We start from the raw sequence: 72,089 nt of genomic DNA, 5'->3' as shown, positions 1-72,089 counted from the left end.
ATTCATAAAAATACTTTTCCACAATCCAAACAACCTTGAATTTTTTCAGATTTTTTGAGTGCTTCAGGCCTTCAGATAAAATCATTGAAAATTTCAAAAATCGAGATACGGCGGTATGAGCCGATGTAGTACTCGGAAATTTTTTCAGTTATTTTTCGCATTAAAAAACATAACCTCAATTTTTTTCAGATTTTTTCAGATTACCTAACGCACCTTTTGAAGCCAAAAACCGATTTTTTTGACGAAAATAATTTTTTTAGGACAGTACGGAGCCTCGAAAAATCTGAAAAAAATTTTTTCTTGTTTTTTTCATCAAAATACGTAATCTCAAATTTTTTCAGATTTTTTAATTGAAGGCGATAGCTTCTAGGGCCGAAAAATGCTATTTTTAACAAAAAATGGTTCCTAGAACCCGATGGTTCCGGTGAAAAAATTTGAAAATATTTTTTTTGAATTCCTTGTCAAATTTTAATAAATTTTGACCGTTTCAAAAGTTCGATTGAAGCTTCCTAGCTCATTTTAGAGCAGGACAAAGATTAGTGCAAAATATCTGAAGACGTTTCTGAAGACATTAAGGAATGATAAAACTCGTTTGATGCTCTAAAATGAGCTAGGAAGCTTCAATCGAACTTTTGAAACGGTCAAAATTTATTAAAATTTGACAAGGAATTCAAAAAAAATATTTTCAAATTTTTTCACCGGAACCATCGGGTTCTAGGAACCATTTTTTGTTAAAAATAGCATTTTTCGGCCCTAGAAGCTATCGCCTTCAATTAAAAAATCTGAAAAAATTTGAGATTACGTATTTTGATGAAAAAAACAAGAAAAAATTTTTTTCAGATTTTTCGAGGCTCCGTACTGTCCTAAAAAAATTATTTTCGTCAAAAAAATCGGTTTTTGGCTTCAAAAGGTGCGTTAGGTAATCTGAAAAAATCTGAAAAAAATTGAGGTTATGTTTTTTAATGCGAAAAATAACTGAAAAAATTTCCGAGTACTACATCGGCTCATACCGCCGTATCTCGATTTTTGAAATTTTCAATGATTTTATCTGAAGGCCTGAAGCACTCAAAAAATCTGAAAAAATTCAAGGTTGTTTGGATTGTGGAAAAGTATTTTTATGAATTTTTTCAGATTTTTTACTTGCTTCATGTCCTCAGAAAAAATATAGATCGAAAATGGACGTTTATACCGGAAGTGGGGGGTAGGAGGGGGGAGGGGGTCTAAAAATTTTTTTTTGGGACCTTTTTACCATGTACTATAACATACCAAAAGCGCGTCAAGATCGGTGACATACGTGCGCACGGTTTTGTAAAAAAGTATTATTTTGACCCATATATAATTTTTAAATCCTGAAATCTAAAATTGATGTTTAATTGTTACGACTCTAAATGGTTTGGAGAGTACACAATCAACACAACTGATATGTAACTTCTTCTGCGACAAACTATATTGTACCCATGACTGTATTCAGTTCGTAAAATTATAACTATGAATTGAATCCCTCAATGTTATTACTACGCTCTTAGTTGCGTTTTCAATTTTTATTTTATTTAAAAAAAAAATCTTTAAATCTAATCGTCGCTACTTCGAATGGATAGCGAAATTTACTTTTTAAAATCGACTGTGATCAATTAATATAAATAAAATATTTATATACGTCAAATTCTTCGAAGTTTGAAGTAAAATAACACTTAAAATTTATTAGTTTATTCATATAGTTCATTTTTCATTTTTCTTATCCATCACGCACCATGTCCCATTAGGTATTGAAAATCGCTGTCTATAAATTTAGCTAACAAGACTGAATGTGTATACGTAAAAGTAATGAAAAAACAAAAATTAACCATCTTTGTAAAACAGTTTTTGTGCTCCTAATTAATGTAAAATTTACCATGTATCAAGGAATGTTAATCATTGTTACAAGAATGGTTTTGATGGTATTAGACGTCAAAAATTTACCAAACTACCTCAAAAGTATGCCCACAGTAAAAACCTGATTTACTCGAATGTCAATGTTTGGATAAATTAATTGTGTTCACATTACTAATGCAAAAAAGTCAAATTTTAGACGTAATCACATAATCATTCGTGATGCGTACGTTTCAACGTATGTCCTATATCTGGAGTCTGTTCGAATAATAATGGTCGTATGGAAAATAATAAAATAATAATAATTACAATAAAAAACTGTACGCTTAAAAATTTTAAATTTACAAAACATGAATGAAAAATGTACTTGAGGCTTTAATCCGTTACGCGAAACTATTAGAAATAAATAAGCAATCTGGAATGTGACAGTAAAATGTGATAGAAATATGTAATGTGAGTAAAGAGTAGCATAACGGTATCAGTGCTCCCTTAAGTAAAAAAAACAACAGAAACAAAAAAAATATATGTATAAAAATATCCATACTCCAATTGATCGGCGAGTCGATGTATGAATTGAAAATTTGCTCGTCTGTACTAATTATAAATAACTCTGGACCGAATACGTGTCGTAATACTTATCCACTTGTGTACACACAACACTTATATTATAATGAAGTGTAATTTTGACAGTGAGCTCAAGAATGACTGCTACCTAATTATGAATCTGAATAATGCAACATAACTGCAACAAATTTATGTACAATTTTTCGAATCGATACTCGGTTATCCTTTCGAATTGGTCTATGGTGTTTCTTAATTTGCTCTACAAAAAATAGCAAGTGAATGAAATTTTTATCTTTAAACGATAAAAAAAATCCTCAACCTATACCAAATATTAATTAGTGATAAAATACTTCTTTACATGTAAGTGTAAGTAGTGATTAACGACTCGATGATACAAATAATAATCGTAAATACTATCTGATTTCGAAAAATTTAATTTAGTTCTTGTAAATATTTAAAAAAACAGCAAAAAAGACGTGAACAGTATTGTGTTTATTTACGATCGACCTATCGTGAATTAATTGAAAATGTTTGATTAAAAATCAATATCTTGAAAATAAAAAAAAACGAGTACTACCACACTATCTATCATCCCAATGTGCCTATATAAACACACTATCGTCGTCAAAGTTTCTCTCATTAATAAATTGTATAAATGATGTAATCAAACAAGTATTCGATTGGTAAATCAATTGGAAGTAACTGTATTCAAATCAAAAATAGGAATTAATACTTTATGTGCTATTCATTCGGGTACCACCTATAACAGAGCAACATGTTATATTATTTGTTTTTAAATCACTTTTATTTGAAATTTTATAATGAACGTTGATTTTTTTCCTCGAATCAATAATATTTTATTAAAATAAATAATGTATCATATTAGTACAAGAATGACTATTTTTGTATCACAGAACACTGAACTTACGTTAATTAGCAACAGTAAAAAAACACTATAGTCGAAGCTCTGTACAGTACGCGTGTATTAAAAAAAATTATAATTTTCGCTTGAATAATTATCATATCAAGTACATATTGTGTGTGACAATGAATATTAACGCACATTCTGAGCTTTAACTATTAAAAATAGAATAGAATGGTAATTTTTTTAAAGAAAATTATATATTACAATAATTGATGTAACGTAAAAAATGAAAAACAAAAAATCTACAAATGAATTGTAATTATCAGATGATTATGTTGTTTCGATTTTTTAAAACTACTTTTATGTACATTGATTGCTCACGATTTATATTTTAAAGATTTCTGAGATATAAACAGAAATCAGCTGATCACTTTTAATCAATTATTTTTATCAAAAAATACAAGCACTTTTCCTTTTTTATAATTCTATTGTATATGATGAAGCAGCTGTTTTCGTATGTTGTAAATATAATTTTAGACGAGACAGTCGTCGTATTTGAGAAACTTTTCATATAAATTTGTGTAATGTACTGTGTAATATATAAAATACTGTATACTGCTATAAATGCGTAAAAAATATTATTTGAAATATTTAATAGTTGTTATGTAAATCTCACCGCATCGTTTTTATTTAGATAGATTTCAGAGAACATATTATTATTTTGTATGCAACGCATTAGTCGGTGTAAATGAATGTAAATGGATTCCCACACTCATACAATCAAACTTTACGTTACTTTGTTTTTCGTTATCAATTTATTCTCGCGACTCACTATGTATAATAAATACAAGATGTATTTGTTAATGGTACCTGTAAACAATTCCGATGAAATTTATAAAAATGTTTAGTGTATAAAAATATCAAATATGCAATCATATAATCCAAAATAAATTTCCATCGCGTCATCGACGAAGAGTCATGATAAGAAAAATGATTTTAGAAACCCTTTGGTGTTCAATTGTATTCAAAATGCGTAAATAAATGTTTATATTATCTATGGAACTTGAATATTTTTATTCCTCTCGATCCTTGATTCCTCTTTCATTATCAGTAAAAAATAAATTACCTACATCTTTGATAATATTTTGAGTTTTTTTTTGTTCGAAAACGAATCACCGCTACTACAAAGAACAAATGATTCATATCAAAATGTCCAGGTAAAACACAATGTTACTGACATTATTTTTATTTGAGTTTTAGAAAAACTTGTACTTCTAAATCTATAAATTATATAGTTTTTATACATGTTTACAATTTTTAAGAAAAAATCAACACTCTACATTATATCACTGATGAGATATAAGTGTAAGGAATTGTTTAGAGTATCTGACTACAATAAATTCAAGCTGTTAATATCATAAATGATAAATTATTTACAAAAACCTAATTTTTATCTGACGTACAATTGACAACGGACCTGCTGGCCATTATATTACTTCCAAATTAATTCCAAAGCTAACCATTATTAAAAGATATTACCATCATAAATGTGATGGTAAAACAGTTAAATCCTCTACTTAAGTAAAAAAATTAGCTCCAATGAAACTTTTTTGAACTGGATCCAAAATATCCTGAGAGTCAATTTTGGTGAACTAATTTTCGGTGTCTGATAAAACTTGATTGAAAACCAAATGTTTTCTCACACTTGTCACATGAGTAATCATTGCGACCTTCGTGTATACATTTATCGTGTACGCATTTGTCACATGCGTAATTTTTCCGACCCTCGCGTTGCGGGTAAACGGCGGGAGTAACTATGACTCTAAGGAGGGCGTAATTGCACTCAGGCTAGTTACTTATCCCGATACCTCGACACGTTTACCCTTAAAACGTCGGCCTGGTATTCGATCTCAATCTTAGGTTTGGCGGCACCCTTGGTCGCCTTGTACGGAGTGAGTAAGGTTTCGTATGGCCGTCGTAACTGCAGATCGAGGTAGGAGATTTTGATTTCCGTCCCGGAACCGAACGGGAGCTATACAGAAACGCATCTGTCAATGGCAAATTCGGTACCTCGGGATAGAGTGGTGCCCTGGCGCGGACAGCTACGCGCCACACTCTATAAATGGTGTTGGACTCGAGGGTGCAGACGGTTTCGCAGCTTAGGACAGTTTCGGTCTCGTATTCAGGGAATGCGTGCATGTCCTTGCGATCCGGTGGAAATCCGGGCCGTGGTCTGACGGTAACGCGCCCTTAGGGGAAACACGCGTTCCGGACCACGGTGGGTAGCCGGCGACCCTAAGACGCCGAAATGTCAGTCACTGGTATGGGGCGGTCGAGGTTCCGAAGCAATGAGCTGAGTTCTGTGCCTGGGGTGGCTAGGCAAGTATGGGCGGACTTGGGCACCCTAGCCCGGAGGCCCTGTGATCTCTAAGTGAGAAGGCGAGCTCAGTGATCCTTTTGGCGAGTGGCCGTCACGAAGATCGAACGTTCCGACGCCATGGATGGCCCGTGTGAGGTGAAATCCGAGCACCGAGCGCGGGTGGCACAGTGTCTATGAAGCGTCGGGCTTGGACCCTGCTGAGAGTTAACTAGGCCAAAGTTTCCGAACAACACCGGCCGAAGTGACTCGATGAAGCACGGCCTTGACTAGTAGCAGAGCTCTGGTGCAGAAAGGGGGGGGGGGCTAAACGCCCCCCTCCCTTTCAATCCCCCCCCGTTCGGTCGTACCTATGACTCTCGTAAGTGACTAAGCAAACTTGGTTTTTGTGTAAATTTCTTCTCACATTTGTCGCACGCGAAATCTTTGCGACCCCCATGGACCGTTTTTATGTGCAAAAGCAAATTTTGTTTACTTCTAAATGTCTTTCCGCAATCGGCACATAAATGATCTGTAAAAAGCTTGAAATATTTTTGACTTCCATGTTGTATCTTCTGATGGAAGAGCAAACCCGATTTTTGTCCAAATGTCTCCCCGCACTTGTCACAAGCAAAATCTTTAGGACCCTCATGGACTGTCGTGGAATATTTTGTTGTGTTTAAGTAAAGTTAATTTACTTTCAAATTTTCTCTCGCACTTATTGCATGAGTAATCTTCGCGATCTTTGTGTACCAATTTTTGGTGCGTGAACAAACTCGACTTTTTCACAAATTTCTTCTCGCACTTGTTGCATGCAAAATCTTTGCGGCTCTTGTGTTCTAATATTTGCTGTCTACTCAAATGACATTATTATTGTTCAAGTGAGATCATATATTGTTTACAATATATTCTATGATAATCTATCTATTTATTATGTTCTTACGTTGAATTAGTTTAACGACATATCAACAATCAACATCAGAGTAACATCAAGGAAATAGATCGTTATATTTCACAAAATAGTATATTTCTCAACGGGTGCACATATGGTTTTTTAGCAAAACGAGGGATTATAGCACGAGCCGAAGGCGAGTGTTGTAACGAGTTTTGTTAAAAAACCATATCTGCACCAGTTTGAGATACTATTTTTTCCTACGAGAGCCTAAAATTAGCGGCAAAGTTGCGTATTTTAGGTTAGAGTGGGGAAAAAAACATTGGCATATGCCATAACCATCCACTGATGATTACTAATGAGAAATTCGAATGAGTACTACGATATTAAAAACGATCTATCACATCGTCTAATGTCATTATTTTTAGAGTAAAATCATTTTCCTGCTACGGAAAAATGTTTTCATGTTCAGAACATTGAATTAAACTCAAATCAAATTATGATAAGTCATTGGGAGTAGTTATTATAGTCCTACATGAAATTTGGTTCAAAAATAAAATACCACCACAATAGGAAACAAAGGTATGAAAAGTTAGATCGACGTACAAGGTTCGAGTTAGAAATAATTATATTAGTGAAATCGGATTAAACTGCGCATGTTGCAATAATGCGAAGAAATCATTTTTATCACAAATGTAATCTTAATAATCTCCAAGAATCATCCGGTAGGTAGTTTCTGTGATTTTTCTCAACTGTTTATAGTAGTCAACTCGAATTGGATAGAGATAAACGAAATCGTAATGAACTTCGTGTCCTGTCTTCTAGTGCTTGATAAAATTTATTTTTACTCCAAATTCTTGCAATAGTCGCATGCGTAATTATTGCGACCTTAGTGTAATGATTTAAGGTGGGTGAGCAAATTGAATTTTCGTCCAAATTTCTTTTCACGCTTGTCGCACGTATAATCTTTGTGACCTTCATGGACTATCTTACGATGCCCAAACAAATCTGATCTTTTTCCAAATTTTCTCTCACAATTGTTGCATGAATAATCTCTGAGACCCTCGTGCACTGCATTCTGGTGTGCTCTCAAATTGCTTGAATCTCCAAATTTTTTCTCGCATTTGTCACATGAGTAATCTTTTCGACCTTCATGGACTGTCTTCTGGTATAAAAGCAAATTATATTTTTGTCCAAATTTTTTCTCGCACTTGTCACATGCAAAATCTTTGCAAAGTTCGTGTACTGTCTTTTGGTGTAAGAGCAAATGCGATTTTCGAGCGAATTTTTTATCGCACTTGTTGCATGCGAAATCTCTCCCACCTTCGTGTATTATCTTTTGGTGTCTGATCAAATGCTGTTTATGTCTGAATTTCCACTCGGAGTTGTCACATTCAAAATCATTGCGGTTTTCATGCACTATTTTTTGTGGGTAAGTAAATTCGAATTTAGTCGAAATTTCTCCTCGCACTTGTCACGTACAAAATCTTTACGATCGTCGTGTACTGTTTTTATGTGCAAGAGCAATCTCCGTTGATTTACAAATTTCCTCGCGCATTTGTCGCATGAGTAGTTTATGCGACGCTCATGCATTATTTTTTGGTACCGAGTTAGGTTCGATTTTTTACCAAATTTCTTCTCACATTTGTCACATGCTTAATCTTTTCGACCTTCATGAACTGTCTTTTGGTGAAAGAGCAAATGAGATTTTCGTCCAAATTTTTTTTTGCATTTGTCGCAAGCGAAATCTTTGATCCCTTCGTGTACTGTCTTCAAGTGCAAGAACAAATTAGATTTAAGTCCAAATTTTTTCTCGCACTTGTCGCATGCAAAATCTTTGCAAAGTTCGTGTACAGTTTTTAGGTGATCCAGCAAATGATGTTTTACTCCAAATTTTTTCTCGCATTTGTCGCACTCGTAGTCTTTGCGGCCCTCGTGTACTACCTTTTGGTGGAGAAGCAAAGTATGTTTATGTCCAAATTTCTTTTCGCAATATTCGCATGTGTAATCCTTCAGACCTTCGTGAACTACCCTATGGTGTATGCGCAGAGTCGATTGTTTTGCAAATTTTTTCTCGCAATTATCGCATGCGTAATCTTTACGACCTTCGTGGACTGTTTTTTGGTGAGAAAGCAAGTGCGATTTGAATCCAAATTTCCTCTCGCACTTTTCACATGCGAAATCTTTACGACCTTCATGGACAGTTTTTTGGTGGCAAAGTAAATGAACTTTTTGTGTAAATTTCTTCTCACACTTGCCACAAGTAAAATCTTTATGACTTTCATGTACTGTCTTTTGGTGTAAAAGCAAAATCGATTTTTGTCCAAATTTTTGCCCACATTTGTCGCACGCATAATCTTTACGACCTTCGTATACTGTTTTTTGGTGGGTGAGCAAATGTCTTTTTTGTGCAAATTTCAGCTCACATTTGTCGCCAGCGTAGTCTTTAGGGCCCTCGTGGACTGTATTTTGATGAAAAAGCAAATGCGATTGTTTTCTAAATTTCTCCTCGCACTCGTTGCTTGCGAAATCTTTGCGAATCTCCTGTACTGTCGTTTGGTGTCTGTTAAATTTCGATTTTGGTTCAAATTTTTTTAGGCGTTGGTCATGTACTGTCTTTATGTGAGCGAGCAAACTATGTTTATTTCCAAATCTCTTCGCGCACTTTTCACATAAGTAATCTTTGAAGACTTCGTGAAATATTTTTTTATGTTTGAGTAAATTTGATTTATTTTCAAATTTTCTCTCACACTTGTTACATGAAAAATCTTTGCGTTTTTTGTGTACCAATTTTTGATGCTTTAACAAACTTGATTTTGTCACAAATTTTTTTTCACACTGATCGCATGAAAAATCTTTTCGGCCTTTGTGTTCTGATACTTGGTGTCTACTTAAATGACTTCGGAACTCAAATTTCTCACCGCACTTGTTGCATGCAAAATTTTTCTGAACATTGTGAATTATGTTTCGGTGAGTTATCATGCTCGATTCCAATGTAAATGCCTCCTGACAAATATCACATACATATTGTTTGTCGTTTAAAACAACATTGTCGTATTTACTTCGATTATCTCTGGAGACAAATTCATTGGATTTTTTCTCACTTTTATCCATTTCGTCGTCTAAAATGAACGATAGATTCCCCAATTTAGTGCCACGTAAATTGATTGATTTGTCTTCTAGTATTAAGGTGTATTTCATCGGGAAAGACAACATTGAAACTAATTTGTTTTCACTATAATTATGATCAGCGTGAAGAGGTCAAAATCGTTCATGATTATATTATTTACTATGAAATTATATTTATCTGTTCATTCATTGTCCTTGCAATATTTAAAGTTTAAAATTCTAACTTGGCGACAACTTAGAAGTTATTTGGCCCTACAAAATCAAATGCTTGAAAAAGTATTCGCCGCCCCACGCCAGGTAGTGGATAGCACTCTTCGTAAGTCGCCATCGATTATACTAAGGTTTTACTTAAAATGAAGAAATAAAATGAATGCAAGTATTTTATTTATTTGAAAAACTTGAGTTTCAAAATTATTTGATACTCTGAATATATTTATTTTGCTAAAATATTAAACGATTAATACAGTGAGATCCAGGTAGAGATGTAAGAACTATTGATACCACAAGTGGATTATTCTTTTATTACATACTTTATTATTATTTACTTAATTCAAACAACAATGTTTTGCTAAGCTTAATTAACATAAATAATTTTTTATACAAAAATATTATTAGCTTTATGAGTAACAACTTGACGTTGAAAAAGACACTGTAATGGTTTTAAAGTCAAGTAGCTTACATATTTAAATACTATATGCACGATGTAAATAAGTCACGATTATTTTTTTATAAATATAAAATGCTTATAAAGTGCAGAAGGTAATGTGTACTTTTTTTATTGGTCTGTGAATTCACTTATTTTTTAAGATATTAACCTGTATTCGATCCATCCTCATTTCGTGTTCGTATTCGCTTTACAGTCATAAGCATATGAATTATATTGAAAATACTTCTGAAATACTTATTCATGTTAAGCGTGGTAAGCAACGATCTTTTTTTATTTATATTATGAATATGTTGAGTTTCACAAAACTTATTTTTGTATGGGAGTATAAAAAAGAAATATTCATCAAAAATTAACTTCTCAAAAATATAAGTAAGAAAAAATAGAAGAAAAGAATACACCTATAAAAAAAAATTGACTAATGACGTGTGTATGGCGTTAAAAAACTTTCATGAATAATTTTACATTCAAAAAGTAACTTTAATCGTTCAAGAATGCTCATGTTTTACTCATTTAAAATCACAACCGAAGCCTCTCTTGATACACTGGGACGACATACGGTGGGATAAATTCAGTGTTCAAATACTCTCGTACAAATACAATTTTTGTTTATTTTTTTTTTTTTTTTTTTAAATCAATAACTTTTTTTGGACTAATATCAATTATCAATTATTGTTTAAAATATTTATACATCAAAACGAGAGATATTTTATGTATGAAATAAATGAGCAGTTACCGCACTTGCAAGCTCACGTTTATCAGAATCACCTCCAAAGTAAATAAAATCAATATCATCTTTTAGTCAAAGAAAAAAAATTCAAATCATAAAAGTAATCAACACCATCACTTAAAATGCCCTAACTTATTCATAATTCTAATTTAAAAATTGCAATAAGACTCTATTAATACGTAAATCAATGAAGTAAACTGAGTTGAGATTAAAATTCGAACGTAACAAAAAAAAGTTAAATCATCATTTGGTATATATCAATTTTCCACTGATGATATGGCAGTATCCCGAAAGAGAACTGTAAAAAAAAACAATCGATTTTACAATGTTTATCAAATTTCTCATTTTATAATGACTCCACTTATTAAGCGTGACTTACGTATTTCTCGAATAGATGCTTATTTTCCAGCTTTGGAAGTATCTTAAAAGTTAACATAAGCGTCTTTGCGCCCACCTGCACTATATTATTCTGAAGATTCCTTAATCTGCTAAATTAAATGTTAAAGCCCTCATTCGTTAAGGATAAGCGCTTGTTTACGGTATATTCCCAGTCGTTTGAAAGGTTGATTGGCAAATTAGCGTTTTTGTTTTGTTGTCGAAAATTCTTATTGTTTTACATCACATTAAACTTTGTATGCGCCCACGGACATGGCAAATTCGTGTAGTGCTTCGTTATTGTACGCAAGGTCGTACCGGTGATCCCAAGACTACCACCAGGCGCCCATTTGACTTGGACTGTTGATAATAAACATAGCGCAAAAATTAATATTTTTTCCTTCATTTATATCGTTAATGTTTTTGTTGTTTGCTTTTTTTTTGTGTTTTGTAACTCACCACGCACACCGAGGTAATGTGAAAGTCCAGTCGGAATCGTTAACGGATCTAGCACAAAGAATTGTTTACCTTGGAATTATTATTGGAAATTTATTGTATAAACGACTACGGGTAACGGCGTCTCGATTACGCGATACAGAAAAAGTGTTGGAGTTCAATTAAAATCGCGCGCGCGGATGTCCACATATGCACACGGCACATGTCATTATGACTGGTTACATGTTTTGTAACTCGTCACGTTGCGCAGACGCGTTAAAGTATTAATGTCACGGTTTCTAAATATAACTCTCGATTATCGTACTTATATATATTTCCGAAAGGATTTTCACATGAACTCCAAGTATGATATAAAGGCACGAGGACGCAACAAATACACGGGCTTGGATCGCAAAAATCTTTTCTTTTTTTTTTTCATTATCATTACCATTGTGACAGATCGCTGCCCGTGTCCTGTGTATTATTGGTGCCGATCTCCTCGAGGATGGGCTTGGAGCCGAAACCCTCGATGTCGAGATCGAGAAACAGCTGGCCGAGCTGGTCGTTGACGAGGCTCGGCTGCTTAGTGGATTTGAGGAACTCGAGGTCGCGCTGAAGTACGCTGTCGAGGGAGCGAGAGTTGAGCTGAAATTGATAGATCAGCTCGGTGGTAAGATTCACTTCCTCGATCCAGGATGGCTCTTTGCGAGTGACGCCGAAGGACTTGTTGCTGCCCTATTGAAAAAAAACATGTGGGGACCTGCGAGGTATATCTAATAGGTTTACGTATGGGGACATGCATAAGTTCCAATCAGTGGCCTCCTACGATTACCCACACGGAGACCCACAAGGTATTTTGTCGTGGGTTCCCATATGGTAAACCATATGTTTTAATAAAAAATATTAAAAAATTTCTATTGTTCCATTAACTGTAAAGATAGTTACACCTTCTCGTGATTCAATTATAAATTATATTTGATTTTAAAATTAATGATATGAAAATATAATTTTGAAAATCTGGCGAATAAAAATAATATATATTTATACATGTGCATGAAAATGTAAATTTATTTTTTAAATATTTCAGTACTAAATCATACAAAATATAAGCTTACATATTTTTACGGAATTACATTAACATTATTTTACGTTTAAGTAAGACATACAATTTGGAATTATAGATCACGTTTTTATAATCATAAAAAAATACATTAAATTACATTAATAGTGTACTAAATTGGGCAGTTCTGATATATAATTATCATTTTCAACATTCATATGAGTACAAATTGATTCAAGTTCGCTAACATCAACTATTTTTTTTTCTACTTCAAAGTTAGATTCAAGTTTAAAAATTGATATACTCATGTTTTCATTTGTTTTTAAAAAATTACATCGTAAGAATTGTAAATTCATTTCATGGTTTACAATAAAATACAAAATATATACAAATTTACCATTCTTCAATTTTGCGTAACTATTGCAAGAACGTTTCTGTCGATCGGTTGTACTTGTGTATAAACAGCCATCTTTAATTGCGCGATAATAAATATACGTAGAATCAAAAGGTAAGTTTAATAATTTCATTATATGATCAGATGGAATAGACCCTTGCCCCAAATATGTAACACCGTTTACATTAATAGAATTTCTATGCCTGGTGATTGCAGTTTTCTCACAATAATCAATGACACTCGGTGATGAAAATGGATATATACAATTTTCTAATATTTTTGTTACTTTTTTTATGTTTAAATAGCGCAGTATTTGCAAATTTACGCCATTGGCGCAATGTATTGCTTGCAACATTTCATGGTTCGCTGCTTCAAATGAAAATGCAGAATGATCAAAAAGAGGACCCCAATCTGCAACGCTGGTAGCTAAATGAAGTAGTGAATGAATGTTGGAAGTCATAGCTGATTTAGTAAACTCTTTTTCAGTTCTTTCTACAAATAAGTGCAATTTTTGATCGGCTAGATTTAATTCATCATACGTTATTCGGTGTTTCAATAAAATAAAAAGACTCTCAACTAAAAGTTTCCAATAATTACACATTACTTCACTAAAAACTTTTTTAAACAATGGTAAGCTATAGTGTATGATAAAATTTTCCCACTCTTTGGCTTTCCATTGAGAACGCTCACTCAGTGGTCGAGTTAAACGCGATACTTGATGAGGGACTTTCAGTGCCTCCATCATAGAATCAAGCAAAATTAGTTCATCTTTTGAAAGCAATTGAAGCAATAATTCGACTACTTGTTTACCTACACCGGACAAATAGCTATGCATGTAATCTGAAGGAAAGGACTTTATAATATCTATACTACTGACGTTAATTAAAGGTGTTACAGATTTGATGCCATAGATTTTTTTCTTCGATTTTTTCACTAATTCACTCAAATGCTTTAGAGTATCATCTTTTTCTCTGAAAAGTATCGGTGTCGAAATTATCGGATACCGAACACAACGATCAAAATAATCACCAGGATGATAACATTGGTTGCACCCATAGTGGCCATTAAATTGTATGAACCCTTGCATCGGCGCTCGGGCTACTGAGTCCACGCATACAAGAATTACATACAATTTCAATTCCACTACTTCGTTATTAATTTGGCAACTTATACCTTTTTCTGATAATTTGATCAAAAAGTCTGCTATTGGATCTAAAAATGCTTGCATAGGAGGCTTATGTTTACCAAACCACATTGCGATTGGTATTACATTTTTGCCAGTTGAATCACACGGAAGCTCGTTTATTTTTAAATATACAGGCCAAATAGAATAGACCGAACTCTCAAATCGAGGAGCTCCGTCTGAATTTAAAATTGCTGTCAAGTATCGATATTTTTCGTCATCCTTCAAAGAATTTACAAATTTTCGGTAGCATTTTCCATCGAAAATGCGTTTAAGAGTGCCATCATAACTTCTTTCTTTAACAACATAATTATAGTAATCTTTATTTTCTTCGATGAGCATTGCTATTATATCCGATGGATCTATTATGATGAATAAATTTTCACATGAAGGCTGTGATAAGTCTACATCCGTACCGCAAAATTTACAATTTACATGTGAATTGGGCTGAACTTTACCTATGTAAGTAAGGCAATTTGGACATATGCCGTGAAATTCAATTATCGATTGAGACCGAAAAATTTTATCAATGTAATATTTACTTCTCGGTAAAATTGGCTGACTAAACATATGATTAATCAAATCAAATAAATTGAATAATTTGGTCAGGGGCAACTTACACGATAATGCGTGTTTTAAGGCCATCAATAATATTTCTGCTGTACTTTTGTTCACAGGGGTCGAAATTGATTGAAAAAAATTGTTATCACTTAACATATATTGAAGATCTCTTGGCTTGCTAAGGTCATTTTCCTTGGAACATTCTTCAATATTGTCCAAAAGTTCTTGCACTAAGATTGGGCTCCACGTCGTGCCTTCGTCATAATTCATTTTCACCTAGAACATATGAACAAACATTTTAATATACCTGTACTTCATAATAGTAAAACTAAATTTAAAGTAAATTAGCATAATAATAGTTTATAATAAAACATACACCACCAAGTTCAGATGAATTTTCAATTTCATCACTTCTGTGTAGTCTCTCCTCTATACGATCTACAGTTTCAGTAAAAGAACTCGTGCAATTATTTGTTTGAAGTATCGGTATTGCAGCGATGGTAGGTTCATTCAATTTATAACTTGACTCTTCATTTCTTGGTATTTCCGATTCTTCAGAGAAGCTTGCCTCATGTTTTTGAGCATTATTTGAGCACAAATCAAATGAATTATCACATAATTTTTGTTTTCTTTCGAATTGAACTTCAACAGTTCTAAGGAGATCAGCATTTGTGCGCTGAAAAAATGTTAAAACCCCGCAATAGATTTCAAAATCATATATATTTGTCGATAATGAATAAAATTGTTTATACTTACACGTGGTCTATTCCGTTTAAGTCTTTGCAAAGATCTCTTTGATAAGTGGTCTATATCTCCACTGTCTAAATAATTTTTGTAGCTAACCATCTCAATAAAAAGAAGCGAGTAACTGTAAAAACGCTACTTGCTGCACACTTGCACTCAATTCAGCAACGTATAGGGAGCTATTCACTCTTTTGCATTTACATATAAATCGTGGTTATGTAGTGATTTGCAATGATTCTTCAAAACAGAAAACTAAGATAAATGTAAAACTAACGATACGAAAAACCATTAAACGAGTTTATCGAAATCTCCGCGACAGTTATTTATAGTAGTCAGTAGCCTCGCTATGTTTTTACTACGACGAGTAAGCAGTGAGAACAAATGATTGTTGTGTTTATCGAATACACGCGTGATGCGATGCTATTCCGCGCTGCGGCCGGGGGCTTGACACTCCACAGCGTCGAGATTCAGCTAGCTCCCACTGCACGAAGTAGCATGCGAGAAAGCCACTGCTCAGCGCTCATGTCTTTATAACGTGTGTGTAGCGTCGTGTTTCTCTGTCTCTCTCGCGCTTGCTTGCCTCGCTCTCGATGTGCGTGTTCGTACGGGTTTCACAGTTGAGCGACAACATATACTGTATGGCTCGCGCATGCATGCATCATACTTCTCCCGCTCTTCGTGTCTGTTGTGTGCGATACTGTAACGAAGGAACGCTCTTTGGTCTACACTCATCGCGGGATTTTTCGTTTTTGTGAAGTACATTACGTATACAATCAGAGACTTCAAAATGAGTGAAGTTACGCATGCAAAAGTTCGGTTTACTTGTGACAAGTCTATAAAAGTATTACCTATAAGTGATATACAAGAATTAAAGCTAAAAAAACCAACGAATAAACGTGATTTCAATCCAAACGCGTTATACAATGCTTTGTGGATGGATTCAAAAAACCCTGAAGGAGTTATTTTATCAGTACAAGTTGGCGAATTAGCATGTAATAAACCTTTTTATATAAAGATGTAACAAGATTTATTTTGATTATAGACTAACTGTTGAACGATTACAGGTGGAGAACAAGAAAGAAAGACTCTTGAAAAAAAAAAAAGAATATCTTTTCCAACAGTAACCACCAGTGATTTAGACAAATTTTCAGCCGAGAGTAGTTCTGAAATTTCAAATAATATTGCTAGTAGAACTAGAAAGAGACAAAGAGTTAGTACTTGTTTATGCAATGCTTCCAAGCATATATATTTATTTTATGCATTATTAGTATTATATCCTTTTACATTTTTTTACAGACTGAAAAGAATACTCAGATTGCAAACGCTAAAAAAGATAGCAATAAAAAAAATTTGAAGAAATTCAAACAAACAACAGCCCACATGCAATCAAGAAAGCCCCTCGACGATTCAATCAATGGAAAATCTTCTGAAATTTCTATAGCAACATTACAAGAGATACATAATTCATTACAAGACTTGAGAAGAAATGCAGTATCTCCCTGCAAATGGTCTGATGAGGAAGGTGAAAAAACTGATGAAGAATTCAATTCGAAAGGATTAGTTGACCCAAGTATAATACCATTTTTAATTCAATGAATGATTATTTATGGAAATTTTTATGTAAAGATAATTAAAATTCATACGTTGATCTTATTTTATTTTTTATAGCAAAAAGTAAAGATTCTACTTCTATTCGTTCACCTGCACATAATGAAGATGCACCTCAAACTCCCAAAAGTTCAAACCAAAGTGGCCATATGATGTCCAAGCAAAGCTCAATCTTAGATACGAATGTTCAATTAAAAGGTAAGACAGACAGAAAAGTTTAGTACGTAAACCTAAAAATGTTTACCTTGCTAAGAGTTTAATTCAAACTCTCATTTTTAAATATTTATAAGTATTTGTCATGAGCATTCACTTGTGATATACAAATTATAAGTTGTCTTTTGATACATTATTTAAATATTAAACTAAAAAATAAATAATAATCTCTAATTTGATCTTAATTTATGTTTTACAGAAAAGAGGAACGCCTGTGGTACTCTTAATTCTTCTACTCATTATAACAGTGCACCTCACATGCCAGAAATTTCAAATCCAAGTAACCCAATGACGTCCAAGCAAAGCTCAATCTTGGATACGAATGCTCAATTAAAAGGTAAAACAGACAGAAAAGTTTAGTAAATAAACCTAAAAATGATTACTTTGCTAAGAGTTTAATTGAACTCTCATTTTCAAATATTTATATTATAATATAATCAGTATTTGTCATTACTTAAAATCATTAATTTGATCTTAATTTATGTTTTACAGAAAAGAGTGGTGGTACTCTTAATTCGTCTACTCATGATGACAGTGCACCTCACACGCTAGGAAATGTTGATTTTGATCTTCAACAACTACATGAAGATGAATACGAAATGGATCATAATAATTCTGATTTATCTGTGCCCAGTATCGAATCAAATTTGGAAGAGTTAGTAGAGCATGATAAAAACCGAAGAAGTAATGAGTCTGCTCAAGGAAGAAGAGGTCTTAATAATATTGAACGCGCTGAAGTTAGGGAAGATCCACCAAACCTACATCCAGCTATCCCACCTTTACAGGAACAGATTGGTCTTGGAGGAAATGAAGCATTACAAGATATCGACAATCGAAACAATGAAAATCGTGGTAGGGCAAGGTTGCCCAGAAGACCCAATCACTATACATACTGGCGTCTTAAGAGACAAAGTAAATTCTAGTTGTTTTAATTACTTTATTTTCAAAAATATTTTTATTTCATAATGGATATATTTTTTCTGAAGGAGCTGATGTATTGGATGGTGTTGATGCGCAAGTGGATTTGTCAAATAGACTAGTCGTCCCTGATGCAGAAGATATTGATCCCGAAGGAAGGGTCAAGTATGAAGTGATTGGAGAAAAGGTTAGTAATATAAATATAAAATCATTGCATTACAATGTTCTCCCTTGGTCTCTATGACGTTTCTGTTTTTCCCAGCTTAGGGTAATAATATAAAACTTAAATGAGGTCTACAATAACTCATTGAGCGAGAGATTTCTACGACAACTTACTTTAAAAAAACAATTTTTGATTTTCAGACATACTTAGGAGGTGGTAAAATGGTTAAAACCGAGGCGTGGAATGTAACAAAAAAACGTTCTGCTTGGATTTTTCTAAAAGATGTGAGCCAAATGATATGGGGCAAAAGAACGTTGGTTAATAGGTGCGTCAACCCTTCACAAGCATACATTCGATTAATAGATAGAAGTCCCAGAAAGCAGATGACGCCTCGAAAATATAAAGTTGTTAAAGGTAATAATTTTTAAATCATAAAATTAATGTTTTCTTTTAACAAGTCATCAATGTATTTATACATAAATCTTTTTTTAGAATTATTCGACGATTATTTGGAGGATCATGAAAATTTAAAATCAAAGAAAATGTTAATGTTCAATAAAATGAACCTCAAGATTGGAGAAAAAATAAAGGATTTGAGAGAATCAAATTATGAAGAAATTAAAGACAATAATATAATAAATTAAGAAATACATGTTTTTATAGTATAGTTGATGTATTACATTATTGAATTGATGTTAAATGTAATATATATAGATTTAATAATGTAAATCTTTAAAGATATGTTAGCTTATGTTTTGTATGATTTAGAATTTAAATATTTAAAAAATAAATTGACATTTTCATGTACATGTATAAACATATACTATTTTTATTTGCCAGATCTTCAAAATTATATTTTTATATCATTAATTTTAAAATCAAATATAATTAATAATTGAAACACGAGAAGGTGTAACTATCTTTACAATTAATGGAACAATTGAAATTTTTTAATATTTTTTATTAAAACATATGGTTTACCATATGGGAACCCACGACAAAACACCTTGTGGGTCTCCGTGTGGGTAATCGTAGGAGGCCACTGATTGGAACTCATGTATGTCCCCATACGTAAACCTATTAGATATACCTCGTAGGTCCCCACATTTTTTTTTTCAATAGGGACGCAAGAGAATAGCACGTTCATATATCGATAACGAACGTCAGCCCTCGTATACACGTTTTTGCTCACTGTGAAAGAGTAACAATTATATGTATTATAAGCAATAAGTGATATTAATTAATTTCAAGTATAAGTGAATATTATTTTCATTAAGTGCATAAAACATTTGTCGGGACAAATTTTTGCATACACGATGACATTGTTTGTTGAAAATTTAACAAGTTTTGAGAAACATATAGCTAAAGTGTTGATCGAAAATTTTACCTCAGCGGAAGATATTTGTTCGATAACAACGAATCTAGTACGAAAAGTAAGTTTATATGTTTTATTAAATTATGCCTGTGACGGTGCACACTCAATATTGTTAAGCTGACCATTCGTGTGTTAGGTAAGCTTAAATCGTTTTCGTTGGCCCACATTTTTTTTGTCTTGTGAACATCGTAGCATTGTGGTAACAATGATCAACGATGACGCGCACGTAGGTGCAAATTGCAAATGTTACAATTTAAAATCCCATTATCTTATCATCTTACGAGAAAGATATTTGAAAAAAATATCCCACGCATCATCCGATCATGTTGACTCGCTTAAAAAATATGGTACATAGTCTGCGGCGCGTCACAACTGATGATGAACATTTATGCATAACACCTTCTCGCACGCGCGATTTACACAACTTGGTAAATTACTACCCCCAATACAACAAAAAACGTAGCGTTTGTTCTTGCACGATCCATGCTCGTTTTTACAGAATACATTTAAAAATCGTCGATAATCAATCGTGCCTTTGACCCTAGCCTTATGCTTTTAAGTTGCGAGTGGCGTCTCGCTCTATCGATCATAATAAATTCAGCTAAAAATAAATTTTAACAATTTGAACTCAAATTTCGATATGGTACACGTCCACTCGTAAACTCGCTGCCAACGGATTCCGCTTAACCTTCAAAGAAATGCTCAATAAATAACAAGCTATAACTTGTAAAGCGGTGGACTCACACCCCTCTGCGACGTCAGGTTCGCTAGCTACTGATAAACAAGTGAACATTATAAAGCGTGAAGCATGGTTAGTAGTCTTGATGTCTCAAAGTCAGCAATAAAGATCGGCTTTGCGTATTGTTCTTCTGGAATCATTGCATATACACTGATAGAACTTTCAGAACGAGGCAAGTCGCGCCATGTCTGCCGCGCTCAGCATAGCAGCCGCTGCCTTACGCTTAGCGCGCGGCTTGCCCGTGTTAGCAAGAGTTGCACTGACACAAGCGGACTTAGCTCTTGCCGTCAGCGCTATACGCTTTACGCTATACGCTATACCCGCTATACGCTATACGCGCTGACGGCAAGAGCGACGTCCGCTTCAGTCCTACTCTCGCTTACGCGGGAAAGCCGCGCGCTTACTGTAAGGCTGCCTCGCGCTGAAAGGTCTAATATGTGCAATGTTTATAAATTCTCATTTTCATACAAATATGTATTTTATTGGGTATTTCTCGTTAGCACATTATGCACGTTTACACACGGTGTTTACGGAAATGTAATGTATCGCCTCTTACTCATAAATGGCTGCATGTTGTATGTCAGCGGAAACAATACTTTTTTGTTGGTCCAATATCTGTGTGACTATGCAATCTCGTACAACAACTTGAGGTCGACAAATCTCATATTATATGTTACTGGGACCTTTTTTTCTGACCTCATGTATGTGAAACATGCATCTCCGTCTCTCTCTCTCTCTCTCTCTCTCTCTCGCTGGCTGATTCACTTTCGCTTTATCTGTGTTTCGTTTTCATGTTTCTAATGGCTGTACGTATGATCAACTTACACTATTTTTATGTCAAAGTCGATTGTAACATTTTTTAAAAGTACGACAATCTTACAACAAAGGCGGGAATACACTATTCCCAACATACGAGGGTCTATGATACTTTATGCGTGTATGCGATAAATCTTCAGAATGACAAAAAATAGATCGATATTTCAGAATTTTCAAAATCAATTTGCTGACATTGTCGTGTTTCGTTGCGAAAAGTAGTCAACTTCGAGGTTCTGGAAAGGAATGGTAGATATATTTTAACGAAAAAATTTTTTCGTTTCTCTTCTTATATTTACTCCATATTTAAAACAAAATTCGAAAAGGGCGTTGATATGTATTAATAAAAACTTTATTTGTATATATTACCTCCGAATGGTCAGCTTAACTACTACATCACTTATTATAATCACAAATAAAAAAATTTTGTTCTGTAATATTTTCAGATTACGGCAGCAGCTGGCAAGAGTTATCATAAAAACTATATAAGTAAAATCAACAAACTTTGGAAAGATGAAAATAGTCGAGTTCGAATGTACGTTATCGATCAGTTCGAGAAAAAGAAAGTGGTGACTAATTTAATAGTAAATAATAACGATAACGATGGTAAATTGATACATGACAGAGAAAATATTGTGGAGGAGGAGCTCAATGGTGAAAATGAATTGAATTCTCAATCAAGTCATGAAAATTTTTCCAACACTTATATTGAAGAAAAGAAAGTCGAAAATGATCAAGTGGAAAATATCGATGATTATGTTGCAAAGAAATGTAACGAAAAAAATAAAAATGTTTTTGAAGAAGAATGCTCGTGGTCCACGGGTTTAAAGAATCCTAGAAAAAATATTGCTGAGAGAAATGAAAATTTGTGCCAGTATCTAAAAACATGCGATTCTAACGATATTCCACTACATACAAATATTGAAGAAATAGAAAATGAGTTCTATCGAATTATTGATAATCGAGGAGCTGGAAATTGTTTGTTTCACGTTATGTCCCTTTTTTTGTACGGAACCGATGAGTTCTCCAATGACATCAGAATTCTCATCGTCAATGAAGCCATAAAAAATTGGGAAAACGTTAAAGAAAAACATGCTTTGTCGTGGGATATAGAAAAATGCATGGACCCAAGTGAATATGAATCGCTCATGTCTCAAAATAAGTATTATGGTACAGATTTTGAAATTTTTATATTCAATAAAATTTACAAAGTACCAATACATATGGGTCAAAATAATACTTTTTTACAAAATCGTGCGCACGTATGTCACCGATCTTGACGCGCTTTTGGTATGTTATAGTACATGGTAAAAAGGTCCCAAAAAAAAATTTTTAGACCCCCTCCCCCCTCCTACCCCCCACTTCCGGTATAAACGTCCATTTTCGATCTATATTTTTTCTGAGGACATGAAGCAAGTAAAAAATCTGAAAAAATTCATAAAAATACTTTTCCACAATCCAAACAACCTTGAATTTTTTCAGATTTTTTGAGTGCTTCAGGCCTTCAGATAAAATCATTGAAAATTTCAAAAATCGAGATACGGCGGTATGAGCCGATGTAGTACTCGGAAATTTTTTCAGTTATTTTTCGCATTAAAAAACATAACCTCAATTTTTTTCAGATTTTTTCAGATTACCTAACGCACCTTTTGAAGCCAAAAACCGATTTTTTTGACGAAAATAATTTTTTTAGGACAGTACGGAGCCTCGAAAAATCTGAAAAAAATTTTTTCTTGTTTTTTTCATCAAAATACGTAATCTCAAATTTTTTCAGATTTTTTAATTGAAGGCGATAGCTTCTAGGGCCGAAAAATGCTATTTTTAACAAAAAATGGTTCCTAGAACCCGATGGTTCCGGTGAAAAAATTTGAAAATATTTTTTTTGAATTCCTTGTCAAATTTTAATAAATTTTGACCGTTTCAAAAGTTCGATTGAAGCTTCCTAGCTCATTTTAGAGCAGGACAAAGATTAGTGCAAAATATCTGAAGACGTTTCTGAAGACATTAAGGAATGATAAAACTCGTTTGATGCTCTAAAATGAGCTAGGAAGCTTCAATCGAACTTTTGAAACGGTCAAAATTTATTAAAATTTGACAAGGAATTCAAAAAAAATATTTTCAAATTTTTTCACCGGAACCATCGGGTTCTAGGAACCATTTTTTGTTAAAAATAGCATTTTTCGGCCCTAGAAGCTATCGCCTTCAATTAAAAAATCTGAAAAAATTTGAGATTACGTATTTTGATGAAAAAAACAAGAAAAAATTTTTTTCAGATTTTTCGAGGCTCCGTACTGTCCTAAAAAAATTATTTTCGTCAAAAAAATCGGTTTTTGGCTTCAAAAGGTGCGTTAGGTAATCTGAAAAAATCTGAAAAAAATTGAGGTTATGTTTTTTAATGCGAAAAATAACTGAAAAAATTTCCGAGTACTACATCGGCTCATACCGCCGTATCTCGATTTTTGAAATTTTCAATGATTTTATCTGAAGGCCTGAAGCACTCAAAAAATCTGAAAAAATTCAAGGTTGTTTGGATTGTGGAAAAGTATTTTTATGAATTTTTTCAGATTTTTTACTTGCTTCATGTCTTCAGAAAAAATATAGATCGAAAATGGACGTTTATACCGGAAGTGGGGGGTAGGAGGGGGGAGGGGGTCTAAAAATTTTTTTTTGGGACCTTTTTACCATGTACTATAACATACCAAAAGCGCGTCAAGATCGGTGACATACGTGCGCACGGTTTTGTAAAAAAGTATTATTTTGACCCATATATATTTCAAAAATTTCGATGGCAGCATTTCGACCTTGGGTAGATACGAAGCTGAAGGAAATTTCGAGCCTTTGAAAATCTTGATGATTACTGCAGAAAATGATGGTCATTTTTTAAATTTGTTTAGCAATAACATTTTTATTCGTGAAACGCTTACTTTAAAAAATTTGTCGCCTGCAGAGAACATTTTGAGTGATGTTGATTATGAGAATCATAAGGATTATGAAAATGATTTTGAAGGAATCGGAATTTCCACCTATTATTCAAATCAAGACAATGTATCAATTACAGTGGATGATCCTGAAAAACATTCCATTATCGATGATTCTTCATTAAGCACAGAGGAAACCAACTTGAGCGATAAAAAACATGAAGTGATGGCTAGCACTCAATTATCTATAACTAAAAAATCACTAAGAAACAGGCAAATTAGTGATAAAAAAGTATATGACTTCAAGTCGGAAGAGGAAGATGAAGATGAAAGTATTGATGATACGAACATATCTTCCAGTGGTTCAGATCATGAAAAACCTGCAAAGAAAATTTCTGAGAAGAAGTTTGTGCTTTATCATTACATGCTTGGTGAGTGCGATTTTAATCCAATATTGATTGATAATCGCAACGGTCAAGATACTGCAAAAATGCGTTTGCTTATAGAAGATGTAATGATTGAGCAATTCGGATCAACTTGCGTAATGGGCTTTTATTCGGGTCCACGTTTTAATAAAAATGATATTGTTTTTTATGCCAAATGTAGACAGCAAGGACATCAAATGGCACATTTTAAGTGTAGAATTGATCATTTAGATCGACAATCGTACCATCTTGTGATACACAGTAATTGCCCAATTAAAAAGGTCCATGTTTTTGATCGAGCGTCAAGAGTATATAGAACTTCCAAAGGTGAACAAAGGAAAGTAATGAAAGAACAACTCGAACATACAAGTGTTACAAAATACATGGATAAACTTGTCATGAATACAGTAAGCCGAAAGGACGTAGTAAATGATGGTTATCCATTAAACTTACATACGGCTAACGTTGCCTACACTGCAAAGTCGGAAATGAAGTGTGCTCAGAGGCTACGTTTAGATTCACCGGATTTGCAAGATATTATACAATTGTGCATCGATGAAAGAACACAAAAATTTCCATTTTTACATAAAGTCGGTATTCCTCTGACTGCAATCATGTACCATGAGCTAGCTATTCAATATTTTAAAGAGAAAAGAGGCATAGTAATGCATTACGATGCAACCGGTTCAATTATAAGAAAACCGCAACAATTAGAAGAAAAAATGATTTTTGGATATTTCTTGGTATCTAGAATTGCTGGTGAGATAATATTAATTGGTGCTATGATAACTTGTGATCATAGCATGTATTCTCAAACGTCATTTCTAAGTGCCATTAAACATTTTTGCGCGAGCACTAAGGAAATAAATATGTGGCCTTTGTCGAAAGCTATCGTTGTTGATTGGTGTTGGGCATCCATACATAGCGTGATGGAATCGTGGAATCGAATGGACATCATACGATATTTGAATGTAATGTTCATGTATTTAAATGGTGAAACACCGAGGGAAACCGTTCAAAATTTAACTATTTTAAAACTATGTTATGCTCATTTTATAAAGATGGTTGCGAGAACGATTGAAACAAAATTTTCCGATTGCCATAAAATGAAAGGAATTATATTGGAATGTATGTCTTTGTTATGTTTAACACGAACCTTGAAAGATATGGAGGTATTATTCAGACATATTGTCACAATATTTTCCACAAAATCAAAAGCAAAAGCTGATGAGAGTTTCAGCGTCATACACAACAATTTATGTAAAATGGAAAATTTATACCCATGCAGTGAGAAAATCGAAGAAAGTGAAGATAGTACGGAAGATTTACATGATTTGGATAGAAAGATAGAAAAGACGTTTTCTGCAATTTTTAGAAATTCCCCTTTCTATAAAAAATTTAATACGATAACTGTGATGCTACAGCATGAAATAAATGAGGCAGATTTGGAAAATGATGTAGATACAGAACGAAATGAATATCGATCACTGGCATTTTTAGATCATGTATTGACGTCGTGGATGCCTTATGTAGTATTGTGGAGTGCGATGGACCTTCATCTTGTAGATCCAGATATTTCGCGGTTATCTAATGCTACCGTTGAAAGCTTCAATAAAGTCTTGAAGACACTCGTTCTTGAACGTAGAAACGAAACTTCGATTGCAGATACAGTGCGAGATCTTAAATTATACCAAAAGAAGACACTATCTTATGTAGAACTCGACCATAGCCTTAAAAAAAGTAAATCTGCCCTTGACGAAAAAGTTCCATACGTACGAGTATCGAAAAAAAATACAGAGACTGAAGAAGCGAGCAATCCAAGAGTTAAAGGACAGTGGGGTAAACACTACAAACGACAGCCAAGTAAATCTCAAGTAAAGAAAAGTGAAGTAGCTTCGTGTCGAAATAAACGAAAACCATACGATGTTTTCGAACGTATTCATGCGATTGGTTCGAAGTCAAAAAAACCGAAAGTGGAAGAAAATGTAGTTAAATCTGAAGCAGAGCAGCATGATGATGATATTGGCGAAATAATAGATTTAGACGACCAAAATAATGATGAAATTGCCTCTTTGATCACGGAACCTGTGCTAGATACGGCGTCCGTAAAAAACCATAGCACCGTCACAAAACACCATACTTACCAGAAGCTTGCACTGTTACCCAATGGACTTCTACAGGATCATACACGTTATCTACGCAGCAGGTCACGAAACAATTACGTGGCCAGTCTAACGACTACACTATCCCTTAGATTAAGCAAGTTTCACGTAAATGCATTTGATTTTTTTTGTCTCAACAAGAATGAATGGATAAATGGAACTATAATAAATTCGTTTATCGCCGCAAATATCGACGAGTGGAAAAATACTTGTTTCATAACAACTGAAGATACCATCGTTATGGTCGGTGATGATAACTTGCAAATCAAAAGAAGTAGAATAGCTCTAGCATCAAGTGTTGTAAAAGAATTAAAAAATAGAGTAATCATTCCATACTTATACAAGCGCCATTGGAGATTACTAGTAATTGAAATTGCTGAAAAAACGTACGCTTTTTTTGATCCTTATAATTGCGACGATGATGTTGAGCGGGCCTTAGACGCATTGAACTACTTTTTGACGAAATGTAAAAAAGATTCACCTTTACAAGTACTTTATAGTACAAAAAGAACAAGAAAAGTGTACGAAAACGTTCCGAGCCAAATGGTAGCAGATGGAAGTAGTTGTGGGCTATACGTTCTGCACTATATAAAAACAATTGGAAATTGTAAAAACTTCGATGAAAAATTCGATCCTCACTCATATCGAGCAGCAGTTGCTCGTGAGTTGTTAATAAAATCTGAGGATATGATGAATAATTGTATGCATTGTATGAAACTCAGAAAAGAAGAAGAAACAATGAATCAATGTAAAACCTGTAAAAGAATATGGCACGATCGATGTTCATCATATTCTAACGCAGATACTGATGAGGAAAAAGCGCAAGAAAGATGTAAAAGAAAAAGAAATAATCTAGATTATACTAAAAAAGATATTTGTAGATTTTGTCGTAAAAATTAAAAGCAAAACTATAAATATGAAAGATATAGTGATATTAATACGTATGATATTTTACAGAGCTAACATATGAAAATAAATAAAAATCGTTTTTGCATTAACAATGTTTTAAGTTTATTTTGTGACCTTACAATAGATTCCAAAAATAGAATAAGACAAATAATAAAAATTACGGTAAAAATAAAATAATAAAAATACAAAAACCTTACAAAAATTAAATTTTCTACAAATTCGAATAAAACTTTACCCTCGTGAAATATTCGGTCCAGAACTGATGCGTAATTACCGTGCCCACAATCGTGAACTTCGCTCACAGAACGGTCAAGAAATAAGAATTAAACAAAACAAATCGAATAAAATAAGGTATCGGTACATAAGCAAGACTTTTTTTAAGTCGGCGCCGAAGAAGAATGTATTAGGTTGCAACATCTCATGATGTAAACGGACCTTGAGCCGTGAAATACATAATTTTTTTTTTTTAAAAAGCTACAATTTTTTTCTAGAAAACTGAGAACCACACTGAAACTATCGAATTGTCGGCGAAGCAATAGAAACTTATTCAGAAAATGCTGCTAAACGAGCTTCCAAATTTTCGTCGACGCAAATGATAAACGTGACCGATAATAATCTAAGTCCGTGGTCCGAACCTTGCTACAGACTTTCTTTGAACTATGAAGAACGCGCATCGACCTGCAAAACTTCATTCCACAGTCTGAAATTTCACACAGAGGTTCTTTTAAACAAAAGAAAAAAGAGAATTCCACCCCGTACGATTCCGACTGTCAACTCAAGAGTAATGAATTTTTTACGCAACGGTGTTTTAGAAACGGTAATTTCGACGACGCGCATCGACTTGTCAATCTTCATTACGCCGTCAGATTTTTAATTTTCAAGACCGCGGTCTGAAAATTCATACAGAGTTTCTTCTCAACAAGAAAAAAGAGAAAATTTTACCCCGAGTCGATTCCGAGTGTCAACGCGAGAGTTGTGAATTTTTCACTCAGCGGTGTTTGTGAAAATATAAGTTTGGTCGACGAGCATCGACCCGTCAATCTTTATTAGGCCGTCAGATTTTTATTTTAAAGACCGCGGTATGAAAATTCATACAGAGGTTCCTTCAAACAAGAAAAAAGAGAAAATTCTACCCCGATTCGATTCCGAGTGTCAACTCGACAGAAATGAATTTTTCACTCAGCGGTGTTTGAAAAAATGTAATTTCGACGACGCGCTTCGATCTGCCAAACTTCATTACGCCGTCAGATTTTTAATTTTCAAGACCGCGGTCTGAAAATTCATACAGAGGTTCTTTCAAACAAGAAAAAAGAGAAAATTTTACCCCGATTCGATTCCGACTGTCAACGCGAGAGTTATGAATTTTTCACTCAGCGGTGTTTGAGAAACGGTAATTTCGACGACGCGCTTCGATCGGTCAATCTTTATTAGGCCGTCAGATTTTTAATTTTCAAGTCCGCGGTCTGAAAATTCATACAGAGGTTCTTTCAAACAAGAAAAAAGAGAAAATTTTACCCCGATTCGATTCCGACTGTCAACGCGAGAGTTATGAATTTTTCACTCAGCGGTGTTTGAGAAACGGTAATTTCGACGACGCGCTTCGATCGGTCAATCTTTATTAGGCCGTCAGATTTTTAATTTTCAAGTCCGCGGTCTGAAAATTCATACAGAGGTTCTTTCAAACAAGAAAAAAGAGAAAATTTTACCCCGATTCGATTCCGACTGTCAACGCGAGAGTTATGAATTTTTCACTCAGCGGTGTTTGAGAAACGGTAATTTCGACGACGCGCTTCGATCTGTCAATCTTTATTAGGCCGTCAGATTTTTAATTTTCAAGTCCGCGGTCTGAAAATTTATACAGAGGTTCTTTCAACCAAAAAGAGAAAGGAAATTCTACCCCGATTCGATTCCGAGTGTCAACGCGAGAGTTATGAATTTTTCGCTCAGCGATGTTTAAGAAAATTTAATATCGACGACGCGCTTCGATCTGCCAAACTTCATTACGCCGTCAGATTTTTAATTTTCAAGACCGCGGTCTGAAAATTCATACAGAGGTTCTTTCAAACAAGAAAAAAAAGAAAATCCTACCCGGATTCGATTCCGACTGTCAACTCGAGAGTTATGAATATTTCACTCAGCGTTGTTTCAGAAACGGTCATTTCGACGACGCGCATCGATCTGTCAATCTTTATTAGGCCGTCAGATTTTTAATTTTCAAGTCCGCGGTCTGAAAATTTATACAGAGGTTCTTTCAACCAAAAAGAGAAAGGAAATTCTACCCCGATTCGATTCCGAGTGTCAACGCGAGAGTTATGAATTTTTCGCTCAGCGATGTTTAAGAAAATTTAATATCGACGACGCGCTTCGATCTGCCAAACTTCATTACGCCGTCAGATTTTTAATTTTCAAGACCGCGGTCTGAAAATTCATACAGAGGTTCTTTCAAACAAGAAAAAAAAGAAAATCCTACCCCGATTCGATTCCGACTGTCAAATCGAGAGTTATGAATATTTCACTCAGCGTTGTTTCAGAAACGGTCATTTCGACGACGCGCATCGATCTGTCAATCTTTATTAGGCCGTCAGATTTTTTATTTTCAAGACCGCGGTATGAAAATTCATACAGAGGTTCTTTCAAACAAGAAAAAAAAGAAAATTCTACCCCGATTCGATTCCGAGTGTCAACTCGACAGAAATGAATTTTTCACTCAGCGGTGTTTGAGAAAATGTAATTTCGACGACGCGCTTCGATCTGCCAAACTTCATTACGCCGTCAGATTTTTAATTTTCAAGACCGCGGTCTGAAAATTCATACAGACTTTCTTCTCAACAAGAAAAAAGAGAAAATTTTACCCCGATTCGATTCCGAGTGTTCGACAGAAATGAATTTTTCACTCAGCGGTGTTTGAGAAAATGTAATTTCGACGACGCGCTTCGATCTGCCAAACTTCATTACGCCGTCAGATTTTTAATTTTCAAGACCGCGGTCTGAAAATTCATACAGAGGTTCTTTCAAACAAGAAAAAAAAGAAAATCCTACCCGATTCGATTCCGACTGTCAACTCGAGAGTTATGAATTTTTCACTCAGCGTTGTTTCAGAAACGGTCATTTCGACGACGCGCATCGATCTGTCAATCTTTATTAGGTCGTCAGATTTTTAATTTTCAAGTCCGCGGTCTGAAAATTTATACAGAGGTTCTTTCAACCAAAAAGAGAAAGGAAATTCTACCCCGATTCGATTCCGAGTGTCAACTCGAGAGTTATGAATTTTTCGCTCAGCGATGTTTAAGAAAATTTAATATCGACGACGCGCATCGATCTGTCAATCTTTATTAGGCCGTCAGATTTTTAATTTTCAAGTCCACGGTCTGAAAATTCATACAGAGTTTCTTCTCAACAAGAAAAAAGAGAAAATTTTACCCCGATTCGATTCCGAGTGTCAACGCGAGAGTTATGAATTTTTCACTCAGCGGTGTTTGAGAAAATGTAATTTCGACGACGCGCTTCGATCTGCCAAACTTCATTACGCCGTCAGATTTTTAATTTTCAAGACCGCGGTCTGAAAATTCATACAGAGGTTCTTTCAAACAAGAAAAAAAAGAAAATCCTACCCCGATTCAATTCCGACTGTCAACTCGAGAGTTATGAATATTTCACTCAGCGTTGTTTCAGAAACGGTAATTTCGACGACGCGCATCGATCTGTTAATCTTTATTAGGCCGTCAGATTTTTAATTTTCAAGTCCGCGGTCTGAAAATTCATACGGAGGTTCTTTCAAACAAGAAAAAAAAGAAAATCCTACCCCGATTCGATTCCGAGTCTCAACTCGAGAGTTATGAATTTTTCACTCAATGGTGTTAGAACAAATGTAAGTGTTGACGAAGTGGCCGGACTTGGTAAGGTACATTAAGTCGCGAGAATTCTCAAGGAATGTTATTGTCATTTTTTTTTCCACCAAAAGTCTAATTACGAATGAATATTCGTAATATACTCGAAAAAGTGGAATAAATTGAAAAAAAAAATAGGTTGAAATTTGAAATTTTTTATTTTTGCGTAAAAAATTTTTTTATTATAATATTATCATTTTTTATGAATGCTTGTTGTATTTGTTGACTGTCGATGACATCTAAAACTTCATGTAAGCTTATTTAAGGATTTTGGCATTTTCGAATTTTTCGTTTATGTTAAACGTTTGGAATCTGAGACTCATTTGAAAATAAATGCCACAAGTACTCTGAGGTACGAATGTTTTAATTGAAAAAAAAAATTAAATTAATATCCAGTAAATTACAATTATTACACTTGTAAAATTGAAAAACTCACTGTTGTTACATTTTTCGTAAATATCTTCGTTTTCGCTCGAACAATCGATATCGTATCTTCGCACCTTCGTCCAAAAACTCAGAATCCTGAATCGAGTGCAGAAATTCAGCATCAATCCCTTGGAGACCAATAACCCTATCATCTCGACGACGTGCAAAACGATGGGATAATTTCTCAACTCGGCCGGCGTATAATCATCCACACCCAACGACAATTTCTCGTTCAAACCGTCCAGACTCGCGCCGTGTTCCAAAAGCGACTTGGCCGCAGCTCCGAGTCCAGGAGCGTCACCGCCCGTTCCAGAGAGGTCGAGCCGCCACGATCTCGCGTCTCGAGATTCGCTCCAGCGGCAACGAGCGCATCCACGATCGCGTCGACCGGTCTTCTCTCGTCGCTCATCTCGTTGTTGTAGCTAAGCAGGCTCCGTGCAAGTACGTGTAGCCCTGCTCGTCGCGGTGATTTTCCTCGGAGTTCTTTAGTAAGAAGTCCTAGATGGTTTTGCTTTCCTCGTCAACGTATCTCGTGCACTCTGAGATCTAAGATCTCGTGTAGAAATATCACCGCATTCGAGTGCTTCTTTTTTATTGATATTCGGAATAAATCGTGGATTTCACATTGACTGAGGTTCTCTTTTATTTCGTTCGCCACACAATCTTTTACTTCGGACACTAATTTTAATATTTCTATCGAGTTCATTTTTATGATAAATTTTGATTATGATACCGAGGCCCGAAGACGTGATCAAGATGAAACAGGCGGAGAAAAGAGACTACGACGTCACAAGGTTATACAGACTAATCGACCGTGTGTCTGGATTCGGTATGCATCTTTTAGAAAGTAAAAACTATGGATGCTCGCGCAAATGCACTTCGGGCCTTATATACTGTATAATGAAAATCTAAGAAAATCGGACAATAATAGCCACGAGCTAACAACGAGCCGAGTCTATAGCAGCTCAGATACCTACTTGATTTTCAAATATAATTCGCAACTATACACAGTATGTACAAACTCTGGTCAACTATACAAAAACAGTAAACAAACAGCAGTGTCTGTATAGGCGTGCCGTGATGTCAAGTACTCGATACTTCGTTAGAAAAGTATCGATTCGGCAGTAATCGAGTACTAAATAGTATCGAGTAGATTATGATCTATTCTTAAAAAAAAATATCGAATACATTTTCGAGTATCGAGCAGTATCGCCGATCCCTATTATATAGTCCCGCGCGCAATTTAAAAAACTGAAAGCAGGCAATCTGTCATAGACTCGTGTTTCAATACAGACGGCGCTTGAAAAAGTTTCGGTTTACTTGAAAAAAAAAAAATAATATCCTCAAAGGCTTTTGATAATTTCCCCCCAATAAAGTCCAAAACTTTGTGTTTCCGATCGATTCGAGCTTCGGAAACGCGCGTCGAAAGCCGAACAAAGTTGCACGTAACGTTGGGTCAAGGGAGAGAGAGAGAGGGGGGGGGGGGGAANAGGGGGGGGGGGGGGAAAGTTCTCCCAATCGCACACAGAACCATGTACGCCGTATACTGGTCCGCGCGGAAAGCAATTAAACAAAAAAGCAGCGGTGCAGTTTATCGCTCGATATTAAAACTAAATGGCAAAAGGTTGACTCTTCCTTCTCCGCCTGTCTCTCGGCCTTTCATATATATGCACACGTATGCCTGTAACTATCGAAAGAGCGAGAGAAGAATACCTTTTTTTTTTTTTGCAAAGCTTGCCCTCCTTTCTCTCTTTCTCTCTTCTTTTCCGCTGAATGCCTCGGAATAGAGGAAAGAATGCCTCGGAAAATGCCGGAGATGCGAGGTGCGAGAGAAAGAGAGCGAGAGGACAGAAAGTCTTTCTACTACCCCCTCGCGGAGTCGTTGCACGAGCGCCGCATAGCAAATCTAGATCTCGACGTTACGCCGTCGCTTCTCTCTCTCGCTCGCTCGTGCAGTGCAGCGCGGGGCACACAGAAACTCGTCTCTCTGTCTCTCTAGTCGTTTCTTCTCTTTCTTCCTCTTTTTCTTGTTTTTTTTTTAATCGTTGGATTAAGCCGGAGCCCTCATGTTTACGTATGAATAGAAACGACGTATACACGCGATGCGAGAGTGACACGTCTGCGCATCGAACAACAATGATCGAAGATGCGCCGCTGCCTGCAGCAGGTTCGTTCGGAAAAGGTGCTCCGCTATAAACGCGCACACGCGTTGATAAAAACGGCTTGGGAAAATTTTAACGACGCGCGACGGCTTTTCTAAATTACTTAGCCCGGAGAAGAGATGTCGTTAGTTAAGTACGTTAACGCGAGGGAGACGCAGATCGAGAGAGATCAAGGAGCATGCGGATGGTTTTTTTCCTCTTCGGTAAAAATAATAATCGATCAAAGAGTTTACTCGTTGCGCGTTTCATTTTCTCATTTTTCTCTTCTTTCGCTTTGAATTTCGAATAGTCAAAATGGGCTGCGAAGCAATAATTGGGGGGTATACACCGCGAACAAATCGCTTCGATCTTTTTGTTCGATACGCGCGCGCGCTAAAAACTGCAAACAATTGCAATATTCGACTTCGATCTTTGATGAAGCGCATCCCCGATAAAAAGTTTTGCAAAACTTTCTTCTCTCCCTCCCTACCTCCCTACTCGCCCATTCGAAGTGCTGAAAATTACAACTTACTTTTTTCTGCCCCTTGTAATTCGAGAAAAACTGAAATAAATTTCGTTTCGGAAAGAAACTTTATTCTTTGAATGAATATATCGCGCGGATGCTGCTGCTGCTGCTGCTGCTTTTGCTTCACGAATATTGCGGTGTCCATCCGACGAGTGGCAATGCTGCTCGCGCGCCGAAAGTTTCGAATAAATCACAATGAGCGCCACTCGCTCGGAACGAGAGAGTTTAAACAACGTTTCGTTGGACAAATAAGAGGGATGAGAGTATATGAAAAAGAGCGTCCCCCCCGTGTAGTAGCACGATGAAAAAACAATTTTTCTCGGAGAGACGAGTAGAAGAAGAAAGAAGGTATTAAGCAATTATGCGCGCCATAAGTTTTTAATAAAATTCAATAAGTGGGATAGGATTATTTCCCTTCGACTTGATTTCAAACGAGGAATGTTTAATAAACTTATTGTTCGACTCTCTCTCTCTCTCGATCGCGAGAAAATACGTAGTCGATTTTCGATGGCCGCGAGAGCTCAACTTTTCCTCGTCTCTCGAAGAAGGAAGGATCAAAAAACACGCAATCTTATCTTTTAGCTCTTAGACTGCTCCTTTTATCTCTCTCTCTTTCGCGCGACAAATATGCCGCACGCAAAATGTGCCCTGGAGAAGAGAAGGAGGCGCTCTCGAAGAATTTTGAGCTCGCTCTGCTCGGGGTGGAGCGAGGCGGAGGATGGGTAAAATTTTATCGTCGCGCGCGCGAAAACGAGGAAGAAAATTCTGGGAGCTATAGCTGTGTATACACGCTGCTGCTGCTGCTGCGGAAAGCTAGTTTGCCAGTAGTACTGCGGTACTTTTTTTTTTGTCTCCCTTTTACTTCGACTTCTCTCCAAGCCTTTATTTTTCTTGTCGCCTATTGTCGTGTGTGTATATACACGCGGGCGTATTTTTTGCTTGGCGCACTGCTGCAGACTCGTCCTCTAGCAACTCGCAAGCTCCTCTGACTCGTGTCTGTCTGTGTGTGGGTGTTGCGCTGTGTACACATTCGCGATTCTTGGCATTATTCGAGAATGCACAGTACGGCATCAAAGTCAGAACCCAAAACACATCGAGAATTCCATTCTGTACGACGCGAATTCGATTAATTAAGAATCTCGCTCTTCGTTACACGCGCGCGCGCGCATTTGTGTGCGACGAATCGGGCGAGCCTATACATATATAGAGTTGATTAATTTCACGTAAAATAATAAGTTTTCACTTTGACACTGCAGGTTTTTGTGTGTACGTGGCCGATTATATACGTATATATATTTTTTTTAATTAAGAAACTTTGATCCATTAAAAGAGTTAAAATTAAATGTAATTTTAAACCGGAGACCCTCCCTCCCTTCTCTATACCCGCCACCCACCCACCCACCCCCGTGCGCGCAGCACAGCGCGTGTCAAGTATTTTAATTAACTGATTAATCTCGTGTGTAATATTGTGCTTGTTATTATTTCGCAGGGTCGCCAGCGGACAGCGCGGAAAATCTGGAGATCGGCGACGAGATTCTCGAGGTCAACGGACGCACCCTCGAGAACGCGTCGCACTCGGAGATACTCGGACACATACACGAGGTAATTATGTCCATAAAACAACAACAACAAAAAGAGAGGAAATTACAATGCGGAAAAAGGGCAAAGCGTTTTGGAAAAAAAAAAAAAAAAAATAGTTTAGTTGTCGCATCGCTCAAGATGTATGAAGTATATATATTTATACGTTACACCGCGAGGTCGGTTATCGGTTAATCGTCGTAAACGATTCGCGACAAAAGAGACGAGCGCGACCTATCTTCTCCGTCTGTGTCTGGCTCGTTTTAGTCTGGCACGCGTCCAGACGCCGCTGGATGAATAATCCAACAGCGCCGCGACAAAAATCTTCAAACTCCGATTGAAAAGCAGTGCAGCGGCAGGCACAGCAAAAAAAAAAAATTATACAAATCNCGCGCGCTTGTATACATGTATATGTAGAAAAGAGCCGTATAATAATATAGACAAGCTCTGGAAGATGTCCAAGCTCTCGTCGTCGTCGGTGGCAGCAGCGACGTCACACACACACACACACACACACACACATACATATCTACGCATACATGTGTTGCGCGCATATTACATGGATATATATTATTTTGCATATGCCGCCGCTATGCTGCTATGTACACGCGAGCTCGGCTAACGTATCGCCCATTATTAGACGCCTTTAATGCCTGTAATTCTCTCTTCAACGTATCCGAAGCGCGTGATGTATATTACATTATAACGCGTATGTAATACGCCACGCATTCTCGGCGGCGGCACAATGTAATTTATTGCAACAATATGGCGTGTGCAATGTAACGCCTGTATATGTATAACGCATAGTTCACCGTTTTCGTATTATCGTTGCAGTGCATCAAATCCAGAACCATCTGCCTGCGGGTGCGTCGGAGGAGCGGAAACAAAATGAGTAAGTTTTTTGATATATCTCGCATTCTTCCGCGCGCACTTCTTGTTTATGTGTATAGAATATACTTTTCTGCTCGTTGAAAATCGTTGTTATGTATGTATATAGAGAGCAAAACCAAGTTATGGAAAGATTATTAGTTCTTAACAAGTTGGTAACTTTGTTACTCTGATTCTTTGCAGACCCGTGTTATTTTTTTGTTTCATTCACGCGCGCGAAGCGAGCAAAACAATTGCCCCCCCCCCATTCCCCCAACGCGTTATCGAGTTCGCGCGAACGTTTGTATGGGATATTAATTTATTATGATTTTACAAACGCTTCTTTTTCAAGTCTCTCGTCGTAGCGCCACTCCTTTTTAAGAAACTTTTCAATGGACGAGCTCGCGTTATATATAGGTAGAGGTACATTATGCAAATCCGCGCGAGGCGTCAGAATGAGAGTATAAAATCAACGAAAAAAAAAAAAAACAATTTAAAGCGCCGAATGAAATGAATTTCCTGCCGCGCGCGCGCTCTGTCTCGTGACCGAGCGATTTTTCTTCATTTTCCATTAATTCAGTATGCGCGCGGGCGTCGCGGGAGATTTGTCACTTCTTCTCGCGCCCCCCGTTCGAGTATACAGGTGTATAATTACGAAAACGTTTTCTTTTTCCTTCTCTCTTTTTTTTTGCTTTGCTTTGCTTTAATGAAAATATCGCCCCGCCTCCTTCTGTATTATAATTACGGTTGATCCACGCAACGAATGGCGATACGAGAGAGTGAGAAACGAGCTCTGTAGGCGAGAAAATTAATTTTTGTTTACGACGTATCGAACGTAAATATTTCTAGATGTGGTGTCTGAACGCGATAAAGTTTCACGATCTCGCGCTATTACGTATAGACACACATACCATCGTATCTTACTTATATATATAGGCGAAGCGAAAAAGCCTTTTCGTGTTGAACGCGAGAGTACACTCGAACCTACGTACAATAGCCGTTGATGTAAATTTGGATTAATTAAAGCCCCAAAAGCCACCGCTACTTCGAGTCGTCGTCGTCGGCAACAACAAGTGGAGCATACGCAGCGTTGCGGGGCTGCGGCGCTAGAAGGAATTTCTTTAAAAAATCTTTTTTACTCCTTTGACGTTTTCTTGAGGTCTTTTTGAAGAAGTTTGCCGAATCGGCGAGTGGATGGGGGAAGGGGGGGGGGATATTCCACCTCTCACACATTTTCACCCAAAAAAAGACGAGATAGAGAACACACATATACATATACGTATATTTAGCGTGAGCAAAAGAGAGCTTTGAGTTAGCTGCTGGGTTACAAACGGCAGTTCGGCCTCGTATATACGTATACCGGCGACTTCCTTTGAAGAACTCTTTGGGTTCTCTCTCTCTCTCACTCGCTCTCTTTCGCTTTTGAGAATATATTATACATACATACATACATAAGCGCGAGATATAGACAGACTCTTAGGTATACGAGGCCGGGCGCGACGGCGGCAGAGAGAGAGAGAGAAGAGGATTTCAATTTTCGGTAGTTCGTAAGACACAGTTTTTTCTTTTTTTTTACACGCGGCGTTAACGATCACGAGTTTTGCGGATTCAACGCGAAGCATACATACGGACTGCATGAGAACTCGGTCGGTAAAGCCCGCTCAATTCTGCAATTTTCATATAATATATATAATACGTGCGGTACACGGAGGAAAAATTAGCAGACGTTAGCGCGTCGATGCGAAAGAGCCTCGTGCCGCCTCTGCTTGCGATTATGTATACGATGAGTGCAGTCACGAGGCCCCGCGCTTAAAAACCGTATTATATATATATATTCGATGCACCACTCCAACAGCAGCAGCAGCAGCAGCATCAACAAAATCGGAGCGGAGAGGTGGAATGTGCACAGGTAGTATATATACAGCGAGTAGAGAGAGAGAGAGAACCTCGCCAAAGTGTCCGAGAGTAGTAGTAGTAGTAGTAGTGAGGTTGCCGAGCGAGAAAAAGAGTGGAGGTATATTCTGCTGCCGATGCACACACACGCACACACAGGTAAATACGTGCGCGCCGCTGCTGGTGTATAGTGCAACGCGTCTGCGAAAAAGGAGGAGTATACACAATATCGTATATAGTTAGTGCACGCATACTCGTGCACAGGACCTCTACTACTGCTGCTGCTGCTCCAAAGTGAATTGGTGGTATACAGGAGAGAGAGAGAAAAACCGGCAGTAGTACTGCTCGCAGAAGGCATACACACACACACATGCATGTTGCGTTGAATATACATTTTGCACTACGGGCGCTTATACACTTACTCGCGAGCGAGCGAGCGCGCGCGCGGGCACAACGTGTGCATATGTGGTATATCCATGTGCATGTGTGGTAACCGCACACATTTTCATAAATGCGAGCTAGTTGGCGCAAAAGGCCAATTCTCGTAACGTGTCAGTACGTTTCGCGATCTTTTTCAAGCCGGACGAACGACAGTGTACTACACAGTCGTCGTCGTCGCACACACACAGAAAGAAACCGCCGGTGAGTGCGAGCGCGTGCGAGTTGCTGCTCTGGCTCTCTTTGTCACCTGTGTGTCCGCATGTGTGTATACCCGTGCTAAATGTGCGCCGCAAAATTACGGGTGTAAAAAAAATATATATCATTATTTTTATATGAACGTGTGTCAGTGCTCCTGTCAGCGGCCAGTGCACTGCTCAGTGAGTTTTACTTCTGCAGCAGCAGCAGCTTTTGTGTCCATACAGATGTGTTATTATACAGTGTGTGCTATAATATGATAATAGGGCCCCCCCTGTGTCAGTGCTATACATACCGCTCGACGAGCAGCTCGGTGTTGTTACGAAAATCTGTGTGATACCAATTGAATCGGTATAGCGAGTGAGCAGTGCATCGGAAGCGACGAGACATCGGCGGCACTTGAGCCGATCGAGCTGCGACCATAGGTTAGAAATCGGTATGGTATACTGCTACATCTTTTCCTTCTTTTCTCTGCAAGCATATAATCCTTCACTCCGTATGCGCTTTCGAGAGGGAAAGCGAATGCAAAAAAAGGAAAAAATAAAAATAAAATAAAAAATCTCTTCGATTGCCGTCCAATAAATAAAACGTGTACGTACGTGTAGAATATATCGTACGAGCATATAGATCGTTTTTTCACGCGCGTTGAATAATTGGGATATTTCGCGCATTTATAATATAACAACCAACGAGCGCGAGCTCGACGCTCTATTTGTGAGTGTCTGCGTGCATACCGTATGTATGTGTGTGCGAATATTTTTTAATCCGACACCGAAATTCAAGCACGCGCGTCTCGTTTGTAAAAAGTCAGAGAGAAAGAGTAACAGAAGCACAACAGCAACAGCAACAAAAAAAACGAACCATTGCTCAAAAAGGAATAATTTCGAATTTCGCTGGATAAGCAGTTATTTTTTTAAACTCCTGTCTCTCTCTCTCTCTCTCTCTCTCTCTCGGTATATCTTCTTTCCTTCGTGTTGCTCGCGCGCACGAGCATAATATACATATACCTGCATGAGCACACTTTTACTTTCGCTTACGCGTGCTCGATTTTTTTTGTCTCTCTCTTTTCCTTCGTTGCTTCCATAGAAGAATAAATATTTAATGTTACACAAATATATTATGCCGTATAGATAAGAGATAAATATGTATCGACGCGTTCGCGTCGAGAGGAAACCCTTGAAATGTGAAAGGAATTAGACGTCGCGTACGCGTGTGTATACGCTTTTCGTCACGTACGCATATTATATGTATGTGTGTATACGCGATGATTACGAAAGCTGTGCGCGCCGCCGTCGCCGATGTGCCGTGATACGCCTCTGCTGCTGCCAGTGTACCTATATATGCGTGCTCATATAAGCTTGACATTTCTCCGCGTAATAATTTTTTTTCTCTCTCCCTCTCTCTCTCAGTCTCTCGCGCACACCGGCATGTATATGTTTAATGTGTATATAATAAGCACACACACATACACAGGCTGCGAGGCCCTGATAAGCTTTAATGTATGCGCGATATAAAGTTTGAAGGATAACGCGCGTAATGCGGATAATAAATATACGCGCGAGAGTGACTCTCTTTTTCTTTCCGCGCGACGAGTGCTGTGTGCGTTTGTGTCCAGAGAGACACAGAGACAGAGAGGATATTTTTTTTTGAGCAGGATAATTTACATAACTAGATTTAAATGTGTGCCACAAGTGCTCTCTCCGAGCGCGAACGCGTACACACGCGTATATTTATCGAGACGTCCAGTTCGAGATACACATATTAAATTATTTATTTATACGCAAAACTAAATAATAATCGTGATTTATTATTATTGCCATTTTCCTGCGCTTTTTTTGCTCCTTTTACGCGAGCGGGCAAAAGTAGCACACCACGCGCGAGCCGGTGCAATTATAATATCCTCCGCGCGAGGCGTGCGCCAATTTTTTTTTTCTCTCTCCTGCTCCTCTTTTAGCTTCCTTTTTTTTCTTCTCGCTTCTTCTTTCTTTCTTTTTCTATCGCGTAGGTTATAATATAATAATAGACATCATCGCGTGTGCGTTATTATACAGCGCGCAGAGAGAGAGATTTCATTTAGAGATGCGTAATGGCTCTTATCATGCACCAATTAATCCGCGACTGGTTTCGTAACGAATTGGAGAAGAAAAAAAAATCCACCCGACCTATAACTGCTAAATATATATTCAAATATTCGTTCTGATTATTTTTTTTCTCTCTCTCTCTCTCTGCCCCGAGGAGGAGGAGAAAAAAAATCAACGTATCGACAACGTCTAATTATGCGTATACGTATAGCCGATATAGCGTGCAGTGCGTTGGGGGTATATACCAATCCAATAATATGTACCTGTGTGCGCGTATGTGTGCCTGCGCCAGAGAAGGAGGTGAACGACTGCCTCCGTTGCTATAAGGTCGACGACCATTGGACAGCTCTCGCGCGGCATATAAACATACGTGTGTGTGTGCATGTGTTCTGTATATACAGTACCACCGAGCATATGTGTTGTTATGTACAAGTTAAAAACTACTGCGTGACCAGCCGTTCTGGTCTACTATTCCTTTTTTTCCATCCTCCTCGTCGTTATTATTATTATTATTATCCCAGTGTGGGACGTCGACTATACGCGACGCGATGCATGTACATTATTCGCCGATCTAATACAATATATTTTCTCTCTCTCGCTCTCTGAACAACATCCTTCGACATCGACACACGTGCACAAATATTAATCGCGCAATTATATTTAACACGAGCGTAGTACACATCTTCTTCTGCTGAAACATAAAGGACGAATAATAATAACGACGCTACGCTGCTGTTTCTGCAGATCATGGCATGGGGCCCCGTCGGTTTCATAATGGTTACATTATATTCGCGCGCGCGCGCGCGCCTCACGATGCTCGTTGTGCATTATACTATTCCCTTACTTCTTCTTCTTCTTCATTTTTTATAAATACATTTTAAAAGGCAAAGTGCACGTGCACGCCGCAAAAGTCTGCGGCGGTGAGTGAAAGCTGCCCGACGATATTTCGTGATGCACGATTCGTTGCACGATCGTGTATATGTATACGACTCCTCGTCGTCGTCGGCTGAACGATCGTTCGAGGACGTAATAAAACGCGCGCGAGTATGTGTGTGTGTACACCCACTGGTCTGACTCGGCGCATTGGCAGGTATATATGCACGCCCGGCGCGACACACTCTTACGCACACATTATTATTATTATTATTATCATTTAGCCCAGCAACTATACGCGCTCTCCACAACAGCGAAAAAAAAATAAATAAAAATGAGAAAAAAAAATCGTTATCGCGTTCTCGCGCGGGGACACACACAATTCACTCGATATTCCGGAAACACATTATGTTATACTTTGAAGCCGCGCGTTTGCCACCTACGAACGTATGTATACACCTATCGTAACTATTACATGTGTATGTATGTAGGTTCCTCGTTCTCTATATTATATACGCCCGGGCAGCAGCAGCGGCAAAAACGGATACGCATCGCGGAATGTCTATTGTGCGGAAATACCGACGCGAGCTGTGCGCCAGCAGCAGCAGCAGCAGCAGCAGCAGCATGTAAGTTTATATGTGTCCATGGAGAGAGAGAGAGGACGGCTAATTGAACTTTGTTGTTTGATAGGCGGCACTATACTGTGTTAGAGAGAGAGAACAAGTCGAGTAGGAAAACTCTCCTCCCTTTTCTGAATTGCTCATGTTTATTGCAGCGAAACAACGACAATATGTTGGAATTTTCGCCGCTGTGCGCGTATACGCGAGCTTCCACGATGATATTTAATCCCGCGTATGCACACCCGCGTGTTGAACGAATATTGCGTTCGATGTATTTTTCGATACTAAAGTGTATCGCGCCTCGTTCGAGGCGTTTGCACACTATCGCTCTGTTTATTAAAAAGTGTCACGTTTGCGTTACACATAGTTTCGCAGAGGCATCTTTTACAAGTGTGTTCGACAATGTACGATAAGTATTACGCGATATATGGAGGAGCTTCGGATGACACGATGGATATTAACTCTTGTTATTTTTCTGCTGCTACTGCTGCTACTGCACACGCTTATAAATAAGTGCAAAAACTGCGAGCTCTCGAGTATTGGCCCTTTTTTTTTTTATTTGGCTAGCGCGTGGGCAGGCAGAAAGCTGCGCGAAAGGAGGTCAAGGGTCCTGTGTTTTTTTTTTTTTTTTTGCCAAGCACGAGTCTGGATGTGTGCGTGTAATAAATGTGTGGTGTATGTTGTTTTGGCGAACGGTATCGACACACAAGTATATGGGTAATTCTCGCGAACACACACATTATACGTGGTTCTTTACACGTGGATATTCAACCTTTTACTCCATGTTTACGTTTGATTTTGGCAAAAATTTCATTATGTCTCGCAATTTCGACGTTATTGACGCGACTTTTTCCTCGATATTTATCGCGCTAATAAACTACACACACACAAACACGCGCTGCGGGATTACGCGCCATTGAAAAGTACCGAAACTTTTCCCCATTCAAATGTATTTACGGCCCGCGCGATTATTTCACTTTTATCGCTGTGTGGCACTTTTTGAATGTGTATACATACTACTGCACCTAGGCCGCACGTTCTTGATCGATTTTAGATAAATTTAAACTCCAACTCGGCTGCGCTCGTATACCGTATACTTTGGAGAATTTTCTAATGCTACTCTATATAAACAAAAAGCCAATAACGCATCGCATTTTTTTCAAAATCAACCATATAGGTTCCAATTGTGCTGCGTATACGCGTGTGTTTGCGCGTACGCATCGAATCCTTTGAAAAAAAAGGGAGGGTGTTTGTGTGCGTACATTATACAGTTAGGAAACTGGTTTTCGCCAGTACCTCGCGGCTATACTCTTTGCCTTCTCTGCGCGAACGAAGAGAAAGAGAAAGAGAACCGCTGCCGAGATTCACTCTTAAGCTTTCTCTCTCGATACATCATTCCTCCTCCTCCTCCTCGTCGTGTGGCTGCATTATATTTCTCGCTCTGCGTTGGCACGATCTCAGCTCGTGCTCCCGATGCTGCAACCTGCGCGTTCGCCACCCGAAAAACAGCACGTACTTGGGCCGTTCTTTGTGCATATATTCGTCTAATTTTCTCCGCGTCGGCAAGGACGCGGAGAAACGTTCGGACATTTGTCACGCGGGGCACAGGGATCAAGTCTAAAATTTTGTAAAAATAGTCCTGAGCGAGGCTTCGTCGTCTTTCTCTCGCTGAAAACTGACGTGAATTTCGAATGACAACGTATAAACACGACGATGTTGTTGAGTGAGAGGCCGCGAGAAAATTCATCCAAGGAGAAGTCTATTGTTTACGCAATCGATCCCTAAATTTAAATGTAAATATTCAGCAGCTTTAAATGTCACTCAACATATCAAAAATTTGATAAGACAATGAACGGTCGAAACATAAAACATTTCCTTTGTAACTTTTGCCATAAAAGTTTCCCTGGATTTAATATTTGTCTGGTCCACGTCATTCATTATCACTCGTAAGGAGATCGGAGTTAAATTTACGAGCTCAAACGTAGATCGTGGCTCTAAATGTGACTCTAATTGAGATTGACTCTGGAAAATTGACACAATTTTCGATTGCCGAAACATAAACACAAACACGTATTGTTTTCGAAAATTGCCGATGTCGTTAAGTATGAGGCCGACCTCTCGCGCGATCGCAACTAATTTTATTCAAGAATAGTGTGAAAAATTGTATTCACGGAGACGTCTATCTAGGTATGAAAATTGATTAATTGTTAACTCGACCGATCCCTAAATATTTCAACTTGTACCTAATAACACGTAAATGTTTAGCAGCATCGAAACTTTCTTCGCCTATCCAGAATCATACGATACAATGGACGAGACACAACCTATCTCTTGTGAATTTTGCCAAAAAATTTTCCCCCAATTTATACACTGTATGCAACACGTCCTGAACGAGCACAAGGACGAAGATCCAGCCCAACTTGAGATGGTAAAGAAAAAATTGTGGGCGCATCAGCACCGCCTAAACCAGAACACCGCGACTGCTCAAGAGATGGAGATCGAAGAGACGAATGTCTCGACGTTGCTATTGAAAAGAGAGCACGAGGAGCGCGATCCCAATGGCAACCCCAGCCCGAAAAAGCCCAAACAGTCGTAAGTTGCGCGGTGTGTCGTCCGCGATGATATGCCCACGTTGAAATTCGATCGTACGAGGAGACTCATATTTATAAATAATTTTCCAGCTGATGTATCAGCTACGTGTATAGAAATTGTAAAACTTTCGACTTGAATATACATTTTTCCAAATGTATTGGACACTGAAAACTAAAACGATCTCGATTCAATTGTTCTCATCGACCCTCGAATCACCTGCTTCTTTTTCCTTTAGGTTACGATAATTTTCTTCGCGTCCTTGTCGAGATAAACATCTCGGCACACTAGGATCAAATATATCGTAAAATCTTCGAGGGCCTCGCGCGTGCAAAAATAGTCTTACGTAAGGGCGGCATTGAAATTTCCGCGCGCGCCCACAGGATCGATATACGGTGCATGCAGTCGCCCTTTCGGCGCGGATCTTTCGCGGATAAATCACCAGGCAGCTTTGACACGAATTCCGTGTATCACCGAAATGTAAACATTATTTTGTACACACATGCGATAGAAACGATGTGTCGTCGTTCGATGTTTTGCCGAGTCGGAGCCCGACTTGTCGCGCGATCGCAACCAATTTTATTCAAGAAGACGCGTTTGTTTGAGTATAGAAAATAGTTGATTGATTAATCGATGGATAGTAAGTATACTTGATTAAACATACGTTAAAAGAATCGATCTGTTATTTGGTAACTTTCAACGGTCGCTTATATAGAAAATTAGACTCGAGCAGGCAATGGGAGAATCCCGATTTCTGGGACCAACCCAAAAATTTCGCTTGCCCGTGCGGTAGACGTTTCGACGAGGGTCTCCCCTATCTGTTGCACATGGTGAACAGTTACCACGATCCGACCATTAGTCCCCAACAATACGCCAACATGGTGCGTGCCTACTCGGACCACGAGATTCGCAACGCCCCGGCGGACGTTCTGCGGAGCATCGCCGAGGGCCGTCGACTTATGAAGGCCGAAGAAGCCCGAGTCTCCGGATCGACGCGCAAAGTTATCGATGACGATCGAAGGACGGAGACGGAAGAGACCACCACTCCGAGTACCAGTGAGCCTCGGCGGAACAATGATCAAAGGACGCAGATCATCGTAGAAGCCTCGACGTTCTCTTGGAGACGTCGTCCCTTCCCGCGGAAAATTCAACAGCACGTCACCACGACTTGTCCGAACGACGACGAGAGGCGGAGGAGGTCGAGAGAGCCTCGAGGCTGCCTTCGAGACGTCGCGTCATCCCGCGTTTCAGTGGACCCCGACGGGACGTCGTGCAGCACGTCAGCTCGAAGGAGCAGCCTCAACGTCTTCGACTACGAGATGAGACGACGAGCCCGATTCCACTGGCTCGCCAGCTCCGAAAGAGCCCAGCGACGCGTAACTCAGACGTATGGATAATTACGTCAACCGCGAGAAGTTCAGAGTCGACTTTTTATCGCAATAAGGAGACAGACGATGTATCAATTAAGCATTTTTGGTAACTGTAAGACTTTTTAAATTAAAAAGCAATTTCGATTTTATCGTCAAACATTTGAATTACGCTGTAGCCCCAATATATACACGTGTTACATATACGAAAGCTCATATAACGATATCACCGAGAGTTGATTTTGCGGCGAAACTTTTGCGGAAGAAAATCCCGCACCTGCAAAATATATACACACGCGTATAACGTATATATAGAGAGAGAATATAATCTTGGCTACGTCGGTAATATAACGTTCTCTCTCTCTCTCTCTCTCTCTCTCTCTCTCTCTCTAGGCAAAATCCTGTAACGTTCAAACGAAGTTATCAAACTTAAACACTACTTCTCCGAGCAGGGGCACCTTGGCAAAATATATACATACGTTCGTAATATACATATCTCCTTCCTCCCCGCGCAAAGTGAGGCTCTTTGCGAAACGAAATTTTCATTTGTTTCGTCGAATAATTAGGTTATCGTTTTATAGACATGTAGTAGTGCAGTAGTGTACGGTGTACGTTATACGTTCGTTCGAAATAAATTTCTTCTTCTCTCTCTCTGGCAATATGCCTTATATAGTATGCAGAAAATGCTCTCTCGCATTTCCTTCAAGTTTATTGCCTGCGGTTGACCGAGAAAACTAGCCCAATCATCTCTCTCCAAAATGACGACAGTATTTATACGCTTGTGTTTCTACTGCAAAAGCCACCACCGCCGTGCGTCCGTGTAATCGGTTATAAATTATACTTTGCAACTGAATCACCTTCGTAATTTGCAAGCACATATAATACGTATTTAAAGTAACGTAAATTCGTATTTGGGAGATACGCCCACGCGACGAATCGCGCGGTCATGAAGCAAAACACGTTCGATTATTACATCGCGCGCAGCGGGCGTCTTTATAGTAATATACACGATCGCCGAGCTGACATAAAAAATATGAAGGTAATCCCGAGTCGTGTACACGCTTTAATTCGTTTTAAAAACCTGCGTGCCGCAGCGACGGCGGTTATATACGCGGCGCACGGATCGATCGTTACTCTCCGCACAACAACGTCATTCACGCACAGGCAGATGATTGAAAGAATAATAAAAAAAAGAGAACGTAAACGCAGCGCGAAGTACAGAAACAAATAATAGAAAAGCGAGAGGGAGAGAGGGAGAGAGAGAGGAAGAAAAAAAAAAGGAAAAAGGCAACAAATCAATCGATTGGCAACCTCGAGCGGCTCAACTTTTTTATGGTCGCAGATATGCTAACGCAGAAAAGTGGGTTCGCGCGTTACAATAGGCTTTATGCTTGTGTACGTATGCACGGTATAAGGACAAGAGAGATAAGAATACAAATATTTTATCGCAAAGTGTTTGTTTCGACGCTTTCGGAATCGAGCTTATAAACGCATTCGGAAATGCATCACGGATTATAAACGCTCGATATCGCGCCTTAGTGTAAATCCGATAAGCAGCGGGCGTCAAATCGAAACTCCTGTACACCCGAAGAGTTTGAGCAAAATTTTGTCGTAGAAAAGGAAGAATAAAAGCACGCGTTAATTAAATGGCACGGAAGCCTCGTCGTTCCTTTTTCTTTCTATTATGCAGCGTTAATGTTAAGCGTTCCCGTCGTCGGATACTTGTTCCGATACGCTTCTGAATTTGACACCCGCATTCCGCTGGCAAACTTTTGTTCGGAACTTATTTTATATTTATATATATAGCTGTCACCGCGCGCACGTCGAGAATCATGATAAAGGTACGAGAAAAGAAAAATTTATATAACTCCGAATAATTGATCGCGTATAGATCTCGAGCGCAGGCACGAGAAATTCAATTTTGCCGCACCGCGTCGAGGATTTCCTGTTCCGATTCGCTATGTGGCAATATTATTATTAGAGAATGTGCGAGGCAAAATTTGTCGCTCGTATTAAACAAAGAAAAAAAAGAAAATAGTTTATACGCGACGATTGTTCCTCTCTCTCTGTCTCTCTCACCGTGAAAAATCTATAACGAGCGACGAGAGAGACTCTTTTCACTCGTGACTTATAAACCTGCGCGCGATGTTTTATATAATAATATATACCTGATTCGCCGAGAGCTGCAGCGCGAAACCCGCCCGGAAATTTATTATATACACGTGTGTGCGTGTATGTGTGTGTGTATCTATCTACCGACAGTGAATCTAATGCCTTGCAGTATGTCGAATCAATTCGATTGAGAGAGAGAGAGAGAGAGAGAGAGGAAAAAATGCTATATAGCTCGTACATATACGAAGGCGCGCAAGCTTTCAATTACTCCTGCTGCTACTACTACTACCGACTGCACCGCGCGCGCGGCAATCGACAAACAGTTCCTATTAAATTTTTTTTTTATTTACTACAAAATTTTGCTGCGAGTAATTTTTCTCTTTCGGCCTCTCTCTCTCTCTAGAATCGAGTATACGTATTTGATATTTACGTACTTGAAAAAGTGTACACGCGAATATATTTTTTTTTCGTCATTTTTAATACGACATACGCGTGTACACGTACACTCTGTGTGTATTCCATAAACGCACTTGTACATATATACGTGAATTTTTCAATACTCTTGAAAATCGAGAGCGAACGCGATATCGCTCATCATTCACAAAAAAAAATCTAATATTCCCGCATTACTCGCTTCTTTTTCTCCTCTTTACGTATGAATTCCGCTGGCCGCGGATATTATATTCGATTTTAATTCGTGCATTAAAACGTGACCAAAATTTTGAAATAAAAATATAAATTTTTTTTCCACGGATTCCTCGCGTCGACCCTCGAGCAGCGGCAGCGGCACGCGCGTAATAATGAAAATGAGCACGCTCTCGTACATAGCTGCACAGCGCGGAAGTTTGAAATTTTCAAAAAAAAAAAAAAAAAAAAAAAAAAAAGAAAAAATTTAAAAAACTCGCGATGAATTTCGCATATAGTCCATTGTGTATCGAACAACAAAGCGACTTCTTTTTTCTTCTCCCGTTTTTTTATTTTCGCAGTCAATGACATTTTTTTTTAATTTATCATTCAACGAGAGACGAGGCTCTCTGCATCGGCATCGAATGAAAATAAAGTAAAGTATAGTAGGAAAAAAAATACCGACAAACTTGTTGTCGTTGTTGTTTTTTATGTTATTTTTTTTCGTCGATCGATCGATCGAGCCGAGTCTACGATCGTGTGTGTGTACGTATAATAATAAAAGCTGCACCGAAATAGGCCACAAAGAGCATTTATGGGTTTAATACAATGCTCCCGCGCGTAAGAGGTGTAATAGCATTATACACACTGTGTATATATATAAATGCCCCCGACGAGAGAGAGAGAGAGACCCTTTTAGCAGCCGCGCGTATGTCGGCCGCGGTGGTGGTGCGCAAACTTTTTCATAAAACTTCCGACTCGAAGTCAATTAGTACCATATATACAACTCCCGTTATATACATGTACGTATATATCAGATTTGTACGGCTGTAGTTGCAGCTTAGCAGGCAGCGGTCGGGTAATTGATTAATCGTTGACTAACGAGCGCCGCTGCTGCTACACGTGTGCGAGCGAGTGCGAATGTTTAGCATAAGCTACAAATTAATTAGTACTCCGACGCCGCGTGGTTATGTGTGTGTGTGTGTGTGTGTGTGTGTGTGTGTGTGTGTTTTTTTTTTTTTTTTTTTTTTTTTTTTTTTTTTNGTGTGTGTGTGTGTGTGTGTGTGTGTGTGTGTGTGTGTGTGTGTGTGTGTGTGTGTGTGTGTGTGTGTGTGTGTGTGTGTGTGTGTGTGTGTGTGTGTGTGTGTGTGTGTGTGTGTGTGTGTGTGTGTGTGTGTGTGTGTGTGTGTGTGTGTGTGTGTGTGTGTGTGTGTGTGTGTGTGTGTGTGTGTGTGTGTGTGTGTGTGTGTGTGTGTGTGTGTGTGTGTGTGTGTGTGTGTGTGTGTGTGTGTGTGTGTGTGTGTGTGTGTGTGTGTGTGTGTGTGTGTGTGTGTGTGTGTGTGTGTGTGTGTGTGTGTGTGTGTGTGTGTGTGTGTGTGTGTGTGTGTGTGTGTGTGTGTGTGTGTGTGTGTGTGTGTGTGTGTGTGTGTGTGTGTGTGTGTGTGTGTGTGTGTGTGTGTGTGTGTGTGTGTGTGTGTGTGTGTGTGTGTGTGTGTGTGTGTGTGTGTGTGTGTGTGTGTGTGTGTGTGTGTGTGTGTGTGTGTGTGTGTGTGTGTGTGTGTGTGTGTGTGTGTGTGTGTGTGTGTGTGTGTGTGTGTGTGTGTGTGTGTGTGTGTGTGTGTGTGTGTGTGTGTGTGTGTGTGTGTGTGTGTGTGTGTGTGTGTGTGTGTGTGTGTGTGTGTGTGTGTGTGTGTGTGTGTGTGTGTGTGTGTGTGTGTGTGTGTGTGTGTGTGTGTGTGTGTGTGTGTGTGTGTGTGTGTGTGTGTGTGTGTGTGTGTGTGTGTGTGTGTGTGTGTGTGTGTGTGTGTGTGTGTGTGTGTGTGTGTGTGTGTGTGTGTGTGTGTGTGTGTGTGTGTGTGTGTGTGTGTGTGTGTGTGTGTGTGTGTACAGCCCATTCGGGTCGTTGATTCGATTCTAGCTCTCCACTATTTTTTTCAATTATATATCGTCGCTCGCGTATACTACGCGTTTTGCGGTATACGCGCGGGGTATTAATCTCTATCAATATTTTTTTCATTCCCGCGCGTTTTCTCTCTCTCTCAATTTTCATCAAGCCGAAAAGCCGCACGCGATAATCGCCGCTGCTTCGCGAAAAACCACCGCCGCGAGTGCGCAAATACTCCGTGATTCTTTCACCGTACGCTGACGTACGCGTATGTACCGCGCGATATATATATATTGCACGAAAATGAAAAAGAAACAACAAAACGGAAAAACACAAAAAAAAAACATATTCCGAAATTCGGCGATTTTATTTGTATACCCACATACGCGCGCGCGCGCGGATTAGACCGCAAAATTTTGTTGTGCAGAGGCAAACACGGCATATAACGTATGGTGAGCGCACATATATAGGCGCGCGCATTAAACACGCGGACGTACATATTCGCATTTTGGAGCGGAGTAGAGTAGAGAGATATATATACGCAGACACGCATGTGCACTCTATACACATTTGTGCGTCGTATGTATGCATGCGTACGTATATACGCGGGAGCCAATTGGAAAGTTATGAACCCGTTGCTGCCGCCACCGCCGTCGTGATATCCTTTTTTTTTTTTGCTCCTTTACCTCCTTCTGCTTTTTTTATTGCGAAAAACACGCACAAGCGCGTGGATTTATAGTTTTGAATTTTGCGCATGCTCGAGGCGTGTGTGTGCGTGGCGAAGGAAATATTGCGCGCGTTGCCTAGCTCGGAAACGAAACTTTTCTTTTACTACTACTGCTGCTGCTGCTACGCGAATACCCGCTAAATTCGTGCGCATCGAGCGAGTGAATTTTTATTTACTTTTTTTTCCGTCTTCTTTATACCGATGAAATTTAGAATCAATCTTCCGCAGTGCTCCGAGAGAGGAAGACCGGGTCAAAACTCCGAACCCGTACAATCTAGTTAATTTCCGGTTTAATTGCTATATACGTGCACAGCCAGCGCAGGGCTCGCAGCGCGCAAGGGATTGGAAAAGGGATTTCATTCACGATTGCGTTGAGTAATTTACAAATAACGATGCGAGAAACCTTTCATCCTATCTCTCTCGTCCGCGCGTAGTTTAATTAAAAATAAAAGAAAAAAAACGCCAACTCGAAAACTTGGTATGCAGTATATACAGTGAAATGAAAAAAAAGAAGAAGTGGAAGAAGAAGTAGTACAAGAGGAAAAACAAGAGGAGGAAGTTACGCGAGATGGATTCACGCGTAGCTCGAGTTGAAAAAAGAAAAAAAAAAAAGAAATACGAGCGCGATCGCGTGCCGCGCATAGGTTCTAACTATTATCTGTTGTACACGCGAACACGCGGCTGTAGTCGATCGTGATCGTGTATATATTTGTCATACACCCAAAAGCTGTTTGTCGATTATCGTGTACACGTAGACGCGATGTTGGCGGATTTACATGTTACGAGCCGTAAACACGTACAAGTGCGGATAGATTAAACAAAAAAATAAAGTAGAGAAGGGAGAGACGAGATAAGTTGGCTTTTCCCTTTATTTTTCCTGCCTTTTTTTTTGTCGCTATCGCTTATCTCCTATACCTATACGTAGGCTAGGGCTCCAGCTTTAATATTATTATTTCCTCGCGAGCCCTCGATATATACGTATACACGTCATTAACGGATGTTATTAAAACCGGTCGACTGTATGCGCTACATCATCATCATCATTGCGATCATCGTTGGACGCGAGCGAGAGAAGAGTTCGCGCGTTATAATAAGGGCGAATATATTGCGAAAATATATAATAACGTCGATGCCTCATGGCCAGTCGCGCCGCAATCACATTTCATTTTCCCCGCCGCGCTACATGATCTCGCCCCTGCTACATTTTTTTTTTTTTTTTTTNCGTGCCTACTTATTTTTCTTTTTTTTTTTTTTTTTTTTTCTTCTTTTTTCGAATCCGCGAGCGAGTAATATACAATTTATATGCGCCGCAGAGCATCAAAACCGCACCACTCTCTCTCTCACACACACGCGCGCACGCAGAATACAGGGCAAAAGATTTACGACCTATCCGCGCGCACGTAACTTCATCAATTCCAGATGTATGTATCTGCTACTGTTTTTATTTTTTTTTTTTGGATTTCCATCTTTATAATAGGATATATACGTAGTGGCGTACAAGGGGGGGGGCAGCTTCCGTTTCGAGCAACGCAGAAAAGTGCAACATCAGCTCGCATTATGTCATATCGCGTCCTTTTTTTTGCTCTCGAGTTAGTAGATGGCTACATCGCTCATCAATTTTCTTATATACATTTATATCAAACAGGGGCCACGGAGAAAAAGTCATCGGCTGGCGAAATTTTTAATACGCTAATAATAGAATTTTCCACTTATTTTTTTTCATATTCCTAAAGCTCAAGAGTCGAGACTCTCTGTAAATGATGTATTCATGAAGTCCATATAGCCGATATACGTATATATATATGCACCCGAGTGCGAGTGAGTGGGTGGGTGTGAATGTGCAGGAGGAGCTTCATTTAAATTTTAATGGGGTAAAAGAGGGATATCCAATGGATTTATGAGAGCAGCGATAAGGAGGTGATTATATGGATTTGAGCGCGCCTGTCGCCTGCCGAGGAGGTGAGAGAGAGAGAGAGAGAGCTTTTGCGCCACGTTCGGATTGATAGAAGTATAATGACTATTTCTGGGCTGCTGCCGCCGTCGCCGAGCGACTCTATCACTCTCTTTTTATTCTTGAATGCATTTTTCATCGCGCCGATCGATATTTGTACCGACGCGCGATATATTCTCGGCAGCTCGATCTCTCTCTCTTTCAGGCTTTGGAAAATTCACGAAGACACGTTGCGGAGGTATAGGAGAAGATATTTTTGGTCCTACTATCGAGAGACGTGACAATAAATATATAGGGTAAAGAGAAAAGAGTAAAATGAAATAAAGGGGACGCGTGGGGGACACCCCCCTCGAGAGTCGAGTGCGAGAGAGCTGGGAATCTAATACGATTATAAACTCTCGCGTAAATGGCATCTCGCGCGGCGGGGGTTATATACACTATCGTGCGCCGCGCGCGCGCGACTCCTGACACAAAATATCCGAAGAGACAGGACGGGCGGCGGCGCTTGGTGCATATTATATGTTGTTGCTCTCTCTCTCTCTCTCTCGCCAACAGCACACTACTGCTACGAGGCAGCGGACTTAGACGAGCAATTAGTGTTTGTCTAGGCTAACGATGCTCCAATTATTTAACAAGAAACTACACTCGGGGACGAACTTCTACTCACTCTCTCTCTCTCTCTCTATCTCCTCTTTCCGGGGTTATAAGCAACAGTTGCTGCTGCTGCCGCCCGACAACAACTGCACTTATTATGCGCTGTGTTTTTGCGCCGCGCGCGTGTCTGTCTGTCTGTTTGTTTGTTATCTGTACCGTGGCGCGCGCCCGTGAATTTGGAAATTCATGATGATTTTGCATACCCGACGTGTACGTACGCGTACACTAAAGCTTTTAAAAATTACATCAAAGCTCTCGCTCTCTCGACTTTTTATCTCTCTCTTCGCGACGAGAGAAGAGAGGAGCTTTACGTAACACAAGGCAGCAGCAAGCTACCTACCTACCTACCTAGCAAAGCATATACGATCCACTTGAAAATTTCTAGCGTTTCAAAGCTCAACTCGCGAATACAACATAATACCGCATTACAAAGTTGCCCTGTACATACAAATCCTCTTACCATCAATTATATATACTAGCGTCATTCCTCGCTCGCTCGGTTTTAGATTGTTTCGAAAAAAATTTTAAGAAATGTTGGAAGAGTAAAAATATTATGAGGCATATTTATGAAATATTAAAATTTTAAGCAATATTAGACGTTGAGACATAATAGAATATAATAGAATCATGTACATGGGTACGTCATCTCTTCGTCTTCGCCTTAAATACATTTTAATGTAAATGATCATGATTCATTTAATTCAAAATAACCCAAGAAGATGATAGATTTGATATTCTCTATATTAAAAGTTAAACGAGTGACAAAAAAAAAGAAATTGTGCAAACACCTTCTTAAACGAGTAATGGGTAATGATTTACTTATCTGCAACACCTGATCATATTTTAATTGGACGTCCTTTTACAATGCTTCCTGAAAATGATCTTTCCGAAATTCCGGATAATCGTTTATCGTCTTGGCAACAGATCACAAAGATGAGACAACAATTTTCGGCGCCAATGGCAATTACAGTGTCTATCGGAAATGCAAAAGCAACAAAAATGGACACAGCCAAGTGAGAACTTGAAATTAGACGACATAGTTATTTTAATGGACAGAAATCAGCCATGTTTGCATTGGCATAGGGGGCTAATGATGTAGTTGCATCCTGATGATGACGGTGCAGTGAGAGTGGTCACAGTGAAAACTTCGCAAGTAACATTGAAGAGAAATACAAGAACACTTTGTCTATTACCTGTTGAATCATAGAAGACAGTATGTTATTTCAGTTTTATATTTTAAATCGTTTGATCGAAAATGTTTTTCGTTTTCTCACTCCCAACAGAAGGAGTATGTTCGATATTTAAATGTTGTTCGGGGAAAAAATAGGAAGTCGCGCGTAGCTAAGCGACGCAACTGTTGTTGAACAAAAAGTTGATTTGAATTCAATTGAATCGCGCATTTATTCAATAAATTGTGAGTTTTTTTCTCACGTAAACCCGCGTCTATAGTTTCATTTTGTACAGTCTAGAGCTACGAATATTCTTAGAGGATAAATCGTAATGAAATTGCGAACGGTTTCATTTTTCTCTCGACTCAGTAATTTATTTCACCAAAGTAAAATCAAATATGCAGCTTGAGAATAATGGTAAATTTGAAAATTACGATCCCTTTCGATACACTCGACCGATACACAAATTAGCCAGGAGTTGGCCATCGGACGAAAAAAATCAGCAGCACGGTATCAGTTTACATTACCTAAAAATGACATCTCAATTGTTTTCCAAATTTAGACCAGTTTTCAACTACTTTATATACGATACTATTTCAAGTCTTCGCCACTAGATGGCGGAGTGCCTTTATCTGTAAATGTGCAAGTGGAAAAGTAAAAATAATTGTATTAATAAAGCATGGTTGTCAATAAATCTATTTCACATTTTAATGTCAATTTACATTTTCAATATAAAATTGACATCTTTGAGTCCTAAGAATGTAGAAAAAGTTGTGAAATAGGCCTTTGCATTTAAAAATAGTTTATTTTTGCTATTTTAGCATTTTGACACTGTGCGCAAGGTTAGGAGCGAAAAATTTTTCGTTCGAATAGGCCTCCATGTTTTTTTCCAATATCATTTTTGGGGCGCTACAATAAGCGAATAAAGTTCTTACTTAAGCTTAATTTTAAGTTAAATCGGGGTTTTATTGGAGCCTGTAGCGCCCTTAAAATGGCATTGAAAAAAAAAACGAAATACATGTTTCGATGTAAAATTTTACGCTCTTTTTAAATTTGCAATAAAAATAGGGTTTTCCATTTGAAAAATCGATTATTGGGTCGCTGTAGCTTTGAGGTTGTGTTCAAGGTCAAATGTAAGGTCACCATTGGATTCCCCATCAAAAAATACGTCGGATGTGAGGCTTAAGATTTTTTTTCTCCGCATATTTCGCCCGCTTTTAGGAGTATTCCATACTTTTGTGACACCCTGTATAGATAGAAGTAGTAATATATAGGATACCTACGACCTCGGATAGCGCGAACGAACGAGCACAAAAAGAACGAAGAAAAGTTAAGGAAATGAATAAATGAGGTTTGCGAAGTTGATACAAGAGTTTGCGCGCGCGAATTTTTCGGGATGCGCGTTGCATATATTATAAACGGTACAGAGTATGGGGGTCCCCGACCGCGCTCAGCCACTGCATAGGCATAGATCCGTAAAGCTCGCACAGCGCGTGCCGTTGAACTTACTTATTTTGCCACTAGTAGTAGTAGTAGTAGTAGTACGCTATACAACTATACGCGAGGCTGTGTTACTTTTTAGTGCGCCGACAGAGAGAATGAGAGAGAGAGAAAGACAGAGAAAGCACAGCTTCCAAATATAAATCCCCGCGAAAAGCGTGTACAGCAGTCGTCGTCGTCGTCGTCGTCGACGTCTCCTAACTCTTGCGGCTAATGCGAACTAGCTGAGACGACGACGACTTATAAGACGACAGTTCGGAATCGCGACGCGACACGTGCACCACGCGTCTCTCTATGCGTGCATAATACGTGTATACTTTTTTTATTACAGTGACACGTGCGTCGGTGCGAATGAAAAAAAAAAAAGGATGTGCATAATAAATTGATCAAAAAGTCGATGCGATAATTTTCAAAGTGCAGGATTTTTCGTGTATTTTAATCATTCAAAGAGCCCCGTGCTTGTGTCTGTGTGTATATGTGCCATTATAATTACGTGCTTAAATTTACGCGTGCGACTCGCGCGCAGTGTCGAAGTGTATACAGCAGCATTGTATATTATAGATTCTTAATGCGACGAAAATTGGTATTTAATGGAAACGAATCGGGCCACCCGAAGTACATAGGATAATAATAAATATTACGCGGGCGCGCGAGAGACGATAATTGAAAAGCTTTTATACATCTCGTTTTCGCGTTCGTATACACGCGATATTTCGACGATGCACAATCGTTTCGTTCGATATAATCCTTTTCATATCCCGGCGTAAACACGGGGGAGCCGCGCATTTATAAATATTAGTTTTTCTCTCCTCGATGTAGCCGTCGTCGTCGTCGATACACAAAAAAGCAAAACAAAACGAAACAACACAAAAATTATTGTCTACGTGTGTGCGATATTTTTCTCTCGATGAAAAATGTTCTTCTTCTTCTTCTGTCTCGCTAGTATGTACCACGCATATACTATGTAACAATAATATATACGTTACACTACATATCCCCGCGAGTGACTGGCGCGAGCGCATTCATTTTCGCGAACACAAAACAACACACGACTGCGCGACAACGACAATAACAGCAACAACGACTGCTGCAGCAGCAGCAGCAACGCTCATATACAGACACACACGAGTCCCTTTAGCTAATGAGAGTTTGTCGACGTTTTTCGGTCTACTTGCAGTCGTCCGCGTTGCTGCTGCTGCTGTTGTTGTTGAATGAAAGTGTCTCTCTACTCTCATGTGCAGCAGCAGCAGCAGCACACGAGTGATTAATGACACGTATACGCATCTACGACACCCTCCTCCCCCCGCATCCTCCTTCTGCACACACACTCCCTGTTTCCTTTAGAAAACTATCCCGAAATTGCATTTTGCGCGAAGCTGCGGATATAATATATTTTTCCCGTTCACTCGCGCGTTGGCTGCTGCTGCTGCTACTTCTACCGTACCACATTTTACGCGCTTAATAAATGTTTTTGTTACTCCTCTCTCTCTCTCTTTCTGTCGTTTTTTTTTCTCTCCGCGACATTATCTCTTACGTAGTAGTGCGTACAGCGCACAGCCAAGCGAGTTAATAATTTATTCTTTTTCTCGGTTTGGTTTTTGGCGTGCGTATATTATACGGGTTTCGATAAATATTCTCAAGGCCCCGAGAGAGAGAAAGAGAGAGAGGGAGGATTTATGTAACCATTTTTGCACTTATCAAAAATCGGAGCACGAAAAAGTCCTAATAATACAATTTCTCTATAAATATACGAAAAAAAAGAAAAGGAAGCAATACGATATACCGCGAGGTTCAACTTGACGGAAATAGTCGAACTCTCGAACCGGCCTAAAACTGCATCAGCCGAGAGAGAGATTATATCGCGGGGGGCGGCTCGACTTTTCACGATATAATAAAGCTGCGAGAGAGAGAGAGAGAGAGAGAGAGAGAGAGAGAGAGTAGCAGAATATTTGGAATTATTTCGAGAGATTACTCGCTTCCTCCGCGTACCTATATGTGTATAATATATAAAATCACACGTATCAAACGCCTGCTTATGCGCCGGTTTCTCGCTCTGTGTGTAAATGTGTGCGTGTGTGTGATATACACATGTGAATAATCTAAATATACACGCGTGCGTATCTCTCCCCACAGCCTTTGCTCGTTCACCGTATTCACACCGACGTATAGAGAGATATAGACACGCATTTGGTTGTGTCGCAGTCGCGTCGTACTTGCACCAGCAGCCGTAGTAGTAGTAGTCGTGTGGGCATTATATAGCTCTCTGCGAGTCTCGGGGCGCATGGCCTAACTAATGTATAAATGTTGTGTCTCGAGCAGTCTATCTCCGGTGTGTTATAATACGGTGTGCTGCTGCAGCAGCAGCAGCAGCTCGAGTCGTTCGATTCTCTCTCCTGCTCTTTCACTCTCGTCCGCCCTTTTGCTCTCCTTATACGTACGAGGCACACACACACACACACACACCTCTATAACTCGAGGCGAAATTGTTGACCTCAAACGCAGACGCACATAGACACGAGACACAACTACATACTCAGGCAGTCCACGGATATATAACTTGACACCTTCTTCGAGCTAGTTAAGTAGCGTATCGGGCAGAACTGGCTCTCGGTTCGTAATATACAATATCGGACACACCTTACACACTTTGGAGAGAACAATTTTCTCTGCCGATTGGAGAGATCGCCGTATTGTCGTAGTAGAAATGCTCGACATTTTATGGCCAGTTTTTGGCCCAGCGAAAACTTTTCTTGGGCATAAAGGAGCCATTAGAACCGGACGTATACTCACCACAAGTATGGAAATCACATGTTCTTTTTTTGAAACGTGATTTTACTTATGCAATTATCATTACTTTTCCACTTGTAGATTTAGACATAAAGGTACTCGCCATCTAGTGGTGAAATCTCAAAGTGATATTTATTATGATAGTGGAAGTGCTTAAAAGCTGGTCTAAATCTTTTTCGAAACAATTAAATTTTCATTCTCCGATCATTTACAATGAATTAAACATTAGTAAAATAATTTTAAATAGGAAAATCGCCAAAAATAATCCAAACATTTTGAATGGACATTTTTTTGGTCACTAGGGCAATATCGATGTTGAGCTTTTCTACCAGGATAAAGCGCCTTTTCTCCATTCGTTTCTTAATTTTTAATTGTTTCGTTTTCTCGATGTATGAATTTAGCTCTGCGTATAAAATATTTGTACACACGGATTTATGCCGAGGCGCAACCACTGAACACGCGTCGACATGAAAATTGATTCTTGTTTTCGAACGTCGTCGTCGCGCGAGCGCTAGTGCAAGTGCGGAGATGTCCAATAATACAAAGTGCGAAGCAAAAAACACGACATAAAACTTGGTGCGCTCGAATTCTCGTCGATCCACGCACAGCAGCAGCAGCAGCAGTAGCAGCAGCAGACATCATCCACGTTCTCCATCCACACGATGGTCCGGGTGAAAACTCTGGACGATTTCGCGGTGGTGGCGAGTCGCCGTCGTAAATCGCGCGTGTCCTCGCTGTTCCATCGGATATCCTGGTGCGGCGGCTGCGGCCAGGACGGCTCGTATCCGCCGTCGCGGCCCAAATCGCCCACGGCCCAGAGCGTCTCGAGTTGGCGCTCGGCCGCCCTCGTCGTCTCGTCGTCGTGTCCTCCCCTAAAAGAGGATCGTCATCGACAGGAACAACAGCAGCAGATTAACGGCGTGAAGCCGCTCGATTTGGCGGCGCACTTCGATCTCGACTCGATCAAATTCATCGACGAGGACGACGACGAGGACGAAGATGATCCTCCGCCTCCTCCTCCTACTCTTGCTCGCGACGATGCCGGTATCGCTAATTGTGTGTGGGTGCGTGTGGCGCTCTGACTTATGGCTACTCCCCTCCCCCCAGCCCGAACTAACAACACTCTCGTAACATCGTGTGACGTTTATACTGTTCATTTTGCAGTGGTGTGCACCCGACTACTCTTATATTATTATTATATATATGCTGCTAAATGTGTATTATAACCCACCGTACCGGAAAATTAAATCGGTATAATCGTAATTCCATTGTTGCTACCATATATACGTATAAAGCTCGTGTATGTGTGTGTGTGTGCTTGCGCGCGCGGCCACGAGCTTTTGTTGCCTCGGGACATGTAAAATATTCAGCTTCGTTATATTTCTCTCTCTCTCTCTCTTTTGGCCGACCGAAATCCACACAGGCAACAATTGACTTTAAGCCGCGCTCGCTCTTTCTATATATTTCCTTCTCTAGCTCTCTCTCTCTCTCTCTCTCTCTCTCTGACTCACTTCGCAGCGCAGGAGCTTGAAATGTATTCCGACTGTGCGGTATATATATCTGAGTAATGTACAACTCTTTAACTATGTAAATTCAAACAAAACTCTTTCTCCTTTTTTTTTGACTCACCGCTGCTATCTTTTTCTTCTACATTTTTTTTTGCTGCCGCTGCCCTTCATTTCGATATGCGTGAGCAAACACACACACACATACACATGTATGTACGGATACATGCACACACATTTAAATATAGATTATAGGTGATACTCTATATATACGTACCTATGTATATAAGTGACAGAAACGCGCGCGCGAACTAGAGCAAGAACTAAAACTACTCGAAGTTTTCCCCCGAGGGGTTGGAAAGCTAGCGAGAGGGAGAAAACGAGAGAGAGAGATACAGACGGGAAGTGAAAATATTGTTCCTTGACCTTAAACGAAAATTCACCCGATGGTTCTAAACGTCGAGAAAAAATAAAAAAAAATACAGCCTACATAAATATCAAACTCTTGGGTTTTGCTCTCCAATCAAAATGTTAATACAGACAGCTGCGCATGCAATTTTGGCTTGATATTAATAATACATGCAATATACGAATTCCAACTGCATATGATCTATTTATGAATATTACATCGGGTATAATAAACATGTCCCGCGCGCAAACATAATGAATTCGTTATTTTCTAATTTCAGTATTGGATTCGCCGGGCACCAAAGGTATCGAGGACGCCTGGGTCATCGCCGTCGAAAGGTAAATTTATCACATTGCCCCTCGTTCCACATATAATAATAATATCATAATATACACGTTCGCTCGTGCGCGATCCAATTACCGATTTCACGAGCGGATCCACATAATAATCGAATATTATTAGTGCTCTCGTGAAATTTTCTTTTTTTCTTTTCTTTTTTTTTTCTACAAAATTTCGCCAATCTTCGTCGTCGTCGTCGTCGTCGCCGACGCCGAGGGAAGGAGTTATTTTTTAATATACTTACGAGCGCATAGAGAAAGAGATAAAAAAAAAGGAGAGGAGGAGGAAGAAGAAGCCAGAGCTAGCTCGCGCGAGAAGAAAATTCCGATGAAAAATACTTAAGCCCGTTATTTGCACTTTGGGTGCACTCACGGAATATATACGTATATGCTATACATAATATACGCGTGCGCGCGCGCGCGGAGGCTAAAATGGATAATAATACTCTTGAGTACGTAGAAAAACCAGAGCGTATATATACATATTATAACATTATATACATATATCTCCATAAGAGTCTAGCTGCGAAAGGAAAATTCCCCTCTCTCTCTCTACTTTTATCGCGCCGGGAGAGAAGAGAAAAGTTTTTCCTTCGTTATATTAAATTTTGCGCTCATCGATGGGCCGCCGCAGCAGAAGCAATCGATTTCGCGCCGCTGTTTACGACTATCTCTACTCTTCCGCTTTTATGTGTTATATTTACGGTAATGGTAGCGGTCGCGCGCGACTAAACGTGTATATATACGAAAGAATTTATATAAATATGTATTTTTGTATGTATGTGTTTGTTTATGTGTTGCAGAAGTGCCAGGGAGAGACTGCAAAAGCTCACGGAACTGCGGAGAATCAAGCCTCGCGATATCCAGGCTATACTGCATCAACAGGTACGTCGATGGCGCCGATTTTATTATTTATTTATGCGCGCCAATTTTTCCCGCGCTGGACTATATTTCTATCGGCTGGGTGCAAAACGAGCCGATACGATCGCTCTGCCTCTTTAATGTCCCCAACTATCGACTTGCGGCTTCGTATTAACTGTTATACGGAAAGAAAAAAAACAATTTCGCAATTATACATGGAAGATGAAACGAAAAAAAATATCCATCGACGACGTCGTAATTACTTTTTTTTTCTCTCCAAAATCGCGCTTGCCTCGCGATCACTCTTGGGAATTGTCGTTACCGTAAATTATACAATCCTAGCAGGCGAGTAACGCTTCGCGCATACATACCCTCCAGAGCCGCACCGAAGTATTAAAAAAAAAAGCAAAAAAAAAAAAAGAGGAACAACGAAGGAGGTAAAATAAAAAAGAGCCGGGAGAAATTCCCGCGAAAAAGCTGTAAAATTATAACATGGGCGCTTTCCAGGCGCGCGCGCGCGTGGATATAATCCTCGAGCTTTTCTTTCGTCACGTCGCTCATAAAAGGAATCATTTCTATCCTTCTTTCCTTCCGAAACATCAGCAAAATCATCCTTCTCTCTCTCTCTATCCTTTTTCTTCCTCCTCTTTGCTGCACGGATATATAGCTCTCTGAACCGAACCGCGCGTGTGGTTGAAATAATACCATGGGCGATTTTTTTACGCTCTTTTCTTTCTCTTTTTTTTTTTTTGTAATCTCGTCAATTATAATGGCGAGTACATTTTATCCGTATACGTATAGCGTGGCTAGAGCCGGGTTAAAAAGCGTTCAATCACGAGAAAATCTCGAGTTCTTTGATATCTCTGGTCGAAAATCTCTATCTCTCTCTCTCTCTCACTAGCAAAGATCCATTTATGCTCTCCGGGACGATGTTATATACGCGTACACACACACAAAGGACTGGGAAAAATCGCGTTGGATGATGCTGTACGTATATATGCATGCAACCGGGAATTGATTTTCTTCTCGCGTTATCCTTTTTTTTCGCCTGCTCTTTTATTGCTATAGCTCGCTATACGCGTACAGCTGAAAGAGAGAGAGAGAGAGGGAGAGGATTTCAGTGGAAGAGTGAAAAAATGACGCAGCAAAAAGAAACGTACGTGCGATATTTTCGAAGATGGGGTGATGGATGTTTTACGATGTTTTTTTCTGCGCGTCTGTCTCTCTCTTTTACCCAGTAAACTTTGTTTGAAACAAAAAGCAAAGCAAAAAAAAAAAAGAAGGGCGGAGGGGATCGATCGTAAATTATGCCATTTTCCCTTCCTCCTCTATTTATCTCTCTCTCGTCTCGAAGTTGGCGAACAGCAGCAGCAGCAAAATACTGTATACACCATATATCACCCCGAAATGAATAAAAGCTCGCGAGGCTCTAGTAGTAGCGCAAGACCTATAGTCCAGTCAAATTAAAAATTTTAGAGTGTTTTTTGCATTTTTATCGGTAAATAATCAACGTAATCGATCGTGGTTGGGCTCAAATTAAAGGTCTAATTAATAGCTACAACTTTTATTTAAAATTTTTTTCTATTGCTGTTCATGGAAAAGCTACAGAGGCGAAAATGTGATTTTTCCACCCTTCTAAAACATCCCCCTACCCCCAACGGCAACTCATAAAGTTACGCAGCTAAAGGTACTCGTTGTACTCATCAAGACCCAACATATCTCATACGGTTCGGTCCTGTCACTAATTTTTTCAGAAATAGCATTGAGTGAGTCTAATTTGACTGGACTACTTAATCAAGTCCCTCTCCTCGCATCCCTCTCTCTCTCTATCCTCTGTACACGAATTATACAGCTCAAAGCCATAGAAGCAGCAGCGAGAATCGAATACGTAATTCGCGCAAATTCTAATATCAGATACAAACTCGCTAAATGCATAAACGTATACGTACGTACGTAGAGAAACACACATCGAAATTCACAATAATATATAATACGCGTAGATATCGAAGCCCGGCAGGTATATATAATATACAGTTGTACCGCGTCGCTGAAAACTTGTGCGCTTCGTAGCGTATTAACGTAGAGTACAGAGAGAGAGAGAGAGACGTCGGAGGTCTCTTTCGCGATAACAATGAGCGGATGTGTTGCATATACACACACACAGACGCACTATTACAGTATACATACAGCACACGACCCCCCCCCCCCCCCCCCCCCCCCCCCCCCCCCNCCCCCCCCCCCCCCGCGGGTGAAATATCGTCGAATGTTATCGTTTTAATTTTCCCCGTACGCCCCGATATAGTGAAAAACAGTGGTAGCCGTGGTATATATGTGTGTGTGTGTATATGAACTATACCCATCGATTGAATTATAAAACAACAACAACAACAACAACAATACACACACACACACAATGCAACAAAAGACGGAGGCGCCGCAATTGTTATTGTTGCTGCTGCTGCTATATTTCGGGTATACTCTATACGTGTACAGCGAAGTGAATTTAGCTGGATTACTTTATACTATACGCGGGCTAAATCCCTCGGTATTTACCAGAAACACACCACCACCAGCCAAGCGCGAGCGTCTTTTATTTACGATGTAACGATACACGTTCCTATATATATACAACGATATACCTATCCCGCTGCTATGCACAACCTGGTTTAATTGATTTCTTCGACGTGCAGGTACTAAAGATCTCCCCGCGCCGTTGTGCAGGTGCTGCCCCTCGGTGCCTTTATAATTTATCCCCTGCACCCACCCGAAAAAGCAGGGCCCGAATTTATAACCGAGCGTAATATTATTTAAGCTAAAAGTGCATGTGCAATTTATTCGCTCGGTTTAATTTCACTCGAAGCCGGCACACGTACATACACACGCACACAAAAATACACTATGTCCGTGTGTGGGTGTGCGCGTCTGTTTGCTCTGGGAGCTGTTCATCACTCGAGATTCTCTCTCCTTTTTTCCACTCTCTTTACTAGTTCACTGTGTGTGTGTGTGTGTGCGTCTGTGTGTAAATAGCCTTCGAAAATGCTATTCGAGACTGCGTTTCAACCACCGACCGAGTCATAACATATACAGGTATACAATTGTATACATTGTAAAATTAATCGCGCTCGGTCTATATCAAACTACACGCACACATACGGACAAATCGAAACGTATATAATCTAATCCTTTTGCGTTTGCCTCTATATCAACGTACCGTACGTACGTGTACGCGCGTACGCTATGTTTTACGTAAAGGAGAGCTCCGCGCGATTATGATCGATTGTCTTGTCCGTGAAAAGGCTCTAATTACACTCCCTCCCTCCCCCATCCTTCCATTCATCCGCGCGTTTAATGCACACGGCTCTCCTAGACTCGCGCACAGCTCTCCGTTTAATTACGATTTTCCATATTATCGTCTCTCTGTAGCACCGACCGACTGACATATACGCGATGTTTGAATTATTACCCGACGCGCTCGCCGCTACGAGAGTAATGACTGAGCGTGTGTGTGCGTCTGAAAAGCTCCGTACAGCGGAGGCCTTGGATGATTTTTTTTTTTTTTTAATGTTTACATACTGCGAAACGTGCGCGCAAAAAAAGCACCTACTATTTCCGACTCATCGTCGTCGTCGCGCGACTATAGAGAAGAAGCCTTTACGTAATCGTGTCAATAATTTTTTTCTTCCTTTCTGTCGTTCACGCATATAGATAACCGAGGGCAGCATAGCGTCGACGAGCGAAGAGGCCACGGATAAGGATGTAACGAGCAGTCAGATCACCGTGACTCTCGCCGACAAGTGAGTACACATATATAAATAACACATTTATATTACACCGCACGCCGTGTAACTTTTCTTCCTTCGTGCGCTGCTTCGATATATAGATAGAGCTCGCTCAGGCGACTCGGTATAATATACGCGCGGCACAGCACATAGGACAGGAAAAAAACATTTATCTCCATTATTCCTGGCGCGCGAGTCGCGGGCTTGATAAATACCCGGGCGTACGTCGCGCGCGCGCTTTTGCAAAGTTTAACCATTTTTTTCCTCGGCAGCTCGTGCGCGTATACATACGTATATGTAGAAGCACGAAATTCATCTTTTGATATCTCGGCGTTACGTCGTATAGTTACGCGCGCGGCCAACATTAACGAGTGGCGCGTGGATGATTATCATTTTTTTTTTTTTATTTTTTGCCGAAACGATAAGTACCGATAATCGATGTAAGTGCACGTACGCGCGTTACGTTACGTTACGTTACGTACGATATAATGCTATCAAGGGCGATTGCACTACGTATACGCGAGGCGTGCAAGGTCGAGTTCGAGCCGAAAAAAAAAGAAGAAGAAAAGAAAAAAATTGAAAGAGAGATCTTACGAAACAGACAGACAGACAGCTCTGCAGGCCCCCGTGCACTTGATTATTGCAAAAGATATAAGCGTTCGCATATTACTATACACCGTGTGTGTATGTGTGCATTATAGTCTGACGTAACGACCTCGTTGTTTTTTTTTTTCGCGCGCGAGAACTGCGGGATCACGAGTGCGTCGTCGTTTCGTATACATATCGGTATTCGTATAATAATAGTGCAAATTAACGAGATTTAAATTTTTTCGCGCATCTTTTGTCACAGAGAGGGGTCGACGACCACTGCCTACGTGACGAAGTTGAGCAACGGCACGGTCAACAATCAGGGCATCGTCAAGGACTCGACGCAGGACCCGCGTGCCAATCAGCTGAGAAAGCAGACGAGCTCCCTCGAGGATCCCGACTTGGTGGTAAAGGATCGTCCCTTGACATATGATTCATTTCGATATGCATCGTGTATCGATATTTTGACCTTTTCTCGCTGCAGTTCTCGCCGGTGCTGCAAGTCGTCGGCGGCGTGCGCAATGCCGAGCGCAGGGCGAGCAGTCCATTCCAGAATGGCCGCACCGAGGTGCTGATCGGCGAGCCGGAAGGCGGCCCGAGATCGCCCCGCGGCTCCACATCGTCCGCCGTCAATGAAGAGCACGACTATCCCGAGCCTATTATAAGGTAAGAGCCTGGCGAAGAGAGATCTATATACGTGTATTGTACAAAAGCTACTGTGCTATTTATGGCAGCAGCGCACAGAGAGGAGGATGAAGAAAGAAGGACATTTTCTTCCTTTTCTTTTTTCTTTCCTCTCTGCGTCCAGGACAAAGAGACGTTTTTCTTTTCTCGTTTGGCCTTTTATCCGCGCACGGCGCGCGAGCGGGCAAGAGAGAGAGAGAGAGAGAGATGAAAGCGGAGCTTTTCAGCGCAGCAAAAGCCAACCACCACCACCACCACGGCTAATCTTACCTTCGGTTAGAAACGCTTTAGTTATACGATAGTACTTGAGAGCTCCTCTCTCTCTCTCTTCTCTCTGCGTGCGCCGCTGCTGCTCCATAAAACTTCGAATGTACACACAATCTAGCTTTAACTCGCACATACGTTTTTCGGAGGCAAGATGAGAGAAAAAAAAAAGAATTACACGTCTCTTTACTTCGCTCTCTCTCTCTCTCACGGCCCTTTTCTCGTTTTCTGGCAATGGTTCAAGAGAGAGAGAGAGAGTTATAAAACGCCTCGTCGTAAAACGATCCTCCCCGGGGCTGCTGCAGCCGGGAGAAGATCGCGTATATTATGTACTTGCGCGCGCGCGCGCGCCCGCGCTGCACATTATTTTTGCGCAGAAAACTTACTTACCAACTGACGGCAAAAGAGATTAGTCGTAGTAGTGGTACACGAGGATCGATGTTTAATTTCGACGAGTGTAGATGTCGCGAAGCACGGTAAAAAGCTGTTGAGAATTTTATTCGCCGACGACGATGCGAGTATATAGTAGGATCTCTTGCTTTATAAGAAAAGCTTTTAAAATTAGATGGAATGCGTTGATAGTCGCGCGCCGTTGAATTTATCATCGAGCGACGAGTAATGGAAGAAACGATGTATCATATAGACGAGAGAAGAATCGATGAAAGAGAAATTATTAAATTTTCACTGTTCCGATCGAATCGAAATTTTCTCGACTCGTTTGTTAATTTATAAGTGAAAAACGAAGATGACGAAGACTCGAATATTTTCATCGCGAACGGCGCGAAATATTCCAAACAACATCATCGTCATCGTGCGCGTGTACGTCGCACCTTGAAAAATGAAAAATAAAAACGAAACCGACGTCTCTGCATTATTCATTCGAAAATCCTCTCTGCTCATGTGTGTATGTGTTTATAATGATATCAGTTCGTCGCTCGAGTCGACAAGGGCTCGGTTCATCTCCTGCGGAATCATCATACCGATATAATATAATCCCTCTCGCTCTGGCAGAGCGCAACACGCCCTGTGAAATACAGATCACGTACATATATGCATATTATATTTGGCGCACGATGTAAGTGAAAAATTATTCAAATCTCGGACACGTTGCAAAGGTGCAGAAGCTCCTCGCTGCTACCGTGTCTGTCTGTGTGTGTGTGCAGTATATATGAGTAATTTCGTGCTGTCGAGTACACGAGGAAGATATATACCGGCTTGTATGCATGATGCACACAGCACAGTATTATACGAGCCAAAGGTTTAATGAACTTTGCACACGGGTGTGTGGGCGGGGGTGGATTTCACATAGACGATGCCCGTGATACAAAGGCGAACTTGCGGATGGACCCGAGTATTAACCACGCGCGAGCATCGTCGTATATGAAAATGTGCAGCTCTTGCAACTCCACTGCTGTGACACTCTATATACCAATCAAACTTGGAAGCCGCGCGAACTCGAGAGTTTTGCACTGCGCGAGGATCACATACATAATCTCTCTCTCTCTCTCTCTATATGTGTATAATATCTTGTCTTTCTCACGATTACGTGCACTTGAAAATATCGTCGCGTCAGTGTGGTGGTATATAGCCAGTCGAGCGCGGAGCTCGCTCGAAAGCTCAGCGATATTTGACGCCCTTATATAGATAGCAGGAATAGTGAGAGAAGATGCGACGATGTAACCGATACATAAAGTAGAGTGTAGAGAGAGAGAGAGAGAGACACGAGCATTATTATGTGTGCACACCTTTTTTTTTTTGTTCTTTACACTCGACTCGACGCGCGAGCAATTTCGCGCGTAATAATAATGATGATGATGTATCGATCTTTGGCACATTTTGTGTCTATGTACACACATAGGTACGGTATCATCGATCCTATAATACATATCACTCGTGTATATGTGTGTGCACAATATACTCCACGGCGGTCGAGGTACTTCCGCTTTCCTCTCTCTCTTTTCACGTGTGTATGTATGTGCGTGTGCATATAAGTGCAGCACAGTACTCACTCTCTACATACATATAATATAACCGTATACGCGCTGGTTCCGCTATGTGCACTATCTGTATGTGTACGTATATATACCACCGACTCTGCTACCGTATGCACGCGCTCGCGCGCGCATATGGATCCGCGCGCGCACACACAAAAGTCTCGTTGCAGCTCGCGGAATGAAAAAAAATGCTCGCCCGCGTTCGTGTACAGTGCGCGTTGTGTCTATATATAAATATATACTAGAGAGAGAGAGAGAGGGTGTCTGCGCGCAATTACACGCCACACACACACACACACACACACACACACACACACACACGCATATACCTGCATTATCGCATTATTTCCTGGAACTCTTCCTGGAGTTTTATTGTTTCTGAATGAGACGCGCGCGCGTGCGTATGCCAAGTATGCGATGTTGGGTGTGTGCAGCAGCGATCGCGTCGCGCGTGGTATTTCATTTTTCGATCGCTGCGGATATATATCGTTTACCGATGATTCATCCATGGTAGTGAGTACAATCCTATATTGTACTTTTGGATTCGCTAATTCGCTCGTGTTATATAGCTATATCGACGAAGCGGCTATGTATAAATTGTATGAATTTTTCAGCCGCACAACTCCGTGCACACACGCGGATAGCATATACCTACATATTAAAAGCCGAGTCGCGCTTCGTTAAAAAAAACATTGCAGCAGCAGCAGCCG

At 39.3% G+C, this 72,089-nt stretch overlaps 4 protein-coding genes and 1 long non-coding RNA gene across 6 annotated transcripts; 3 read left to right on the top strand and 2 right to left on the bottom strand.

The window, feature by feature from the left end:
* Nucleotides 1-10,186: 10,186 nt before the first annotated feature.
* Nucleotides 10,187-19,847, bottom strand: LOC106656960. 2 transcript variants are annotated; one of them, XR_002763556.1, is made up of 4 exons: nucleotides 19,814-19,847; nucleotides 12,328-12,614; nucleotides 11,449-11,804; nucleotides 10,187-11,367 (listed from the first exon to the last, which is right to left on the bottom strand). It is a non-coding gene; the product is annotated as an uncharacterized LOC106656960 (long non-coding RNA). The 2 variants fall into 2 exon arrangements; XR_002763555.1 differs by lacking the exon at nucleotides 19,814-19,847 and having other exon boundaries at nucleotides 12,328-12,664.
* Nucleotides 12,903-15,536, bottom strand: LOC111694049. Its single transcript, XM_023460708.1, has 2 exons — nucleotides 15,454-15,536; nucleotides 12,903-15,353 (listed from the first exon to the last, which is right to left on the bottom strand). Exon 2 carries the CDS (start codon nucleotides 15,345-15,347, stop codon nucleotides 13,101-13,103), a length of 2,247 nt encoding a protein of 748 aa, XP_023316476.1. The 5' UTR covers nucleotides 15,348-15,353; nucleotides 15,454-15,536; the 3' UTR covers nucleotides 12,903-13,100.
* On the top strand, nucleotides 17,029-19,837 carry LOC106651747. The gene is made up of 6 exons (XM_023460709.1): nucleotides 17,029-17,391; nucleotides 17,490-17,627; nucleotides 17,842-17,979; nucleotides 18,135-18,554; nucleotides 18,629-18,747; nucleotides 18,924-19,837. The coding sequence occupies exons 1-6, from the start codon at nucleotides 17,046-17,048 to the stop codon at nucleotides 19,149-19,151; spliced, it is 1,389 nt and encodes a 462-aa protein (XP_023316477.1). The 5' UTR covers nucleotides 17,029-17,045; the 3' UTR covers nucleotides 19,152-19,837.
* A 14,666-nt stretch (nucleotides 19,848-34,513) lies between the features above and the next one.
* LOC106651733 lies at nucleotides 34,514-69,103 on the top strand (the record flags this gene model as incomplete). Its single annotated transcript, XM_023460704.1, has 8 exons — nucleotides 34,514-34,544; nucleotides 36,534-36,646; nucleotides 37,457-37,514; nucleotides 63,152-63,209; nucleotides 64,013-64,094; nucleotides 67,776-67,864; nucleotides 68,700-68,844; nucleotides 68,922-69,103. Coding segments are annotated over exons 1-8 (758 nt in total), but the record flags the coding sequence as incomplete, so codon positions are not given.
* LOC106651736 lies at nucleotides 46,721-47,610 on the top strand. Its single transcript, XM_014370385.1, has 2 exons — nucleotides 46,721-46,821; nucleotides 46,897-47,610. Exon 2 carries the CDS (start codon nucleotides 47,009-47,011, stop codon nucleotides 47,576-47,578), a length of 570 nt encoding a protein of 189 aa, XP_014225871.1. The 5' UTR covers nucleotides 46,721-46,821; nucleotides 46,897-47,008; the 3' UTR covers nucleotides 47,579-47,610.
* Nucleotides 69,104-72,089: the final 2,986 nt, after the last annotated feature.

Source organism: Trichogramma pretiosum, unplaced genomic scaffold (genome assembly GCF_000599845.2).
Source record: "Trichogramma pretiosum strain Unisexual culture from Peru unplaced genomic scaffold, Tpre_2.0 scaffold126, whole genome shotgun sequence".
NCBI classification, from domain to species: Eukaryota; Metazoa; Arthropoda; class Insecta; order Hymenoptera; family Trichogrammatidae; genus Trichogramma; species Trichogramma pretiosum.
The sequence above is the reverse complement of the archived record's forward strand: the minus strand, read 5'-3'. Positions and strand labels throughout refer to the sequence as shown.

Bases quoted from the DNA above. Each gene is read 5' to 3' on its own strand.
- LOC111694049 (XM_023460708.1), bottom strand. From the start codon at position 15,347: ATGAATTATGACGAAGGCACGACGTGGAGCCCAATCTTAGTGCAAGAA.
- LOC106651747 (XM_023460709.1), top strand. From the start codon at position 17,046: ATGCAATGCTTCCAAGCATATATATTTATTTTATGCATTATTAGTATT. The intron at 17,628-17,841 runs GTAAGACAGACA...TATGTTTTACAG, and splicing joins TACGAATGTTCAATTAAAAG to AAAAGAGGAACGCCTGTGGT. The intron at 17,980-18,134 runs GTAAAACAGACA...TATGTTTTACAG, and splicing joins TACGAATGCTCAATTAAAAG to AAAAGAGTGGTGGTACTCTT.
- LOC106651736 (XM_014370385.1), top strand. From the start codon at position 47,009: ATGGTGAACAGTTACCACGATCCGACCATTAGTCCCCAACAATACGCC.